We start from the raw sequence: 72,089 nt of genomic DNA, 5'->3' as shown, positions 1-72,089 counted from the left end.
CTACCTGGACAATGAGGGAATTCATTTCGAGTTCAAGTCGTTGGCAGGCAACCACCTGGAGAATGAGGGAATTCATTTCAAGTTTTAAGTTGGTCGCAGGTGCCCACCTGGAGAACGAGGGAACTCATTTTAGAATCCATACCAAAGTCAAGTTATTGAAAGGCGCTGTCACACCTCCTTTTTACTACACCCGCAAGGGCGTAAAGGCAGTTTTTCCATTTAAAGGACAATCGGAGCGGGATTTAATTATTAATTATTCAGAGTCGCCACTTGGGAGATTAATGGTGTCCCAAGTCACCGGTTGAATTCCGAACCGAGGAAATTTATGACTCTGTTAACAGTCCGCGAACCAGAAATCCGAGTAAGGAATTCTGTTAACCCGGGAGAAGGTGTTAGGCATTCCCAGGTTCCGTGGTTCTAGCACGGTCGCTTAACTGTCGTATTTGATTTTATCCGATTTTAATACCTGCTAGCTTATATGCCTTTTATTTAATTTTGAACAGCTTTTATTATAATTATTTTTAAAAAATAATTGCGACGTCGTGAAAACGCGTTTCGAACCACGTCGCAATCAATGCACCCGTGGTTATCAACACGTTTCGACTTCGTCGAGATTTGGATTTGAGTCGCATCAATGCGCACCCGAGTTTAAGAAAGTAATTTTATTAAAAAAAACGCTCCTAAAGGGTCTAACGCGTTGTTATCTTTAGGGAAAGCCCTCGAAATTCGCTAAACGGCCCATCTTGAAGTCTAAAAGTCCTAATTAATTTGCACGTTTTCAGCTTCGAGTTCATGGGATTATACTAATAGCCTCAGCGCCTATGAGAAGGCTGCCCAAGTTTAGAGTACACAGCTAGCTGCTCTTCAAATGTGAGATTCAGTATTATCTGATCCAAGATCATCTCAATTGACAAGTTATGTGGCACAACAAAGGACTGAGGATAGATATATGCAACATACATAACATTTAAGCTCGGACGGGATAGTAACCAATATCAACTCAAAACAAAGGTTAGAAATGAACCCTTATGTTGATAAATCAAGCTGGAGGTTTATAATTCAATAGTCAAACCAGAGGATCAGATAACTGAGAGAAAAGAGTATGCAATCCTGCTACTACAAGAACAAAATGGATCCTGAAATGCAGATAAACCAAAAGCCAAGACACATTCCTTAACAAGGCTAACAATGCCGAATTTGCACTTAAACTGCACAAACTTGCTGCTCAATTAGTGCAAAACAAAGCAGATTTTCAGCAGACTCACAGTTCAAACAAATAAGCAAAATACTGCGCGTCATCAGCTCAATCTACTGCTGAAATTGCCTTCTTTAGCAGCTCGAAAGAGCAAGATTATTACAGCAGTAACAAAACAGGGAGGACACTTAAAACCTGCAAATTCGCCACTGCCTCACCATAGAGATGGTCAGATTTCAGCAACAAACGCGTGGAGAAAGCTATTCCAAGCAGATCAGAGAAGCAACACAGGAAAAGCTATTTCAAACTCGAACTTGACGGAACCAAACCAGCATAGTCATGAAAAGCACAAATGAGCAGATTATCGCTTTGCCATTCATTTAATGGTCATGCAACAAGTTAAATTCCAGCCGTGAATTATCAAAACAAAACAGGTCTCACTTTCAAGAACAGAATTGGTTAACTAATTGATAGACATACGAATGGTCTCAAATCTCATAAACGAAGACACTAATCAGACTCCTAACAAACATATTGGAGCAGAGGTGAAACACTAAGCGTGATCTTAACATAGCAGCCATTTCAACCTCCCTAGGATCATGTGATTTAAACTTTGATAACGGCAAAATCCAAACACAACATGCTATGCTCGTTTAGAAGAGAAGAACAGAACGATTTAGGTATCGATGAGCAGGCATACGACCCTGAACAGATAACCGGAAACATTCGTACTAGAGAGTCAGATAACCAAGCGCAGAACCATATGAGTATACATGAGGCAGAGCAGAACAGAACAATGAGCGTAAGATTCGAACAACAAACGACATGTCAAATAGCATTTCCAAACGCAAACTGAAACTGAAAGCTAACCTCAAATTTAACCTCTAATGGAATTAGTCAAAAAAAATTACTTCTATAAATGGATTTCCATGGCTCTTATCGTATTTTCAATCAACATCCAAACTGACATAAGAAAAGAGAAAGAGATTGAACCTAATTGCGCGAAGCTTTGATTAATTTCGTTTGGATTCCAATACAAACGAATCCGGCCTTGGAATTGGGAGTGACAACAGCTGAAATTTTAACCTCCTTTTAATAACTATATACTCGACAATACACCCTTTGATTCCAAATCCCGTCGAGGTTCAATGGCGAAGCAGCAGAGCAACCATAGAAAACAGAGTCGATGAAATCGAAGCTCATGAACAGTTAGTAGACCTCAGTTCATTTTCCTCAAATTCAATCCAGAAGAAGAAGAGAGACCATTGTTTTTTTAACCCTCAGTTTTTGCTCCAAAAATTCCCTCCTTCAAAAATCGGATTAAGTCCTTTTATGAAACGAATCCCTGATGAATGTGGGGCTCGGATTGAACGAAATCAATCCAATTCCTCATATTCATCCAACGAATCGTCTCTAGGACCTTCCAATCGCATGCCTCCTCTCAAAATCGAGCGAGTGAACAGAAACGAATCTTGGCATTAGAAAATCCGTTAGCAACAGCAAAAGGATAGGTAGAGGGACGCGTGGGTTAGGCCTTGATGCTCACTCGCGTGAATTTTGACGATTTATTGGGACGTATTTGAGGCCTGACTCGCGTGTTCTTCAAAGAAGAAGAACAGCCACGGAGGGGCGGGTTTTGGGATTAGAGGTCTGTGGGTTTGACTGACTGATTGTATTTCCTGTTGGTATATGGACGGGTCGGGTCATGGGCAAGGAGGGGTGATTTGGGCTGGGGTTGGAATGGGTATTGATTTTGGGTTGGGATCCGTTTGGGCTGGAGGTTTTAAGAACGGAATTGGCCCAGATTTTGGGTCTTTTTAAGATCACCTATTCTACTCTTATTTTCTTTTCTCTTTTATTTCCTTTTTCTCATTTTTAAAATTTTTTATAATTTTTTATAATTTTTTCTAATTTTTATAAAGATGTAAAACTAACATGAAATCCTAATTATTTCAAAATAAAGACTAATTAATTCCTAAAATTGTTTAAAAACTATTTCATGACAAATTCACAATAAAAATCATTAAAATGCAAAAGTAAACTAATTTTGTGATTTTTCATGTTTTGTTCTAAACAAATTAACCCTTAATTGATACTAAAATATAAAACTAAAACCTAAATGCAAAATGCATATTTTTGTATTTTATATAAATTAACATGCGCAAATAAAATGCGACAATTATCAAGGAAATGACACCGAAATGCACAAAAATTGTAAAAATAAAGAAAAATTATTTTTTTGGTATTTTTTGGGAATTATTCATATATAGGGCAAAAATCATGTGCTCACAGCTGCCCCTCTTTGCTCGGAAACACGAAAAGTTTTCGGGCAAAGATAAGTGAGCAAATACGAGCGATTTTTGCCCGTTCAAATATTCCGTTATGAAGCATTTTTGAAAAGTTTGACCGCATCCTGCTTCAGAGGTTGCCTACATATCCTGAGCTAAACAGAAATCAAGTCAGTGTAGTTCGGGAATGACCGGTAGTTGGGACTACCGGGAACTGTGATTTCACTGCGATTGTTGTTGCTGCTTCTTGCTGACTTCCGTTATTACACCGTGTAAAAATAAAAGAAGTTAGACTAAGCTATGAACTATGAATTACAAAAGTCCTATCTAGATTCTTCAAACTTGCTCTTGTACTTCCTTGTTGCCTTGTTGTCTTGTGTTGCCTTGTTGCCTCATTGTCTTGTGTTTTCTCGCTAAAATTCCCTGTTGCTATTTCAACTAGTTAACTGAGATGTTATTCCCTCTCTCCAAACTGCTGAACTTGAGTAATCTTGAACTCTAATGTATTCCTCTGTTATCCAGGCGGGCTCCTGACTTTGACTACTTAAAAATTTAACACCTCCATTCTTCAAGCGGGCACCTGATTGCTAAAATTCAAAATACGTGTCTCTGTTCTCCAAGCGGACTCCTGACTTTTAAAATGTAACTTGTATGTCTCCGTTATTCAGGCGGACTTCTGACTTCCGAAACTTGAACTGTATGTCTCTATTCTCCAGGCGGACTCCTGCTTTTAAATTAGACAAAGAGATTTGATTGAAAAACAAAAATTCGAATTGTATCACCTCTGTTCTTCAGGCGGGCTCCTGATTGTATGTCTCTGTTCTCCAGGCAGACTCCTGACTTCTGAATTTTGAATTCTGGACCTCTGTTCTTCAGGCGGGTTCCTGACTTCAAAATAAACAAAGAGATTGATAGGAAGCTAAAAACTTGAATTGTATCACCTCCGTTCTTCAGGCGGGCTCCTGATTGCTTAAAATTTGAATGGTATGTCTCTATTCTCCAGGCGGACTCCTGATTTCTGAATTTGAAATTGAATGTCTCTATTCTCCAGGCGGACTCCCGACTTTTTTAAAAATAAACGAACCAAGAAAACTTTCTGCCCCAGTTTGGAAAACTGGTTGTTTGTTACCACATACTAATAAGAACTAAAACTTGAATTGTGATAAGACTGAAATGCAACTTTTAAGAATTTAAAGACTACAATGTATCTTAAAATTTAAAATTTATCTTAGGCGAAAAATTCATCAGACTAAGATTTTCATCTTAGGTGAAAGATTCGACTGACTAAGATTTATCTTTATCTTAGGTGAAAAATTCATCAGACTAAGATTTCCATCTTAGGAGAAAGATTCAACAGACTAAGATTTTTATCTTTATCTTAGGTGAAAAATTCATCAGACTAAGATTTCCATCTTAGGAGAAAGATTCAACAGACTAAGATTGTGACTCTAGGAGATAATTCATCAGACTAGGTCCATTTTTGTGTGATCTCAAGAGGAAAATTCATCAGACTGAGATTTTGACTCTAGGAGATAATTCATCAGAGTAGGTCCAATTTTGAGTGATCCCGACTTTTTTAATTTTCCAAATTCCAACTTTCTTTCTTTTCAAATTCTGCTTTCCTTTCTTGTTCCCAAATTATGCCTTCCTTTCTCTCCTTTTTTTTTCGACTTCTGCCTTCCCCTTCTTTAAATTATGCCTTCCTTTCTTTCTCCTCAAATTCTGCCTTCATCTTTTCCCAAATTATGCCTTCCTTTCGTTTTTCCAACTTCTGCCTTTATCTTAGGTGAAAGATTCATCGGACTAAGATTTTTATCTTAGGTAAAAAATTCAACAGACTAAGATTTCTTTATCTTAGGTGAAAGATTCAACAGACTAAGATTTCTTTATCTTAGGTGAAAAATTCATCAGACTAAGATTTCTTTTAACCATTTTCTTTCAAAATTTGTTTTATCTACCCACTAACTTGAATTATCTTCTTTGAGAACTGCTTCCCTAAAAACTGGTGTTGTCCTCCTTCAAAAAACCACTTCCCTAAAAACTAGTGTTTCATTCTTCCAAAAATTACTTTTCCTAGAACTGGTGTTTCTTTCCTTAAAACTACTTCCCTCTCTTTTTCTCTCTTTTTTTTAAACACTTGTATTGACCTTCATGTTCTTCAGATGGGTACCCGGAAAAAGAAATCAACACGACGAAAAATTTTCTGCCCCAGTTTGATAATCCTCCTGTAGCATATCTTTCTGCCATCAATTATCATTTCCATGCCCCTGTTTCAAATCAAAGAAAATTCTGTCAGTTTAAAAGTGCGGTGGTTGGTTGTGGTACTCCCGCTGAGATGGCTTTCCTTTTCTCCTTTCCATGCTTTGCGTTCTCCGACCATCTTTGAAACTTGGCTGATAACATCCGCCCTTCTTGACGACTATCTCTCAATTATTACTTCTAGTCTTCTTATCTAACCCCATATGTTTTGTGACAACTGATTCTTCTTGACGGTCTTGCATGTTTACTGATTAACCACTTTCCCCGTCATCTGTGTCACTGAAATACCCTTTTTCCCCGTTCAATCCCAATACCCTCTATCTGTTGCATTATTCATGAACCAACATCTACCAAACTTGTGTTTCATAAGGATTCCAAAGTATGTTGATTATTACCAGCTCATTGCTCTTGTTATTTTTCCTGACTTGTGAAACCATTTTGTGCAATTGGAAAACTGGTGGAAAATTTTGAAGTCATTCCTCACTTGTTACGACCAAAATACTCAGAAAGGGGAAATAAACAAAACAAAAGGAACAGAGTAAAGGACACTAGAAAGAGATGATTCTTAACAAGAAAATTACACAGTAGAAACCTATCGGATGTGGATACCGACTCTAATGACCTTGACATGCACCTGCGACCTATTCTGTTAAACAAATCTGATGTTCATCTCTTATTTCTTTTTGCCGTGAAACTGGGCTTCATTGCTCCACTTATCCAATTTGATTCGCATTCTTTATTCGGCTTGTAGTGCCCCAACGGGTTTTCACCATCAAACCTCTCTCATTTCGTTCTTTCTCTCAACTTACTATCGCCTCAAAGTGCCCGTGAAGGTTTTCACCAATAAGACTCTCTCATTTTTTATTTCTCTCAGCTTTCATCACCTTGCGATACCCATGAGGACTTTTATCAATAAGATTCTCTCATTTTCATTTTCCTTGTTTGGACCGGAGTGTTGCCCCTGACATGAATTACCTTACCTGCTTGACTTGGAATTTCTCAAAGACTGATCAGAAGGTCTTTCTTTGGACCGTAATGTAGGCTTTTGTATAGGTTAGAAAGAAAGGGTATAAAAGGCTCAAAACAATTTCAAAATGGGTTAAAATTACAACTTTCGGAATCCAACCACAATTTCTGCCCCAGTTTTTGCTTGGGGACTTTTGGATTTTTGTTTTGGTATGACTGAACCTCATAGAGGCTGCCTACGTACCCTTTCGGGATCAAGTCAAACGTAGTTCACGACATAGAAATTACTTCTTTTTTTGTGTGATTTTTCTTTCTCTTCTTTTCTTTTCGGTTCTTCTTTTCTTCTTTTCTTTCATTTTCCTTTCTTTTCTTTCTCTTCTTTCTTTTCTTTTCTTTTCTTTATTTTCTTTTCTTTTTCTCTTTCCTTCCTTTCCTTTTTTTTTCATTTGCTTATTTGCGGCACTTGCGTTTCTTAATTGTGTCATTGATTCCAAAAGAGGGGTACGAAAGAAAATAAACACAGCTCAAAAGGGGTGACAATGGAAAAAAGTGTTTGGATAGCAGAACAAAACGCCTTCGTCATTTCAAACTTCAAAATATGCCAAATACAAACAAGTACAATCAGAATAAAGAAACCATACACATCATCTCTTGACCGCATCGGAATTGACGGTCATTTCCACTCATTTTCCTTCTACATCTGTCAGATATAATGTGTCATTCGATAACACCTTTACTCTTATTACCACGACCGGCCCCTTGTCAATTTGGCCTACTCGCTTTTACGGGGATTTTTATGTTTTACTTGCCCCAATTTCACATGGTTCGGGCAAACAATCTCAAAATGTCCCAATCTGTTCTCATTTCCTCAAGTGTCCTTATCGTTTTCAGAATGGTCTCATTGTTTCGCAACTTTTGAAGATCAGACTGAGAATTATGCGTGCATGTCACGTCATTAGAACCGGCAAAAGGCAAAACAAAAAGTTATAAAAGAACTAAACAAAGAAAATGATTGGGAGTAACAACAGATCGGAATTTGCATTAGACAAACGATGAAACAGTTCGAATAACAAAACAAAAACAAAACAAACTGGATTGCAACCTTAGAATGAACTGAAACAAACCTAGACAACCCTAGACAAACCACTACGACTAAACAAGCTAGACAAAAATGAAAGGATAGGAGGGTTTGAACACAAGACAATATTCGGATTACAACCCTGCAAATAATCCGGACAATAGAAATGACAGCCAAATGGTCCGCCAAAGCTCCTCCCTAACTGATTCAGGATTGGCGCGTCTTTCCAATTACAAGCACGACATCTTAGCCACTAAGCTTTGCATCCATATTGCCATGACCACTATCTGCCTCAGTATCTTCAACTTCAGTAAACAAGTTCCCAAGAGCATTCTCATACCCCATGTCACCGGGCATCATCCCCACCAAGTGTGCCTCCTCATGTAAGGGATGCAACGTGATATTCTGGGTGCCACTGTCTTGAATCAAATTTTCCTGGATCATCCTTTCTATTTCTCTTTTCAAATCCCGACAATTTTCCACATTGTGCCCCAGAGCACTGGAGTGGTATTCACACCTTTTAGATGAGTCAAAGCTTCTCGCACGTCGGTCCACCTGATTTGGAGGAATGGGTGCAATCATGTCATGTTGTTTTAACTTCTCAAATAAGCTTGCATATGACTCTCCTATTGGTGTAAAACTATCTTTCAACTTTTGTTCCCTTCTATACCCCTGGCTTGGATGTGGGTTACATGGTAATTCAAAATATTGCGGAGGCTGGTGGAGATTTTGTGATACTCGTGCTCGCTTTCTTGGGTGATTTGGTGGCGAGTATGGGGGGTTCGTAGGTGGATAGTAATGCTTAGGGGGGTCATGGAAGACCTGATGAGGTTGCACATACCTTCAAGATGTTCTCCTAGGACCTCTTCTCGACCCTGATATCACCATGATTTCTTTATCCCTCTCATTCGTGTTACCGGATTCAATTTGGAAAGCTTGAGCTGCAGCTTTGAGAGCTGTTTGACTTATAATTTTGCCTGTCTTAAGACCGTTCTCCACCATTTCTCCCATTTTGATTGCTTCCGGGAAGGATTTACCCACTGCGGATGTCATGTATTGAAAATAATCTGGCTCTTGAGCCTGTAGAAAGACAGTGATTAACTCGTGGTCATCCATGGGTGGCTTAGCTCTAGCTGCCTGCTCTCTCCATTTGATGGCGTATTCCCTGAAACTTTCAGTTGGTTTCTTTTTTAGGTTAGAAAGGGAAATGCGGTCTGGGGTAATGTCGATGTTGTATTGAAACTGTTTGACAAAGGCCCGTGCCATGTCATCCCAGACGTACCAGCAAGATGTGTCTTGATCCAAAAACCATTCAGATGCTACTCCCGTGAGGCTTTCCCTAAAATAAGCTATAAGCAATTCCTCATTTCTTCCCACACCTCTCAATTGGTTGCAATACCTTTTCAGGTGGGCTATGGGGTCTCCATGTCCATTGTACTTTTCAAATTTAGGGATCTTGAAGCCAGGCAGCAAGTGGACATCGGGGAACATGCATAGATCTCTGAAGGCAACACTCTTTTGACCTGCCATTGCTTGCGTATTTTTCAACCGTTGTTCTAATCTTTTCACTCTTTGAGTTATTTCTTCATGTACTCTCTTTCGGGCAGGCTTCTCGATGTTTACAGGAAGCTCAAACAAGTATGAGTGGTACTCGAGAGAGTGGTACTGTTCTTGCTGTGTAGATAATTGTGACTCGTGACAAGGCTGTCCTTGGCCATTGGCTCAGGCTTGACGCATTTTGGTCATTTGTTGTTTCAGTGTTCTATTTTCCTCAACCACAATAGACTCTTGTTGAACCCTCTGACCCTGAGTCTCTTGAGCACTCGTAACAGTTTCGATGTCAGTTATCATTTTCCTTGGATCTTGTGTTTCCAGCTTACCACAACCGACCAGCTCAACTTTTTTCACAATTCAAAACAAAACATGTTAGAATGGATTGGGTCGGTCCTCATTATTCACAACATCTTTTCCCATTTTTCAATTCTTCTTTTCCATTTTTTCATTTTTCATTTTTTTTTTGGTTGCGGTCGAATCTTATGGGGATTGCCTACGTATCATGACCCCGCATGAATCAGACCATGCGCAGTTCTTGCAAATAAATGGTAAACGACAATAAAAAATATTTTTTGGAATTTTCCATTTTAATAATAACGATAAAACTGACCAACTTAACGATGCAATACTGACTCGAAAATCAAACGACCCATATACTCTAATCAAAAGAAATACAAACCCAAAAACAAGATGACAGATTCCTTCCCCTATATGCCAACTTTGACCCAAAAATCCGAACGGTATCCACTTGACCACTGACTTTTTCTTATTTTTTCAAAATTAAAATAAATGACCCGGTATTGCAAATACGGCCTTCATGCGCCTTGGGGGCAGAGATTTTAAGGTTGTGAGGGTCAAAAATCAAAATACGACCAAAGGTGGCTGTTTATGCAAAGTCAGCCTTCCGGCGCCCCGTTTGGGAACATTTGGCTATTTTTGACAAAAACGGCATCACTTGGTTTATTTATGACAAAAATTAAAATTTTGATATTTTTGGTTATTTTTGCAAAGGGGAGGTTGGACCCGATGAGGGTTGCCTACGTATCTCACGCCCTGTGAGAATCAAACCATGCGTAGTTCGGGCGAATTAACCGAACTATTTTAAAATATGACTCTTTTCCATTTTTATTTTTGGCATTTCATAAGCGAATAAAAACTATTTTTAGAAACAAGACTCTCTTTTTTTCTTCTTTTTTTCAACAAATAAAACAACCTATTTTTCCAAGCTAAAAATAACACTCTTTTTTCTTTTTCATTTTCCACAGACAATAAAACAACCTATTTTTCCAAACTAAAAATAAAAGACTTTTTTTTCCTTTCCTTTTTCAACAAATAATGAAACAACTTATGTTTTTCAAACTAAAACAAAGACTCTTTTTATCCCTTTCTTTTCAACAACCAACTTTCCAAAATTAAAAGACTCTTTTTTTCTTTGCTTTTTTTTTAGTAAAACAAAATAAAATATTTTCCTTTTTTTTTATTTCCTCAAAATTTCGGCAGAGTTTCGCCATTAATTGGTCATTGATTTTTTTATTTCTAACATAATCAATTAACTCCCTAACTGATATTTCTCTTCTTTTTTTCACTTTTTCTCTTTTTTTTTCTTCTCAATTTTCCAACATTCCCGAGATTCAGAAACCGGTCAACATGCAGGTTCGCAATAAATATATGTACAGAGAAAGTAGGATGCATCAGGATGGTCTTTTCATTTTAGGTTGCTAGTCCTAGACGGACCCAACCCCTGTGTTGAGTCCCCTAAGTCAAATGCAACGTGATGCAAATAAGCGTTCCTACTAGGGATCCGCATGAAGTCACGTTATTTTATGTTCAAAACCAGGGTCAGTGTTCTAGACTGTGTACCCGAGCGGACAACTCGAGTCGAGGAGGGGGCAACTTACCGGGAACCAAAAGGCCATCTGGCTTCGTAACTTGTCCGGCCTATTTTCTTTATTTCAAGGTATGACACTAACAGAATAGGGAGTCTCAACCTGTAAGCACATCCCCGGAGGTGAAGAGAGAAGGGTGTCGGCACAGTTTATATACAGTTTAGATAATATCAAAGCGGTAACATTTAACACATTCAGCACGAAACATGTAGGAAAATCAGATACAATCAAATACAACAATTTATCTAAGCTCGAATTCTGAACCCTGAACCAGAGATTCTGGGTTCGTTCCCCAGCAGAGTTGCCAGAGCTGTCACACCTCCTTTTTACTACACCCGCAAGGGCGTAAAGGCAGTTTTTCCATTTAAAGGACAATCGGAGCGGGATTTAATTATTAATTATTCAGAGTCGCCACTTGGGAGATTAATGGTGTCCCAAGTCACCGGTTGAATTCCGAACCGAGGAAATTTATGACTCTGTTAACAGTCCGCGAACCAGAAATCCGAGTAAGGAATTCTGTTAACCCGGGAGAAGGTGTTAGGCATTCCCAGGTTCCGTGGTTCTAGCACGGTCGCTTAACTGTCGTATTTGATTTTATCCGATTTTAATACCTGCTAGCTTATATGCCTTTTATTTAATTTTGAACAGCTTTTATTATAATTATTTTTAAAAAATAATTGCGACGTCGTGAAAACGCGTTTCGAACCACGTCGCAATCAATGCACCCGTGGTTATCAACACGTTTCGACTTCGTCGAGATTTGGATTTGAGTCGCATCAATGCGCACCCGAGTTTAAGAAAGTAATTTTATTAAAAAAAACGCTCCTAAAGGGTCTAACGCGTTGTTATCTTTAGGGAAAGCCCTCGAAATTCGCTAAACGGCCCATCTTGAAGTCTAAAAGTCCTAATTAATTTGCACGTTTTCAGCTTCGAGTTCATGGGATTATACTAATAGCCTCAGCGCCTATGAGAAGGCTGCCCAAGTTTAGAGTACACAGCTAGCTGCTCTTCAAATGTGAGATTCAGTATTATCTGATCCAAGATCATCTCAATTGACAAGTTATGTGGCACAACAAAGGACTGAGGATAGATATATGCAACATACATAACATTTAAGCTCGGACGGGATAGTAACCAATATCAACTCAAAACAAAGGTTAGAAATGAACCCTTATGTTGATAAATCAAGCTGGAGGTTTATAACTCAATAGTCAAACCAGAGGATCAGATAACTGAGAGAAAAGAGTATGCAATCCTGCTACTACAAGAACAAAATGGATCCTGAAATGCAGATAAACCAAAAGCCAAGACAGATTCCTTAACAAGGCTAACAATGCAGAATTTGCACTTAAACTGCACAAACTTGCTGCTCAATTAGTGCAAAACAAAGCAGATTTTCAGCAGACTCACAGTTCAAACAAATAAGCAAAATACTGTGCGTCATCAGCTCAATCTACTGCTGAAATTGCCTTCTTTAGCAGCTCGAAAGAGCAAGATTATTACAGCAGTAACAAAACAGGGAGGACACTTAAAACCTGCAAATTCGCCACTGCCTCACCATAGAGATGGTCAGATTTCAGCAACAAACGCGTGGAGAAAGCTATTCCAAGCAGATCAGAGAAGCAACACAGGAAAAGCTATTTCAAACTCGAACTTGACGGAACCAAACCAGCATAGTCATGAAAAGCACAAATGAGCAGATTATCGCTTTGCCATTCATTTAATGGTCATGCAACAAGTTAAATTCCAGCCGTGAATTATCAAAACAAAACAGGTCTCACTTTCAAGAACAGAATTGGTTAACTAATTGATAGACATACGAATGGTCTCAAATCTCATAAACGAAGACACTAATCAGACTCCTAACAAACATATTGGAGCAGAGGTGAAACACTAAGCGTGATCTTAACATAGCAGCCATTTCAACCTCCCTAGGATCATGTGATTTAAACTTTGATAACGGCAAAATCCAAACACAACATGCTATGCTCGTTTAGAAGAGAAGAACAGAACGATTTAGGTATCGATGAGCAGGCATACGACCCTGAACAGATAACCGGAAACATTCGTACTAGAGAGTCAGATAACCAAGCGCAGAACCATATGAGTATACATGAGGCAGAGCAGAACAGAACAATGAGCGTAAGATTCGAACAACAAACGACATGTCAAATAGCATTTCCAAACGCAAACTGAAACTGAAAGCTAACCTCAAATTTAACCTCTAATGGAATTAGTCAAAAAAATTACTTCTATAAATGGATTTCCATGGCTCTTATCGTATTTTCAATCAACATCCAAACTGACATAAGAAAAGAGAAAGAGATTGAACCTAATTGCGCGAAGCTTTGATTAATTTCGTTTGGATTCCAATACAAACGAATCCGGCCTTGGAATTGGGAGTGACAACAGCTGAAATTTTAACCTCCTTTTAATAACTATATACTCGACAATACACCCTTTGATTCCAAATCCCGTCGAGGTTCAATGGCGAAGCAGCAGAGCAACCATAGAAAACAGAGTCGATGAAATCGAAGCTCATGAACAGTTAGTAGACCTCAGTTCATTTTCCTCAAATTCAATCCAGAAGAAGAAGAGAGACCATTGTTTTTTTAACCCTCAGTTTTTGCTCCAAAAATTCCCTCCTTCAAAAATCGGATTAAGTCCTTTTATGAAACGAATCCCTGATGAATGTGGGGTTCGGATTGAACGAAATCAATCCAATGCCTCACATTCATCCAACGAATCGTCTCTAGGACCTTCCAATCGCATGCCTCCTCTCAAAATCGAGCGAGTGAACAGAAACGAATCTTGGCATCAGAAAATCCGTTAGCAACAGCAAAAGGATAGGTAGAGGGACGCGTGGGTTATGCCTTGATGCTCACTCGCGTGAATTTTGACGATTTATTGGGACGGATTTGAGGCCTGACTCGCGTGTTCTTCAAAGAAGAAGAACAATCATGGAGGGGTGGGTTTTGGGATTAGGGGTCTGTGAGTTTGACTGACTGATTGTATTTCCTGTGGGTATATGGACGGGTCGGGTCATGGGCAAGGAGGGCTGATTTGGGCTGGGGTTGGAATGGGTATTGATTTTGGGCTGGGATCCGTTTAGGCTGGGGGTTTTAAGAACGGAATTGGCCCAGATTTTGGGTCTTTTTAGGACCACCTATTCTACTCTTATTTTCTTTTCTCTTTTATTTCCTTTTTCTCATTTTTAAAATTTTTTATAATTTTTTCTAATTTTTATAAAGATTTAAAACTAACATGAAATCCTAATTATTTCAAAACAAAGACTAATTAATTCCTAAAATTGTTTAAAAACTATTTCATGACAACTAATTTTGTGATTTTTCATGTTTTGTTCTAAACAAATTAACCCTTAATTGATACTAAAATATAAAACTAAAACCTAAATGCAAAATGCATATTTTTGTATTTTATATAAATTAATATGCGCAAATAAAATGCGACAACTATCAAGGAAATGACACTGAAATGCACAAAAATTGTAAAAGTAAAGAAAAATTATTTTGTTGGAATTTTTTGGGAATTATTCATATATAGGGCAAAAATCACGTGCTCACAGGCTCCCACCTGGAGAACGAGGGAATTCATTTCAGAGTTACTTGAATTCGCAAATTTAAGAAGCATCAGGAGCCCGCCTGAAGAAGAGGGTCCATTTTTCAGTTTCATATTGAAGGTCAAGTAGAGATTCAAGGAAGATTCAACACAAGAAGTAGATAGGATCATGTATTTTTCTTTTACTTTTGCTATAATTTTTTCTTATATTATTGATGTAATGGCAGGAACCGCAGACCGGAACCTCGATGACACTTCACTCGACTCTCCACCTCGGTATACTCCGTCGTCCTTCTCACTTATGAACTACACGTGGCCTGATTCCTTTATAGCCAAGGATATATATAGGCAGCTCAGACACCAGGGCTTAGTCACACTTTCTTTTCTTTTAGTTTTGGTCTCTCTATATAAGAGTCGGATCAAAAAACATATCTTGTTGTTCTTTGTCTGAAAACACTTTGTGTTTCTCATCAAAGAGGGGCAGCTGTAGACATGTAATTTTTGACCCACGCATTAGAACCACCTCTAATAGTCCTAGTATTTTTAGGATATTTATTTGGGTTTATTTCTATAGGATTTTACTTTATTACTAATTTTAATTCTATTTTAAGGCACAAAAATTGAAAAAATACAAAAATAGTTTCACTTTCTATTTAATTCAGTATTGGGTATTTTTAGAAAGATATATTACTTTTAACCTATTTTAATCCTAATATAATCCTTGAAAATACCAAAAAAAGTTCCAACTTTAATTTTTAGTTTTATCTTTTATACTAATTTATCAAAATTAATTTAGAGTTTCTATAGGTATTTAATTTGAATTTTCAATCCTTCTTGGCCCAATTTCGCACATTTCGGAAGCCCAAATCAGCAACCCAACACCCCTGACCTGTTTTCAACCCACGCCTACCCACGACCCGCTCCACTTTCCACACTCAATCTCAGTCATTTATCCTTACTAAATTCAACAGCCACAATCCCTTCCCCAACCCATATAAAACCTAATTATAACACAAAGGAAAAACCCTAAACCTAATCCCCCATCTCCCAAAAATGGCGCCCCCTCTTCACCTCTGCCCGTCGCTGCCACCACCCCAACCCGTCGGAAAATTCCTCCAATCATTACATGGTCCCCCCTTGTTGGTCCCCTCCTTCCACGTCACCTTTTTCACGCATTCTCTCTTTATTTTCTTTGTCCGAATTTGTCTCTTTTAGGCGAGAATAGAAAAATGGGGTGCGTAGGATTGAGTTACACTCGATCTACTCCCTCCATTTGTCTTATCTCGTCCATTGAAGGGAATTTCGGATTTTTGGAAAAATATTTTTCGGATTGGAGGAGGGTCCACACAGATTTTTGGTTTTCTTGGAGAGGAAGGAAGGAGAAGCTTCTAGGCTTCCCATATATTTGGGGGTTTTGGGGAAAAAAGAGGGGGGAGAAATTTCGAGAAGAAGAACATAGGGTTTTAGGTTTCAAAAATTCGTCTTCTGAAATTCCAAAAAATCTGGCTAAAAATTTTTCATTTCTTTATGTTTTCCTAGTGATATTTCGAAAAAAGAAATTCAAAAAAAGAAATACCAGAATTAGTTCATCTCTTTTTTTCTTTGAATCTTTGCTGAAAATGGAGTTCGATTGAGCGGAGTTAGTTTCGAGTTCGTCGTCGTTGCTATTCGTCGTAGATTCCGGCCAAGGTTTCATGTTTCTCTTTGGCGATTCGGGTTGAAATTCCCTGTTGCGGATTCATTAGATTTGGCTTTGAGTCATTTGATGTAGTTGCCGATTTTTTATTAATTGGAAGGCTACTTTCAGGTATTTCTAATCTCTCTTGTTTTGTTTGGATGTAAATATGATTTGAACCTTAGTTAACTAGTATTCGGCAATAGATAGCTAATTTGGTTCTTAGTTGAATGTTGAGGGGTATGAATTTCCTTAGTTAAATCATGCTCATGGAATTTGAGTTTATGCTAAGGTCATTTGATTTCTTGTTCTGCATTTAATTGGGGTCATGTGAAGATGTTTGAGTTTTCTATAATTTCATAATCAATTGAATCGTGAAGTGTATTTCTATCGATTGTTCAACTAGGACGGAACCATATTAAGATGCTAGAATATTTAGTGATGGGGTCATATATATGATCTCATTTTGTAATTTGAATCAAGTTATTTGGTTTCCAGGAGAGTTTTCCTCGTTACTGCATGCTTATTATTATTATTATTATTATTATTATTATTATTATTATTATTCAAAATTTTGAAGGATTTGTTCGTCTCGTTTTGGTCAGTGTGGTCTAAGATTCATGAGAAATCCTTTTTTTGTGAACTTGGAACTACTGTTCATGAACATTCCACCATTATTTAATCAATCACCTTTTGTCTTTATGTTAAGGAGATTCTCTGAATGAGATGCGTGTGAAAATCCCGTTTTAGGAGTCTTAATCAAGGAAATTACCAATGACAACTATAAGGTTAAGATGATGGGGTTTTAATTTGCTCTTACTATATTTCAGTTCACTTTTGCTTTATTTTCCCTTCTGCTTGTTATAATTTGAAACGTTATGTTTATGATGAACTTGCTTGAAAATGCATGTGGGGTCGTGGAGGAGTGGTAGAAAGGCCGAAGCCCATTAGCAAATAATTTATTCCATGCTTTAGGTATCGGGCTCGGTCTAATAAAAATAAAAAGTTTACAGTAAGAATGAGCATGAAATTAGTATTTTCTTTAGTTTTATTTGTTTCGCTTCAACGCTAGGAGTATGCTTATGCCGACCACATTTGGGTAGGCAGGACTTAGGACTTTTGTTAATTTTGGGGCGAGAGGTCGCTCCCTTAGTTAAATTATCTGGGGAATGCCCCGAAGGACTTGTATATATTTTATTTCGGGGAATGCCCCGTAATACTTGTATTTGGAGGCCGAAAGTAGAGCTTGCAGTATTTTATTTTTATTTTATTAGATGGGGACGACCTCGAGCCCTTTTGTGTGTTTATTTTTATGTGTTTGTTTTACCTCAATTCGAATATTCTAAAAGCTTATTAGATCAAGTATGCAACTGTACTAGTTACGGGACTTGGGGAGTGCCTAACACCTTCTCTCCGAGTCAAATGAACCCCCTTACCCGAATCTCTGGTGCAGACTTAGTTTTGGAGTCTCAAGTGTTTTGAAAGGAAAAATTATTTTTAGAAAAGAACGGTGTCCTAGCACACCGAAACCAATACCAGGTGGTGACTCTGAGTTATTTCCTTTTGAACACAAATTTTTGTTACTTTCTAATTGAAAACCTTTTTGAGCTTCACAAATCTCTTTTATTATTTTTAAGGGGGTTAGTGAGGTTTGTTAAAAAAAAAAAAAAAAAAAGGTGTGACACAAGGTCCTAAGCAATCCAATGCATTGGAGGGAGTTAGTATGATGGTAAACATATGAAATTGCATAATCAACCTGTCTAATTTCACTGAACGATACATACCAATGTGTTAGCTTTATCGACCAACTGCCCATCCTGCCTCTTCTATGTTCTAATTGGCAACCTATCCTTATCTAAGCAGAGTCTTTCAGTGGCACGTTCCAGTCTTCTTCTCCATTAAATAGAAAAAGTGAGCCACTGATTCAGATACAAGATACTTTTATTACTGCTTGGACACATAAGGAATGGTACGGTGGAAGGAAGCATCCTAGCCTCTGTCCGACTGATTATTCTACCGACATCTTACATTCAGGTTTCCATTTGACTACTGATTGAGAATGTAGTTATAAATAAATTAATTTTAGTGGATCGTTGGTTCCACCTGTTATCTCCTTCTACGACATCAATTAAATAAATCCCCAAATCAAAACACAATATACTAGTACTACTTGGAAAAAATATTTTGGAATTCGTGCCAACAAATCTTATCCAACTTCAAAAGACTTTTTACAAAAAAGAAAGACAATAATCTTTATTGTTTTTTTTGGGGGGTATGTTTGAAGCTTCCTGAGATCCAGATGATTTTGTTTTCTCGAGTTTTGACCAAATTGATTAATTAACAAATAATTAACCACATATAGACAAAAGTATTAAACACTCTGTTGAATTGTTATTAAAAAAAAGTGCTTTTTCCATCTCCGAAAGTTCAGCTGAAGGCTGATGCAACAAAAAAAAAAGGTTCCAAAGTGATTAGACTAATTTGTCGATTTAGATTTCTTTAATCAAACAAAATTCAAAAACAAAAATAATTAGAAAGTGTTTTAACTAACTGCGCTTTTAGGGTGAATTAAAGGTTCAGACTTGATGACAAAATATCTGGAAAAATGGAGTATTAATTGCATTATTTTAACTTTTTCATTTCTTGCTTTACTTTAACTTTACCAGAGATAAATATCAATTTGCATTCTACTACTTTAAATGCAATTACTCAAGCAAATCAAGAAATTAAATTAGTTATAGAAAACAAGTAACTTGCTAGAGTCTGTCGAGTGTAACCATTTTCTTAATCCAAATTTGTTTTCTTGTGTGGGGGATTATATTCAATTTATAAAAACAAACAGCCCCTAGTCAAAATAAAAATTTCAACCTGCGTAGGTAATAAGGCACACTTTTCACCCAACATGCCAAAAACATCAGGCTGTCAAGCAAAGCGAGTGACAGTTAATTATATTTTAATCCAAGATAGTGCCACAAAAAAACTTTTACTTTTCTATTTCTTTATTTTACTTACATTTCCTTTTGGAATCGTATGTTACAAAACTTTCTTTTTTATAATTGTGGCGCCAATTTACTTGCCCCTCAACAATTTCACTAAACATCTATTATTTTTCAAGTTTCTATTAGTACAAATATCAAATAATACTTTATAATAAATTGAAGTTTTCTTTCTCTCTCTTCTTCGAACGACTCTTTCTCTCTCTCTTCGATCTCTTTTCCTCATCGTCGAGCAGCTTCACCCAGCAGCAAGAATGCCGGCGACCACACGCAGGTAAGCCGCCCTCTCTCCCCTCCTCTCGATCTCCTCCCTCTTTCTTCTCACTACCTCCCCATGTTTCTTCTCTCTCCCCCTATGATTTTCTTTGCTTTTCTCCTGCCCCAGTCCCCGTTGGCGTTTCCTAGCCGGCGACCTCTCTCGTCTCTCCTCTTTCTCCTCTCCCCCGTCTTCTCTCTTCTCTTTCTACTCTCTTCCCCGCCCCTTTTGGCAAGAATAGAGTGAGTATTTTGGTAGATATGGATCTTAAAGAGTCTGTGGTAGAGGTCAGGCGGGTGAATAATAGATTAATGACTATCAAGTTAGTGGTCAGAGAGTACACCATCAATGTCGTTAGCGCTTACCCGCCGAAAGCGGGCTTGGATGAAGAGGTTAAAAGGCGCTTTTGAGAGGGATTGAATGAGATTGTGTGTGGTATTCTGCCTACTGAGAAGTTTTTTATAGAATGGGATTTCAATGGCCATATTGGATCGACTACTGGTGGCTATAGCGAGATGCATGGTGGCTTCGGTTTTTCGCTGTTAGATTTCGCTAAGGCTTTTGAGATGGTGATTGCAAACTCTAGTTTTCCGAAGAGGGTGGAGCATCTGGTTACTTTCTAAAGTGCGGTGGCAAAGACTCAGATTGATTATCTCCTCCTTAGGAGGTGTGATACAGGGTTGTGCAAGGATTGCAAGGTTATACCAGGTGAGACCCTCGCGGCGCATTATAGGCTTTTGGTGATGGATGCCAGTATCTTGATAAAGAGGAAGAAGAGGTTTGTACGAGGTCGATCAAGGATCAGGTGGGAGCTTGGAGCAAGGATAAAGACCAGGAGTTGGAGGGGAGGTTATCGGCTATGAGAGCCTGGAGGAGTAGTGGGAAAGCGAGCGTTTTGTGGATAATGATGGTGATGTAATATCCCAGAATTTAGATAGAGTCCCACATTGGTAAAATACAATAGGGATGCTAGGTATATAAGTTAACAAGCCTTAGATCCTAGTGATGTGTTTTGAATTCGTAAGGGCCAAGGCCCAACGCGGACAATATCACTAGCGGACTAGGCTGTTACAGATGGTATCAGAGCCAGTCTCGTGTCAGCATTGCCGATGGTAGGTCAAAGTTCAACTGAGTTTAGGAAAATTATGGTTAGGCGGGACAAACCTCAGTGCTGAGTCTAGGCGAATCTCATGCGATGGGGCAAACCTCTGCGAGGATGCTGAGTCCATAAGAGGGGGTGTATGTAACATCCCAGACTTTAGACAGAGTCCCACATTGGCAAAACACAAGAGAGATACTAGGTATATAAGTTAACAAGCCTTAGACCCTGTGACGAATTTTAAACCCGTGAGAGCTTAGGCCCAAAGTGGACAATATCACTAGCGGACATGGCTGTTACAAGTGAATTGTATAAGGAAGGCGGCAAGAATGGTGTTAGGGGTCTCGAAGGGTTACTATGTCCAACACAAAGGTGGTAGAATGAAGTGGTTCAAGGTAAAGTGAAAGTGAAGAAGGTGGCACACCTGAAGTTAGTAGAGAGCACAAGCGAGGAGGAGAGGAGAGCGAATAGAGAGAGGTATAAGGTAGCTAGGAAGGAAGCAAAATTGGTGGTCACAGAGGCCAAGACTAGGGTTGGGCATAATTTGGTAAATACCGAATTACCGTACCAAAACCAAAAATTTTGGTATTTGATATACGGTATTTTGGTATTTGGTTTAAGTTTTTAAAAAAATGGTATTAGGTATGATATTTGGTATTTTAAAATAAAATACCGAAATATCGATATTGTACCAAAATATATATTATATTACACAAAACACATATTATCAATTATAACATAAATATAAAAAATCTAAAATTTTACTTTCCTTTATTCTCAAAGTTTATCAATTAACTCTAAACAACGAACAAGACATTTCTAATGATCAAATATTCTTTTATATACAATTTTCTTTATTTGGGTCGATATTTGCTAGTTTTGGACAAATTTTTTGTCAACAAACATTTTCAGTTTTATATTTTTGAGTACTTTAATTAAGAATATTAGAGTGTATGGCTCTAGCACTAGATAGTATTCAAACCGAATAAAACGAAGTTACCGAACCTAATAAACCGAAATCAAAAGGAGAAAAACCGAACCATACCGAATTTAATTAGGTACCGTACCGTACCGACCGACGAACACCCCTAGCTAAGATTGTGACTTTTGGTCATCTATACGAGGAAGTGGTGACAAAGGTAGGGAGAAGAAGTTATTCCGGCCATCCAAGGCTAGAGAGAGGAAGGCTCGGGACCTAGACCAGGTGAGGTGCATCAAAGACGAGGACGGTAGAGTATTTATAGGAAAGAATCAGATTAAGCGGAGATGGAAGACTTACTTACATAGACTTTTGAACGAAGAGGGAGATCGAGACATTGTGCTAGGTGAATTAGGACATTCCGAGAGTCAGCGAGACTTTAGGTATTATAGACGCATTAAGTTTGAGGAGGTCGTGGGGGTTATGTATAAGATGAGTAGGAGTAGAACAATCGGGCTAGACGAAATCTCGGTAGAATTTTGGAGGTGTGTGGGTATAGCAGGCTTGGAGTGGCTGACTGGGCTATTTAATGTTATTTTCGAGATAAAGAGGATGCCGGATGAGTGGAGGTGGAGCATGATGGTACTATTGTACAAGAACAAAGGTGATATTAAGAGTTGTACCAACTATAGAGGTATCAAGTCACTAAGTCATACCATGAAAGTGGGGTGGTATAAGTGAGGGTGAGGAGGACGATGTCTATATCCGACAATCATTTCGGGTTCATGTCGTGTCGTTCAACAATGGAAGCTATCCACCTTATTAGAAGGTTAGTGGAGCAGTATAAGGAGAGGAAGAAGGATTTTCACGTGGTGTTTATTGACCTGGAGAAAGCGTATGACAAGGTCCCTAGAGAGGTTTTTTGGAGATGCCTGGAGGCTAAAGGTGTGTTGTTTCCATACATTAGGACAATTAAAGACATGTATGATGGATCTAAGACTCATGTTAGGACAGTGGAAGGTGACTCAGAGTATTTCCCAGTTGTTATGGAGTTACACCAAGGATCTGCGTTCAACTTATTCTTTGTTGCCTTGGTTATGGACGCACTGACACGCCACATTCAAGGGGAGTTGCCATGGTGTATATTATTCATTGATAACATAATTCTGATTGATGAGACGCGAGGTGGCGCTAATGAGAGGTTTCAGGTTTGAAGACAGGCCTTGACTCTAAGAGTTTCAAGTTGATCGGGACTAAGATGGAATAGCTGGAGTACAAGTTAGGTGCGGAGCCGAGGGAAGCGGGCACGAAAGTGAGGCTTGAATCACAGGTCATCACCAAAAAAGGCAGTTTTAAGTATCTTGGGTCGATTATCCAGAGGGATGTGGAGATAAACGAGGATGTCACACACCATATATGGGTGGGATGAATGAAATGGAGATTAGCATCTGGAGTCCTGTGTGACAAGAAAGTGCCTCCGCTACTCAAAGATAAGTTTTATAGAGCGGTAGTTAGACTGGTCATGTTGTATGAGGCTGACTGTTGGCACTTACATATCCAGAAGATGAAAGTAGAAAAAATGAGGATGTTGAGGTGGATGTGCGGGCACGCTAGGATGGATAATATTAGGAATGAAGATATTCGGAAGAAGGTGGGTGTGGCTCCTATGGATGACAAGATGCAGGAAGCGAGGTTTAGATGGTTCGGGCACATATGAAGGAGAAGCCAAGATGATCCGGTAAGGAGGTGTGAGCGGGTGGTTTTGGCGGGTACGAGAAGAGGTAGAGGGTGGCCTAAGAAGTCTTGGGGAGAGTGATCAGACATGACATGGCGTGACTTCATATTTCTGAGGACATGGCCCTGGATAGTAGGCATGTTCATGGATCGGATCAGATCAGATTTAGCACATTTCATATTATAATTTCGGATTTCGAATTTGTAAATTGCAATACGAATCCGAACCAAATTAAATTCGAATTGGATCGGATTTCGATGTTTGGATTCGATAAAGATTTCAGATTTCGGTTCGAATTGTATGCCTTATTAAGATGCTAAAATAAATAATTTTAATAGGCTATATCCTACTATTTTCAGTAGCAAAACTCATTCATTTTTATATCTTTTACTTTTAATATTGAAAGGAAAGAAAAATCAAAAACAGTGAGAGAAATAACAAAGAAACCTAAAAATTTTAAAAGAGCACCCATCACTTTTATATGTAAAATATAAATTTCTGGGTTCGGATCGGTTTGGATGTAAATTGAGTCAAACCGTATCCTATCCGATATCCAAAATAATTAAATTAAAGATCCAAAATCCGATCCAAAGAGCTAAAATTCAATCAAAACTAATCTTAATAACACAGATCGGTTTGAATTTTCGGGTTTGCACAAATAATGCACATCCATACTTGATAGGAAGGTGTGTAGGTCGAGCATTAGGGTTGTAGCTTAGGAAGTAGTTGAGCATTTTCCTACAGGTATGAGGCTAGTCTGATAGGGTTTTGTCTTAGACTGGTAGTGATTAATGTTGTGTGCAAACTATTCTCCCGTTTTTCTTTGTGACGGGCCTTATCTACCGGTTATTGTTATTGTTTTTCATCTATTTCCTGGTTCTTATGTTGCGGTCATTATTTCTATTTTTTTTAGTACTGATATATTGTCTTTCTTTTCCTCTTATTGAGTCGAAGTCTACCGAAAACAGCCGCTCTACTTCCTAGGGGCAGGGGGTAAGGTCTCGTACATACTACCCTCCTCATATAACACTTGTAAAATTTTACTGAGTTGTTGTTGTTATACTTTTAAATAAATTCTTTTTTCTTTATTAGAATTTGAACTCTAATTTTTTTATAATTTTCACCCACTTATTGATTATTAAGTCATGCTCTGTGAAATGAATAATTTTTTTTCTTTTTTGTCGGTGTGTGGTACTCATATTGGAGCCCGACTAGTTTTTTTATAATTTTCACCCACTTATTGATTATTAAGTCATGCTCTGTGAAATGAATAATTTTTTTTCTTTTTTGTCGGTGTGTGGTACTCATATTGGAGCCCGACTAGTTTGAATTTATTTTTTCTATTTTTTCTACATTTCTAGTTTTACTTTGCTTCTATTTTTGTTTGAATATATTTTCGAATATAGATTACTAACAAAAAGGTCATCTATAACACTAGTAAACAAAAGAAGGATATCGTATATACTTGTGTTGGACTATTTCCTGTAAGACAGTTTGTTATTGGCAAGTTGGAAGTGGGACGTTTCTTACTCGTACCGTGCCTGTTATCCTCGGAACTGATCATAATGAAATAGCGCATAACAGGCACGAGATTGACTCAACAAGTACGAGTTTGTCTCAACAGGCACGAGTTTGTCTCAACAGGCACGAGTTTGTCTCAACAGGCACGAGATTGTCTCAACAGGCACGAGACTGACTCAACATGCATGAGACTGACTCAACAGGCATGAGACTGACTCAACAGGCATGAGACTGACTCAACAGACACGAGATTAACTCAACAGGTATGAGATCCTAGAGTTAATTATTTATTTGAATTTTAAATTCAAAATTCGAATAAATAATCGTGTCTGTTTGTAAAACAATACATCCTATCAGAAAGGGTCTGTTGGTTGCCTATAAATATACAAGAATTCCAACGAAGTGGATATAGAAAATCACAAGTGTTACTGCAGGCTTTGTTGTATCCTGAAGAGAATCGTTTTGTATTTTCCCTAAATTAGTATACAGGCGATAACTCTTTAAGGACAGTCGATTTTCACGCCTCAAAGCCAGTTTTGATTATTATTTTTCTAACAATCTTAAAGAGTTATACTGCTATGGAGAAATTGATGTCTGTTGTTGAGAATCCGAAGGAGTTCATCACACTTGATCGCTTTGATGGAACGAACTTTACCCGTTGGAGAGACAAGATGATATTCTTGTTGTCCGCTCTCAATATCTACTATGTTCTTGATTCTGCCTTGCCTCCGATGCCTGAGCCTACAGAAGAAGATTCTGACGTAGTCAAGGAAGAAAGGAAGAAACGAGAACATGATGAACTGTTGTGTCGCGGCCATATTCTGAATACTTTGACAGATCGTCTCTATGATCTTTACTGCAATCTGAAGTCGCCAAGAGAGATTTGGACTGCTCTACAAACTGCATACCAGAATGAAAAACGAGGTATTGACAAATTCCTGGCTCTGCAGTACTTTGAATTTAAAATATTTGATACTAGGCCTATAATGGATCAGATTCATGAACTGCAAATCTTAGTATCAAAACTAAGTGATCTTGAAGTTAAAATTCCTGATGCACTTCAAATAGGTGCTATTCTTTCGAAATTGCCTTCCTCTTGGAATGACTATAGAACGAAAATCCTACATTCTATGGATAAAATGACTGTGGAACAATTTCGTACTCACATTCAAATTGAAAGTGAGACTCGTGCTCGTGATGCTATTAGTCAGCCTTCGAGTTCCGCAGTCAATTTTGTCAGTCAGAATGATTCAGGAAGTGGGAACAAACATCTGAAAGTTTCCAAAAAGTCTTCTTTTAAAAAGAGAAAGAACTTTAGTTGTCATCATTGTGGAAATAAAGGCCATATGATTCGGGACTGCAGATATAGAAAGGCAGGAATAAATTTCAATGCAGGCAATACCGAAAAGTCTAGAAAGATTGAAAAATCTGGAAATTCTGAAAAGGCAAACATAGTGGAAAATTCTGCCCAAGGACTGGTTGCCATGGTTTCCGCAATGCAAATTGGTATGGTCACAGAGTTGAATGTGGCTACCGCTGCTACAAATACTCAAGACTGGTGGCTAGATTCGGGTGCTACTATTCATGTCTGTTATGACAAGAAGATGTTCAAGACATATGCAGAAGTGCAGGATTCTGAACAAGTCTTGATGGGAAACCATGTTGCGGCAGATGTTGCTGGAAAAGGAAGTATTGAGATTAACTTCACATCTGGCCAGAAGTTGACGTTACTGAATGTGTATCATGTTCCTGATATGAAGAAAAACTTAATGTCCGCTGCTTTGCTGTCAAAGAAAGGCTTCAAGATAGTTATTGAGTCTGATCATGTAATAGTGTCTAAGAATGGTGTTTTTGTTGGAAAAGGCTATAACTGTAACGGCATGTTCAAATTGAGTATTAATGAAATAAATTATGTTTCTGCTTACATCATTGAGTCTGATTCTTATTTATGGTATGCTAGACTAGGACATTTAAATTTTGGCTCCTTGAATTATATGTCCAAAAATGGTTATATCTCATGTAAAACTCAACATATAAAATGTGAAATTTGCATACAAGCAAAGATGACAAAGAAACCATTTCGTAAAGTTGAAAGATCCACAGAACTATTAGATTTAATACATTCAGACTTGTGTGAATTAAATGGAGAATTAACTAGAGGAGGCAAAAGATATTTTATTACTTTTATAGACGACTTCTCTAGATTTACATATGTTTACCTACTTAGAACTAAGGACGAAGTTTTTCAAAAGTTTAAAGAATACAAGTCTGTTGTGGAAAATCAAAGGAGTAGGAAAATTAAAATTATTCGAAGTGATAGAGGCGGAGAATATTTTCCTAACGAATTTAATAAGTTATGTGAAGAGCATGGCCTAATACATCAAATGAGTGCCCCTTATACTCCTCAACAAAATGGGTTAGCGGAAAGAAAAAATAGAACTTTGGTGGATATGGTTAATGTTATGTTATTTAATGCACATTTGCCACATAATTTATGGGGTGAAGCACTACTAACTGCATGTTATATTTTAAATAGAGTGCTTTCAAAAAGTATGCATATTTCGCCTTATGAGCTTTGGAATGGTAGAAAACCAAATTTAAATTATTTTAAAGTGTGGGGGTGTACATCCTATTATAGAGTACTTGACCATCAAAGAACAAAATTGGGTCCTAGAGGAATTAAAAGTGTTTTTATAGGATATGCACAACACTCCAAAGTTTATAGACTGCTGGATCTAGAATCTAATGTCATTATAGAATCTATACATGTTGAATTTATTGAAAATAGATTTATAAATGACAATGTTAATAAAATGATTGAAATAAATGGAAAACGTATTGATGCTAATAAATTGTCGCTTTCTGAAATTATTAAAACTAAGGAAAGAAGTGATGATATGCAGATAGAACCAAGGAAAAGCCAAAGAATAAGAAAGGAAAAACATCTTGATTTTGATTTTATTTCTTCACAATCTATAGTATTTCTTGTTGAAGGAGATAGGACAAACGTTTGTAATCAAATTCCAATTGTATTAAATGTTGAAGAAGACCCAAAGACGTTTCAAGAAGCAATGTCTTGTAGAGACGCTGCTTTTTGGAAAGAGGCCATTAATGATGAAATGGACTCAATTATATCCAACAACACTTGGGTTTTGGTTGATCTTCCTCTTGGATCAAAACCTATAGGTTGTAAGTGGGTATTTAGGAGAAAGTACAATACAGATGGTTCTGTCCAAACCTTCAAAGCAAGATTAGTTGCAAAAGGTTTCGCTCAAAAGGAAGGCATAGACTATTTTGATACATATGCTCATGTTGCAAGAATAACATCGATTAGAGTCCTTTTATCCTTGGCCTCTATCTATGATCTTTACGTACATCAAATGGATGTTAAAATAGCCTTTTTAAATGGGAACCTTAGTGAAGAAATATATATGTAACAACCTGAAGGATTTGTTCTTCCGGAAAACGAGAAGAAAGTTTGTAAATTGATAAAGCCTCTTTATGGTCTTAAACAAGCGCCTAAACAGTGGCATGAAAGATTTGATAGTGTAATACTATCAACCGGATTCGTACATAATAATGCAGACAAGTGCATTTACTCTAAATTTACAAAAGAATATGGAGTAATAATTTGTTTATATGTCGATGACATGCTGATTTTTGGTACGAATCTACAAGGAATTACCGAGACCAAAAAGTATCTAACCTCAGTTTTAAAAATGAAGGATTTAAATGAAGTTGATACTATTTTGGGAATCAAGGTCAAAAGAGATAACAAGCAAGTGATTTTGTCACAAGCACATTATATAGATAAAATCCTTACTAAATTCAGTCATTTAGGAATAAAGGGGTATAATACTCCTTATGATTCTAGTGTTAAGCTAACTGCAAATACTGGAAGAGCAGTAGCACAGTTGGAGTATGCAAGTGTGATAGGTAGTATGATGTATGCAATGCATTGCACTAGACCCGACATTGCATTTGATGTTTGTAAACTTTCAAGGTTTACCAGTAATCCAGGTAATGATCATTGGAAAGCAATAAGTAGAGTACTTGGATATTTAAAATATACAAAGCACTTAGGCATTTGCTATAATGGTTTTCCTAATGTATTAGAGGGATATTCTGATGCAAGTTGAATTACAAGTGTTAATGATAATAAATCCACATCAGGATGGATATTTACTCTAGGCGGTGGAGCCATTAGTTGGGCATCCAAGAAACAAACATGTATTTCCCATTCTACTATGGAATCTGAATTTATTGCATTAGCAGCTGCTGGAAAAGAAGCAGAATGGCTGAGGAATATGTTACTTGATATAAAGTTGTGGCCACAACCTATGCCAGCCATTTCCATATTCTGTGATAGTGAGACTACAATGTGTGTTGCTCACAATAAAATATATAATGGGAAATCGAGACATATAAGCTTGAGACATGCTTATATAAGAGAATTAATTACAAATGGAGCTATAGCTATAATATATGTGAGATCAAATAAGAATTTGGCTAATCCACTTACGAAGCCATTAGGTAGAGATGTAGTACAACAAACTTGTGGAGAGATGGGGCTGAGACCCTTAAATTAAATACAAGGAATAGGAACCCCACTTTGAGTTAGTATACACTCTAACAATATAAGTTCAATGGGTAATAACAAGTTACTTGTATTGTTTAATCACTGATCTCCTCTTTAGGAGCCCTAATTCTAATGTAATACTTACTGTTATATGAGGAGTTAAGGAGTTGTTAAATGCTTGTTATAACAGGGGCATAAAGACAAACTCCAAAGTGCATACTGTTACATGAAGAGGTTGATTAATCTTAATGGAATTATTAATGTCTGGAGTAACAGGGACATATTAACTAATTCCACCTATATGAATATTGAAGTGGTGCCGCTTCTAGCAAGATTTAAAGGGTTGATCTTGTAAATATTCATGAATTCAGGATGAGCACATGGCCGTAAACGTGCTAAAGCGAATACTGGATTTTCTAAGCTACTAGATAACGCTGTGTGTGTGGTATTTTCGGTTTTGGCACAAGGATTTGTGGTTCAAATCTTAAGATACCATTAATTTCGTCAAAACTTTAAAATACTTACACTAAAGGAAAGTTCAAATCTGTAAAAGATACTTTCAATTATTCACAAGTGTTATGAAGTGAAATAACAAACTAGTGGGGGATTGTAAGATAGTTTGTTATTGGCAAGTTGGAAGTGGGACGTTTCTTACTCGTACCGTGCCTGTTAGCCTCGGAACTGATCATAATGAAATAGTGCATAACAGGCACGAGATTGACTTAACAGGTACGAGTTTGTCTCAACAGGCACGAGTTTGTCTCAACAGGCACGAGATTGTCTCAACAGGCACGAGACTGACTCAACAGGCACAAGACTGACTCAACAGACACGAGATTAACTCAACAGGCACGAGATCCTAGAGTTAATTATTTATTTGAATTTTAAATTCAAAATTCGAATAAATAGTCGTGTCTGTTTGTGAAACAAGACAACCTATCAGAAAGGGTCTGTTGGTTGCCTATAAATACACAAGAATTCTAACGAAGTGGATATAGAAAATCACAAGTGTTACTGCAGGCTTTGTTGTATATTGAAGAGAATCGTTTTGTATTTTCCCTAAATTAGTATACAGGCGATAACTCTTTAAGGACAGTCGATTTTCACGCCTCAAAGCCAGTTTTGATTATTATTTTTCTAACATTTCCCATAGTTAGCACCATGTAAATTAATGAAATTTATTTAGCATAAAATGACTAAATACAATACTTATAGTGCTCCTTGCTCCAATAAATAGATATTTTGCAACACTTATTTGTTGCTTGGTTTTTTTGTCATACTTCTTGTTATTAGTTACAATAGGAAAAGCAGAAAGGTATCATATTGAATGTAAACTTTTTGAATGGGGTGTCTCATATGAAGATTTGATCAAGATGATAAGATTCAATTGGGGAAACATTTATTGCTGGAGTGGCTAGGGCATAATACTGTGCTATACACTTGGTATGTGATTATTTACTGTTTTTTTTCTTTTTTTCTTTTTGAGAAAGCTTTACATCATCTTGCTTCCATGTGACTACATTCTAATATATTATCTCTTCATATTTTCTTTAATATTGTAATTTGTTAGATCTCGTTTTCTATTTTTAATATGAATTATTCTGTTGCATATATTTTATTTATCAAATCTTAGTAAAAAAGGGTTTGAGAATTACTTTTTGAAAAGAGAAAAATGAATTAATGCAAACATCAGTCTCTTCTATCTCTTTCCATGACGAAAGATGTTGTGATTATTAAGTTAACAACTGTTTTAATTAACACCGTAATCCAATGGGATGCATGTCTTAACGGAGATATTAATGCTTGTTGTTGTAACATTTATTGAATGTTACTGTAAAGATGGTAAGGTCTTATTTTCTCTTTCGTGTTGAATGTAGCAACTAAGTCTCTATGTTACTTTATGTCAGTATTTCGCATATCCAAGTTAATCATTTATGTCAATATACTGCCTTAGTTCTTGTTATCAAAAACCTTATTGAAAGATATGAAATTATGAGTTGTTTATTCAAAGTTCTAAAATTTTAGAAAAGTTTTATTATTAAAAAAATTTAGATGGAAATAATGAGTTAAAAACTTGGAAAGAGGTTTATTATTGTCCTAATGTCATAACCATACAAATAAATTTATGAATTTTTTATTAATTGAAAAATTAAATTTATTAATGCAGACTTAGTTAAAGATCAGGCACAATAAAAGAAAAAGATTCATACACGTGATATACTAGTTGAGAATTTCTATTATTATTACTATTATTGGTAAATATTATTATTATTATTACTAGTATATATTTTCTTTTCATTTTTATGTTATTTCGGTATTGACGAAGATGTGGCTTGAGCCTAAAAAAAGAAGTAAGGATTCATATAGCAGATTTCAATTATTTAAAAAATTATTTTTGTTGTAATTGAAAATGTCAAATTAATGAACACAAGAAAGTAATGAAGTTCTTAATAATTGATCGTACGCAAACATGGTAGTTTTCTTATGGTAAAAAACTTATATCTATATTATACTCCCTTTAGTAAAATTTTGTTCGCCCTTTTACTCTTTAAAATAGATTTCACATTTAAATAAAATAATATTTAATTATTTTTTAAATATTTAAGACTTTAAAATCAGTTAAAATTTTGGTTAATAATGCTTTCTTTACGTGATTATGTACGGAATCTTAATATCTAGGACTATTAATGTTATACCATATATAAATATAATTGATTTTCCAAAAGTGATTTATTCTTTTAAGAATATAACCTCCTGTTGGATAAAAATTATAACATTCTTTTACTTAATATTTAAGTGTTTGAACTGAATTAAGCTTTTTCTTATGCAATTTCATCGTGGATGAATTGTTTTATCATGTCTAATCGTTGAAGTTTTTTTACATGAAGTATTATCTAACCTAAACTTGAATGGAATACAATAATTGGTTAACAATAAAAAAAATCTAAGGCATCTAATTATTTCCCTAATAGCCCAGCTAGGAAAAGCTGCATTGACAAGAGTATTAATGTGTTTAATACATCGGGCAACAGCTTTTAGCCAACTTTTATGTGGTAATTGTAATGACCCGACCGGTCGTTTTGAGATTTTGCACTTCGCCCGTCAGTTCTCGAGCATGACTAACCCCGTGTGATGTATTATAACTTATATAAATCGTCGGTTTTGGTTTTCAGGGTAATCGGAATGAATTTGGAAGAACAATTCTCAGTTTGAAGCTTAAAATTTGAAAGGTTTGACCAAGTTTTGACTTGTTAGTATACGATCTCGGATTGAAATTTTTATGATTTGGTTAGCTCCGTTAGGTGATTTGGGACTTAGGAGCGTGATCGGAATGTATTTCGGAAGTCCGTGGAAGATTTAGGCTTGAATTGGCGAAATTGAAATTTTGGCGTTTTTCGGTTAATATGTGAGATTTTGATATAGGGGTCGGAATGGAATTCCGAAAGTTAGAGTATGTCTGTTGTGTCATTTGCGACGTGTGTGCAAATTTTCAGGTCATTCGGACGAGGTTTGATAGACTTTTTGATCGAAAGCGAAATTTGGAAGTTTTTGGAATTCTTAGGCTTGAATTCGATGATGATTTGGTGTTTTGATATTGTTTTGAGCATTTCGAAGGTTGGAACAAGTTTGAATGATGTTATAGGATATGTTGGCATGTTTGGTTGAGGTCCCGAGGGTCTCGGATGTGTTTCGGGTGGTTAAACGGACCAATTGCATGTTTAAAAAATTACAGATTTAGCTTCAGTTCTGTTGCAGACTTTTGTTCTCTGCGATCACGTAGTAAGGTTCGTGATCGCATAGGTCTATTAAGGGCAACTGGAAAATTTGTCTTATGTGATTGTCAATTTGGGTTTGCGATCGCGAAGGTCTGTGGATTTGGCTATCGCGACCGCGTGGCTAAGGTCGCGATCGCGAAGAAGGATTTGGAGTGGTCGTGAGGTGAAGGATTTTCTCTACGCGAATGCGTAGTAAGGGCCACGTTCGTGATGATTGATGAGTTTGTTGTTCGCGATCACGTGTGTTGTTTCGCGATCGCGTAAGGTAAGTTGAGGGGCAGTCCATTTTTGTGCTTCGCGATCGCGAGGTAATTTCCGCGATCGCGATGAAGGAAATAACTGGGCAGAATGTTTAAGTTCAAAATCGAGAGTTTAAGTCCAATATCACAAAAATCATTGGAGGCTCGGCAGAAGGTGAAATTCGAGGAAATTTTCAGTGGATCAATTGGGGTAAGTATTCTTCATTAATATTTGGTTTAATTCCATGATTTGGTCTTGAATTTCATCATTTAATTTGAGAAATTAGAGTGGAAATTGGGGAAAATGGAAGAAAAGTTTGAGAATTCTTTTGGGAATTTGAATGGGCAATTGAGGTCGGATTTTGATGAATTTGATATGGGTAGACTCGTGAGAGGATGAGAATTCTACTGATGTGATTTTTATCGGATTCTGAGACATGGGGCCGGGGGGCCGGGTTTGAGCAATTTCGGGATTTTTGAGGTAAATTAGATATTTTCGAGTGGGCGTTGTTCCCTTAGCATATTTTAATGGTTATGTACTGAGTTTGGTTACATTTGGAGCATTTGGAGGTCGATTCGAGAGGGCAAAGGCATCACGGGCTAGAGTTTGGACCGGATAGAGGTAAGTAATGATTGTAAATGTCTGTCCTAAGGGTATGAAACCCTGGGCCTCACATCGTTGTGCTACTTTGAGGTGACGCACACGTTGGATGACGGGCGTGGGGTCGTGCACCGTTGGGGATTGTGACTTAGTCCGTCCCGAATGACTGTTTTACTGCTTATTTGATTGAAAACTATTTGCTATCATCATATTTTGGGCTAAATGCCATATTTGGGCCTCGTGCCAACTGTTTTGGACCCTTAGGAGATTTTTACTGTTATTTCCTCATTGTTTTGACTTTATATTTGTATTCAGTCATGTTATATTTTACTGTTTTCATAACTTATCCATATTTACTCTATTTTTAATACTTTAAATGATATTTTGGTCTGAGCATCATATTTTACTGTGCCTGAGTGGCTTTTAGAGATTTCTGAGTGAGTAAGGCCGGTGTTGTGAGGATTATGGGATCAGGCTGCACGTCGCAGCAGTGTGGTACTGAATTATGATTATGAGGCCGAGGGCCTGAGTTGTACGCCACAAGGTGGCTTGATATGAGGCCAAGAGCCTATTGATTATGCCACGAGGTGGCTTGATATTGCGCTTGGGTCGTAAGGGGGCCCTCCCAGAGTCTGTACACCCCCAATGAGCGCGGGTACCCTAAGTGAGTGATATATTGATTATGCCACGAGATGGCTTGTTATTGCGCTTGGGCCGTAAGGGGCCCTCCCGGAGTCTGTACACCCCTAGTAAGCGCGGGTACCCAGTATGAGATGTGATATAGCCCAAGGGGCTGATAATGTTCCATGTTATTGCCCGAGGGGCGGTTCTTGATTTATGTTATGCCCGAGGGGATGATTACGAGTGATTGTGAGGTAGCCCGAGGGGCTGGTTCTGTTGATATTATACCCGAGTGGCGGTTTATGGTACATGTTTTGCCCGATGGGCTTTTTACGTTTCTATCATGTTTATTCACTATTTTATCACCCGTTTGAAAACTATTGAAAATTGTTTTAAAAGGTTTTACCGAAACTAAGCATGATTTACGCAGTGAATGATTTCTGTACTGTGTTGGAAATATCATGCTTTTGTTGTTGCGTTTTGACATGGTTTACTTGTTTTCTTACTGCTCAGCTTTCATTTACCTTTTATTACTTACTGAGTTGGAGTCTTTACATTACTCCCTGCACCTTATGTGCAGATTCGGGTATTTTTTGAACCCGGTAGCGGGTGTCGATTGCTCAAAGGCAGAGTCATCGGAGTTTAGCAAGGTAGCTTCCCGGCGTTTGCAGTACAGCTTTTCTCCCTCTTGCTTTCATTAGACTGTATTTAGTATATTTTTAGACTTTTCCGTTGTATCCAGACTTTAGTAGATGCTCGTGACTTATGACATCCCGATGTCGGGCTTGTATATTATTTCCGCACTGTTAATTTAGACTTATATTATGAAATATTATTTTAAATTAAAGGCTTAAACATGATTCTTATTGATAAATGGTTAATTTGGGAGTTGTGTCGGCTGACCTAGTTTCACGATAGGCGCCATCATGACCGTATCGATTTTAGGGTCGTGACAAGTTGGTATCAGAGCCTAGGTTACATAGGTCTCACGAGTTATGAGCAGGTTTAGTAGAGTCTCGCGGATAGGTACAGAGACGTCTGTATTTATCCTCGAGAGGTTGCAGAACCTTTAGGAAAAACTTCACATTCTTGAATTCTTATCGTGCTTCCTTGATTCAGCTTGAAATGTAACTCTTTGAATTCCTTTCACGCGTTCGTATGCGCATATGAGCGCTCAGTATAAAATGTGCATCGATGGCTTGTGATTCCCTGATCGAGGGACGAGATGTGATCTCTATGTATTGATGTTGGTCTAGTCTGGAGGACTTGAGGTCGGGTTTTGCCTATAGCTTGAGTTCTGAGGCGTTGATCGTGTGAGCATGTGTTTTTGGATATGTATGTCCGATGGTGTCCCTATTAGTGGGAGTAATGACTGGATAGCTACGTGATGAGTGTGATGCGACTGTAAGATATGTTCATATGAATTGAACGAGACGAGAAAGGGCTGCCTGAGGACAGAAAGGACTATTTGGTGTTTGATTTCCATCTTAATTTGATGTATCGCCCCGAGGTATGGGAGTATAAAGAATCATTTTATACTTTCTAGTTGGGGGAGTGAAGTGGATTTCACGTTGTGATATGAGTTCAGACTCAGGAAGAGTAAGTGACTGCGTAATGTCTATGACGGTGGAAGGGTATAAAGAGATGTTAGTTGAGGCGAAGCGGGTGGGTTATCTCCTGCGGAGTGTTCTGAATGTTGTGTGATCCTTATGTGGTTTGTTGGAATGTCTCTTTTACCAGCGAAAAATATATGCTGCAATTTGAATTTGGGTCGCTTAAGAGAGTGGGCTTGACTGCTACGAGAGCGAATGCGAGATTCGCAGAAGATTTGAGGTATTAGATGGTCTGTGTTGTACGAGCTTATGAAGGATTGAGTTTAATCTCACTATGGTATTATGGCAGTGATAGAGTATACGCAATATGAGTTATTATGTGTTTTGATCTATGGCTTCGAGCCAAGTGGGGGAGTCTGCTATTGATTAGATAATTGCACGGTTATGTGCTATGTTGGTTCCAGTTTGAGGCGTACGGGTGAATCAGTTATGGCTTACGAAGATTAAGACCGAGGATGGCTCGAGTAAAGAAATTTTTTGACAAAGGTTATATTATGCTTCATAGGTGTATGAGAATCACGGAATGTCTTGAGAGGTTATTGGTAAAGGATGTGCGGTGCATAGAGCAGGAAGTCGCTTGGTTGCATTAAGGTGAGGTTACATTTTGCGGTGTCGGAGTGCTATTAGAGCACAGGTCGTCCGGTCCATTTCATCGGTCTAATTGCTATTTGAGTAGAGTAGATGACTCTCGAGAATGATTCTAATGTGTTCAAGATTTTACGTGTAATAATTGGAGATTTTACAGGTTATCTATTTGGCTAGAAACTGAGGTTTGCATTGGAGGATGTCAAGACTCGTGGTATTTTTATATCAATTATGGGATTCTATATATAAGTATTAGGACGGTAATGGCTTCGGATTTGCAGGAAGTCACTTCAGGGTAGGTATTTGGAATGTGGTTCGTTTGGGAATATCTAAGAGAGTATCCAGCGGCTTATGAGCCTTAGACGGTGTGGTTTTATGCTTGGGTCTCGTGTGGTGAGTCGGGGTTGAGGAATTGTGGTGTTATAACAAGAAGAAGTATCAAGTTAAAGGCAAATCGGAGGTAACTTGGATAGATGGATAGCTAGGTAGTAGGCCGGATCGGCATGGTAAGGATATGATTAGTTCTTTGGATGCTTACAGGGTAATGAATTTTTACAGGTGTTTCGCGAAAATTCTCTTGGATTTTAGTGACCTGCGCAGCTTGGTTGAGTTAGATGAATTCAGTCCTGACAGTTTAGTTTTGTGCAAATGGAATTCAGAGAGTTATTGATTGGTTTCTACCACAGTTAGAGAGGTATATTTTTCCTACTGGCGTGAGGAGCATGGCATGTATAGTGATTTTCTTCTAGATGGGATCAATGGAAAGTTCTTGGCTAGTTGAGTACATAGTTACTTATGGCTCAGAAGGGATATGAAGTTCTCATGGTTATCCTAGGATGGTATGGTTTATGCGATATGTTGTGTAGGATTGAGATTTGCATGTGTAAGGTCATGGTCCCATTCAGAAAGGAAGGTCATGAAATTCTTAGGCAGTACGGGCAGCTTCAGATGATTAGGGAAATGATCTTCAGATGATTAGGGAAATGATATTACTAATTAGTGTGGCTTGATGGGGGTATACGTTTCAGAAAAAGGACAAGTGTTTGAGTTGAGGATACTTTAGTAGTATTGTGGCACTCTCTTGTTGGATCGACTGCTGATATTCGAGTTTGCTTGGTGGAACGAGAGAATTCTCGGAGTATATATCGTGGAAAGATTGGGTATTAGAGGTGTGGCATGTGTTCGGACGGCGGAATTGGGATCAGATATGGTGATTCGTGTGATATATGAAGTTGGAGACTGAAGTTCTCATAAACAGGTTATGTTGTGGTTGTGGGTCACGTGTATCGGTCTTGGGTGGTAACTATTGGGGGTTTGGAGACCCTAGTGGATCTTTTGCTGCTTGGTAAGTTAGATTTTGATGTGATATTGGGTATAGATGCGTTGTCTCCGTATCGTGTTATTCTGGACTGTTGCATTAAGGCAGCGGTGTTGGCTATGCCGGGGATGCCACGGATTGAGTGACGAGGTTTGATGGATTATGTTCTCAGTAGGGTGGTTTCATTTTTGAAGACCCAGCGGATGGCTGGGAAGGGTTGTCCTATTTGGCCTTCGTGGTAGATGTCAGTGCAGAGACTCTTACAATTGATTCAGTTCCGGTGATGAGGGGTTTTCCGAATGTGTTTCCTGCTACCGGGCATGTCGCCGGATGGGGTTGTTGATTTTGGTATTGATTTGGTGCCGAGCACTAAAGCATATGGCACTAGCGGAGTTAAAGGAGTGGAAGGAACAACTTCGGGAACTCCTTGACAAGGGGTTCATTGGTAGACCTATATGGATGTGTGTTCTGCATCGAGACGACTTTGTTGACTTCGAGTTGCTATTGATGAGGGATATGTTGATTCGGTTGTTATTGAGCTTTTTGTGTTCTGAGGTGATCTATGAGTTACCTTTCTGTGTTGCGAGGCGTTATGATTTGTTGGTTATCTGCTTCCTCGTGGTTATGATGATTTACTTTGGTTCTAGATATCAAATTGCGCATGGTGGTCGTTTTGAGCATAGTGACTTGAGGTGCTCATGTTGGACCAGTGTTTGGCCAGGGTCGTGCATTGCAGTGAAGTTATGTGGAGGTATGACCCTTCGAGTTAGATTCGTGTGTTCTGTTTCTACGATGTGTGACGGGTTCACATCATTGTGTTGTGGTGGTACTGGTGAGCTTGCGGTACGACTCTCTCATTTGAGACATTTTCAAGATTTGAGTATGTTCGGATTATTGCTTATTGGTGCGCAGATTGCACTAGTTGCGGCTTTAGTTTTGGATTGATGTGTCATGTCACCAGAGTAGCTGTGTTGGATTAGATGAGATCGTTGGGATCTAGAATGAATACAAACGGATCCAGTTTCAGCATGTTGGAAGGATGATATTGATGTTCGGCTCAGAAATTGCTATGGTCCTTGCCAAGGGAGAAGTGGCTTCACGAATGGTTGATTTGAGGAATGATTATGGCTTTCTACGTGTTTCATTTATCACGGGCAGTATATGAAAGTGTTGGAATGAGATTTTAAATGATAAGAGGTTATTATCGGTATTCGGTTATTGTGTGCAACTGTTGTGATTTGAAGCTATCGCTACAAGTGTTTGAGTTATGTGGTATGTCATGTAATGGCATTTGAGTCTGCGGGTATGGTTTGTTACATCTTGTTCGGGCTTATTCTGAGTATAGATGTGAGATTCTGATCTTATAGATGATTTCAGAAGTGGAAATATGGTTCTAAGGTTTATGGGCTAGGTTGGATTGTAAAATTTCAGTTTCATTGTGTTATCAGACCCATATGAGATAGGGTAATGTGGGATCACCCGGGGTATGTGCATGGTAAAGTTACACAGCGATTTGATGGGTTTTGGAACAACTCTGGGCACGTTCGAGGACGAACGTATATTTAAGTGGGGGAGAATGTAACGACCCGACCGGTCGTTTTGAACTTTTGCACTTCGCTCGCCAGCTCTCGGGCATGACTAGCCCCGTGTGATGTATTATGACTTATATAAATCGTCGGTTTTGGTTTTCAGGGTAATCGGAATGAATTTGGAAGAACAATTCTCAGTTGGAAGCTTAAAATTTAAAAAGTTTAACCAAGTTTTGACTTGTTTGTATACGATCTCAGATTGGAATTTTTATGATTTGGTTAGCTCCGTTAGGTGATTTGGGACTTATGAGCGTGATGGGAATGTATTTCGGAGGTCCGTGGAAGGTTTAGGCTTGAATCGGCGAAATTGGAATTTTGGCATTTTCCGGTTGATAGGTGAGATTTTGATATACGGGTCGGAATGGAATTCCAGAAGTTGGAGTAGGTCCGTTGTGTTATTTTTGACGTGTGTGCAAAATTTCAGGTCATTCGGACGAGAATTGATAGACTTTTTGATCGAAAGCAAAATTTGGAAGTTTTTGAAATTCTTAGGCTTGAATTCGATGATGATTTGGTGTTTTGATGTTATCTTTAGCGTTCCGAAGGTTGGAACAAGTTTGAATGGTGTTATGGGATATGTTGGCATGTTTGGTTGAGGTACCGAGGGCCTCAGATGAGTTTTGGGTGATTAAACAAACCAATTGCATGTTAAAAAAATTGCAGATTTGACTTCAGTTCTATTGCAGACTATTGTTCTCTGCGATCGCGTAGTAAGGTTCGCGATCGCGTAGGTCTATTAAGGGTAGTTGGGAAATTTATCTTATGAGATCACCAATTTGGGTTTGCGATCGCGAAGGTCTGTGGATTTGGCTATCGCGACCGCGTGGCGAAGGTTGCGATCGCGAAGAAGGATTTGGAGCGGTCGTGAGGTGAAGGATTTTCTTTACGCGATCGCGTAGTGAGAACCGCATTCGCGATGATTGATGAGTTTGTTGTTTGCGATCACGTGTGTTGTTCCGCGATCGCGTAAGGTAAGTTGAGGGGCAGTCCATTTTTGTGCTTCGCGATCGCGAGGTAATTTCCGCGATCGCGATGAAGGAAATAACTGGGCAGAATGTTTAAGTTCAAAATTGAGGGTTTAAGTCCAATATCACAAAAACCATTGGATAGCTAGAGAGAAGGTGAAATTCGAGGATATTTTCAGTGGAGCAATTGGGGTAAGTATTCTTTATTCATATTTGATTTAATTCCATGATTTAGTCTTGAATTTCATCATTTAATTTGAGAAATTAGAGTGAAAATTGGGGGGGAAATGGAAGAAAAGCTTGAGTATTCTTTTGGGGATTTGAATGGGCAATTAAGGTCGGATTTTGATGAATTTGATATGGGTAGACTCGTGAGAGGATTAGGATTCTATTGATGTAATTTTTATCGGATTTTGAGACGTGGGCCCGGGGGGTTGGGTTTAAGCAATTTCGGGATTTTTGATGTAAATTAGATATTTTCAAGTGGGTTTTGTTCCCTTAGCATATTTTAATGGTTATGTACTGATTTTAGTTAGATTTGGAGCATCCGAAGGTCGATTCGATAGGGCAAAGGCATCGCGGGCTATAGTTTGGACCGGATAAAGGTAATTAATGATTGTAAATGTCTGTTCTGAGGGTATGAAACCCCGGACTTCACATCGTTGTGCTACTTTGAGGTGACGCACACGCTGGATGACGGGCGTAGGGTCATGCACCATTGGGGATTATGACTTAGTCCATCCCGAATGACTGTTTTACTGTTTATTTGATTGAAAATTGTTTGCTATCATCATGTTTTGGGCTGAATGTCATATTTGGGCCTCCTGCCAACTATTTTGGACCCTTAGGAGATTTTTACTACTATTTCCTCATTGTTTTGACTTTATATCTGTATTCTGTCATGTTATATTATATTGTTTTCATAACTCAACGATGTTTACTCTATTTTTAACACTTTCAATGATATTTTGGGCTGATCATCATATTTTACTATTCTCGAGTGGCTTTTAGAGATTTTTGACTGAGTAGGGCTGAGGGCCCGTGTTGTGAGGATTATTATGCGATCGGTCTGCACGTCGCAGCAGTGTGGTACTGAATTATGATTATGAGGCCGAGGGCCTGAGTTGTACGCCACAAGCTGGCTTTATATGAGGCCGAAAGCCTATTGATTATGCCACGAGGTGGCTTGATATTGCGCTTGGGCAGTAAGGGACCCCTCCCGGAGTCTGTACACCCCCAATGAGCGTGGGTACCTTGAGTGAGTGATATATTGATTATGCCATGAGATGACTTGTTATTGCGCTTGGGCCGTAAGGGGCCCCTCCCGGAGTCTGTACACCCTCAGTGAGCGCGGGTACCCGGTATGAGATGTGATATAGCCCGAGGGGCTGATGTTGTTCCATGTTATTGTCCGAGGGGAGGTTCTTGATATATGTTATGCCCGAGGAGCTGATTACGAGTGATTTTGAGGTAGCCTGAGGGGTTGGTTCTGTTGATATTATGCCCAAGGGGCGGTTTATGGTACATGTATTGCCCGAGGGGCTGTTTACGTTTCTATCATATTTATTCACTGTTTTATCACTCGTTTGAAAACTATTGAAAATTGTTTTAAAAGGTTTTACCAAAACTGAGCATGATTTACGAAGTAAATGATTTCTGTAGTGTGTTGGAAAGATCTTGCTTTTGTTGTAGCGTTTTGACGTGGTTTACGTGTTTTCTTACTGCTCAGCTTTCATAAAAAATTATGCAAATGTAAAGCAAAACCACTCAGATCTGAAACATCCATGACCAAAAAAACTTTTTTCTGTCGGGAGAAATGGTATTTTTGAAATTTAGAATTGAAAGAACCCCTTTTTTGCCCAATAGACACACATATATTCACCATCACTCGCCTCTTAATTATAAGAGTCGCCATTTTTATGCCCCCACAATCACCGGTGATAGAAACCATCAAAAAAAACTTCCACCATAATAGCCATTTAAAAACCTCATGCCTTGCTTAGCAGCAAAAGAAAGAAAAAAAAACAGGGGCCAAAAATTAGAATATGGGGTGAAACTTTGCTGTCTAGTTTGGTGGTGATAGGAGTAAATGAAAAAGAGAAAAAAGAAAGAAAAAAATAAGAGAAAGAAAAGAAAAATAATTTTTTAATGAAATATACATTTGTCTAGAGTGTATAGTTCACTCCCTCCAGAAATCTGGTTATAGTTGGCTAAGGAATACTTATAGCCTGTTTGGCCAAGCTTATTTTTGGTCAAAAGTGCTTCTTTTTTTTCAAAAGCATTTTTGGCCTCAATTAGAAGTGTTTGGTCAAGCTTCTAGAAGGGAAAAAATCGCTTTTGAGGAGAAACAGAAGCAGTTTTGGAGAAGCAGAAAAAAGTAGCTTCTCTCCAAAAGCACTTTTTTGAGAAGCACTTTTGAAAAAAATACATTTAGAAGCAGTTTTTTAAAGCTTGGCCAAACACTAATTGTTGCTCAGAAGTGCTTTTCAAACTAATTAGCCAAACACAAACTGTTTCTTACCAAAAGTACTTTAGAGAAAAACACTTTTAAAAAAGCACTCTTCAAAATAAGCTGATTTTTACAGCTTGGCCAAACGGGCTATTATGCTTTTTCCTAAGAAGATTGTAATAGTTAACACATCCTAGCATAATCTTTTGCTCTTTGTTGAATCACCACTAGACAAATTCTCAAAGACGAATTAAAATTACATTTAATTTCTTGCTCCACAAGCAATGTGTTTGCTCAACTTTAATCAACTAGATTAATTAAGCAAGCTAAAATTAGGTTTAAGTATAGTTGTGTGATCGTGTAAATCATAACCAAATTTCGTATTAGGAAAATCTCATTAATTATTTTAAAATAATTAACGTATGGGAGACTGGTATGGTTAAGCCTAAACTTGTACTCAACCTCTCAAACAAGAAAAAGATTTGTAACTGCTCATATTTTATGGAGATTTATACGTGCATTTCTTGTGTCAATTAAAATTTATTTAATAAGCATGAAATTTCAGAGAAAGATGCATTTGTTCTACTCTAATTTTCTTAAAATCAAAACTACAAAAACCTTAATCTGACAAAGCCTCTGAACAACTATTGACTTTTTTTTTTTTGCACTGTTAGTAATTTTTTATTTTTTTCGATGACTCTGTGAATAGGAGAAGGAAAAGGGATTTTCTACACTTAAATAATTCATGATGAAATTTTAACGATATTGCACGATTAATTTTTTTGGTTTCTCATTTGGTCTTCCGTATCTTCTATGGGAGTAGATCAATCCAGTTTTGCATCGGGAAAGGGTGACCCCATTTTTGAGGCTCGAACTTGAGATGGTACTTACCTGAGCTATATTCAAGATTCGAAGTTTTGGGTTTCTATAACAATTTTAAATTAATACTATAATAATAACTAATCTCTTATTAAATAGTTATAAATATTTAGTGGATTTAAATATATATATATATATATATATATATATATATCAAAGTTCCTTCACCTTCTTTAGTCGAGAGTCATTCAGAAACAACCTCCCTACCCTTCTAAGGTAGGGGTAAGGCTGCGTATATCCTACCCGCCCCAGACCTCACTTAGTGGGATTATACTGGATAATTGTTGTTGTTGGGGGGAGATATATATATATATGATCTGGGTAAAAACTAGTGAGTTCGCGTGATCCTGCAGCCAACACATTAGATTTGCCCTTGATAGTTATCGCTTACCACCCCACGACAACCTTTGATGGTATACTTAGAGCTGTCAAAACGGGCTAGCCCAGCCCCACCCAGCCCAAGCCTCGTGAGCTTTCAGATTTGGTGTGCTAGGGCGGGCCGACCCTCCATCTATATGGGCCTTAAAATGGCTAGCCCAGCCCAGCCCTAAGAGGGTCGCGGGCTAGGGCGGGCCGACCCTTTAATATTTTTAGAAAAAAATATTTCTTCAAATCTTTAAATATTTTTTCGTGACATAATCTTTTAATTATATGAACGACTTTTGTTTATTTAAAGTGTATAAGAATCTTGATATTTGACAAGGAATCTCATAATTGAAATGTAAATTCTCTTTATCTCCAGCTCTTATTTTTTTAACGTTACATGAATATTTTTTTTGTTCTTTTCTTTCACTTTCCTTAGGTTCATGAATTGCTTCAATAAGTTTATATGTTAAGGTTTAACATTATTTGTTAATTTCATCATTATAGTCCGTAAACTTTTTAAAATTCATGAAATTTGCTAGTGTTATCAATTCTTTGCGTATTAAAACTTGACTTTTTACTATACTGAAGAGTAATTTAATAATTAATAATATATTAAAGTAACCAAACTGATCATTGGCCACTTAAAGTAATATTTTCTTTTTAAAAAAATTATTATTGTCCACTTAAACTTTCCTAGTTCGTTGTTAATTAAGCAAAAGAAAAATTAATCTTGTCATACTACATGCATATCAAAAATATAAATTCTAGTTAATATGGAATGATAAATTAGCAATCTAAGTTTGAAAAATGGGGATTATAGTTAACATTTTTTAGTTTTCATTTTTTTATATATTTAAATTTAAATTTAATTAATTTTTGGCCCACGGGCCGGCCCAAGCCCAGCCTCGGTCAAGCCCCAAGGGCCAGCGGCTGACTTGAGTCGTGCTTATAAGCCTCACTTTTAAATAGGCTAAAAAAATCTCAACCTAGCCCTACCCAAGTAGCGGGCTGTGTTGGACTAGCCTCACGGGCCAAGCCCATTTTGACGGCTCTAGGTATACTACACAAACAATTAATCCATGATTAATATAATTTGCTTGTTTTATATTAATGTACCTTCTCCTCACAATCTATTATCTAATTTTTCTCCTTTCAAAACCATGCAATAGAGGTCCACAAATGAGTTAGGTTTCAAATTAGATCAACCGAATACACAGTTAACTGACAAAAATAAATTTTTAGTGTAAAAATTCCTCAGAGATATTTGTACTTTCAAATGAAACTAATCTCGAATTCTGGGTCGAAATCTCGTCATTATTGTGTTTAAATATTACGCTAGGTCATGTGCCCCCTTCCCCTCAGATACCATAATCAGCTCCACCTCTTGTTAATTATGTGCCAATTGATTAAAATTATGTTCTTATTTATTTAAAAACTTTCGACTTAGAAAGTAAATCTTACCATTTTGACATTAGTAAATGATTGATTAACGCAATCATCGGATTGTCAGTATATTATATTGATAAAGCAAAAAAAAGAATATTCTAACTTTATGTCCTCTTCTTTGGTGCAATTTTTTGCTACAAATGTTCCTTTGTACCTATATTGTGCTAAATACTATTGTAAGTAAGACAAATTTTGTGCTAAATCATGATAACCAGAAAAGGTGAAAAAGAAAAGAACCTTGGAAATGGCTAGATCCTTTTTCCATCCATTTAATAATTTGAAATAAAGAAATACTAACAGAATGCCCTGACCGCCATACTGGGAAAAAAGAAGAAAAAGAACAGTAATCACCAAAATGCAAAAGGGTATAAAACTCAAGTAGCTTTTGATTTTTTCTTAAGATAGGGTAAGAAACTTACCGTTTAGTTATCACATAATTAATTATTCCGGAATTAATTATTTCAGGATTGTTATCCCATTCTTCCATAAGAATAAAAATAACATTACAATTTCAAAATATATATCGCTATTTTATCCCAACCAAACATGAGATAAACTCATATCAAATATAATTCCTAGATTAATTATTCCTTATCCCTCGTACCAAACGAGCCCTTATTATTTTATGCATCAGAAACACAAAACAGTTAAATCATTTTCCTCCGGAAACATAACAAATATATGCATCCAAAAAAAAAAATGAGTTCCATTATTTTCTTAAGATGGAAGCATGGGAGGATCTAGAAGTTTGTGTAGGGTTCGGTCGAAATCAGTAGTTGCTCATACAATATAATTGTTATTAAAAATTCGTTAAATATATATAAATATTAAATTTAGAATCCATTGTTTTAAAATTTAGAACTTATACAATTAAAATTTTTGTTTTTCAGAATATACGGACAATCCGATGCACGTCACATCCCGTAAGCTCCCCCAATGGAAGAAAGAAAAGGAAAGTAATGTCAATTATCACGATGAAAACAAAAGGGAAAGGAAAATCCAATTCTTCTTGTTTTGTCAATTAACAAATGATGAAAACACTAATCATTTAGTTTAGTTTGATGCTCGCATCGCTACAACTAACTTGAATTTGTGCCTTGTAAGGTGAAGGGGGAAACACTTACTATCGTAAACTTTTGTTAATCCTAGAATTTACATTTAAAACTTTTAATTAAAGGTGAAGGGATCTATTTATCTCACCACAAAAATAATGTTACCTTTGATGGTATAATTGATGAAGCTCATTCAAAGAGGAAAATGATTTTATATTTGTTGGTTTTATTTTGAGTTTTCGACCAATATTGTCCCTTATCTTTAAGGGTAGGTCTATTTTGATCTCTCAAATATAATCCTAAGCATATTTAATCTCTTAAGTATGTTAAAATGGAGCACCTTTAGTCTCATTGACACAATGTGTTCAAACTAACAGTGTTACCCAAATCTGATTCATGAAGTAAATCTTGTACTCTGAAGCAAAATGTTTCCTCTCATTTTATTGGATAACGCAAATTACCACTTTAATTCTTCATTTTTAGATAATGTCTTCTAAAATTTTGACCTTGAAAATATCCTCTTTTGTGCCAATTTTCAATGAGAAATGACATTGTATAGCCGCTGTAAAAATAATAGCCGAAAAATGTATAAAATTTGTATATATTTTTGTATATGTATTTACATTTAAGATTTTCGGTTGATTTTTTCAAAAAGAAAAGTTAAAATTTGAAAGAAAAAAAATTAGAGCTGTCAGGATCACTTATCTAGGCATATTATTGAAGAAAATGAATAACCAGGTTGTATTTATCATTTTTAGCCTGTACCAGAAACTATTTACATCTGGTAGCCGAAAAAGTATATAAAATTTATATAATTTTTGCATATTAACATACAAAATGTATAAAAATACAAAAAAATATACTACAAATTTTATATATTTTTCTGCTATTATTTTTACAGCAGCTATATAGTGCCATTTCTCATTGAAAACAAGCATAGAGGGGATATTTTCAAGTTCAAAATTTTAGAAGATATTATCTAAAAATGAGGAACTAAAGTGTTAATTTACGTTATCCAATAGAAGGAGAGGAAACATTTTGCTTCAGAGCAGAAGATTTGCTTCATGAATCAGAGTTGGGTAACACCGTCAGTTTTTTAACATATTGTGTCAGTGAGACTAAATGTGCTCCACTTTAGCATACTTAAGGGACTAAATATGCTCAGAATTATATTTAAGGGACCAAAATAGATCTACCCTCAAAGATAAGGAACAATATTGGCCAAATCCTCATTTTATTTTATATAATGATGTTTGATTGAATGTTAAATTGAAAAAAATAATTGGCATATAAGGTAAATATATATAGTTATTATTTTTTAATATATAAAAAATATCGTTAAATTATTTTATCTTTAACATTTCATGATATTCTTATAACAATAACATACATAATGAAAAAATTTAAATTTAAAAGTGCAAAAAAATTATTACTCTATTTTTTTGATAATTCAAAAAGGTTTCATATTAGATTTTTCAGTTTAGACAATTAAGAGTTGTGTTGGAATGAATATGATTTCGTCTTTCTTAATAAAAAACTTTAAGTTCGAGCTTTAAAAATAAAAAAATATATTAAAAAATTTTTTTCTTTATAAATCTATATATATATATATATTAAAGCAAGAAAGTTACCATATATAATTGACTTGAATTTAAGCCAAGTGGCAAGCTAATAAATGTCAATAGTATATGGTAACTTTATTCTATATTTGACTATTTTAGTTAAATACAAATATTTTATATATATATACGAAATATAAATTAAAAGATAATTTTGAATTTGTAGATAAAGTTCTAAAATTCAAATTTAAATTACAAATAAAATTTATAATTCAAATTTAAATTAAAAATAAAATTTATGTTTTTTATCATGTTATTATACTTAATTCGGTTAATGATCATATGGAATCATGTTAGGAACTTTTATTATTTTTTCTAATTATTTAAATACTACTTCGCCTAAAGCAAACAAAAAAACTACTCCATATAACTATAAAACTCTTTCACATTTAAAATCCTATAAGTATAGTTTTTTGAAATATTGTGAAAACTAGGAATATGATGCATTTTACACTCCTTCTTGCTTAAGTTTTGATTAGAAATATGTACAAAATAGTCCCAAAGGCTCACAAGTTGTGTTTGATTGCAGGTTTGATCAACAAGGTGACAAAGTGTCAAAAAACCAGCTCAAAAAGGAGTGAAACTTGCACAAGTACCAAGACAAGACAATGCTCAGTCAAATAGGGCCAGTGCGGTCCGCACAAGTGAATTTCAGAGAGGTTGTTATTCAGGCCTAAAGGCAATGCGGCCGCAAGGGGTTCTGTGTGGTCTGCATTGGGATCATTGTGGCCGCACTCGATTTAATGCGGTCCGTGGAGCCAAGGTTCAGAGAGGTGGTGTTTTGGAGGATGAAGGTCAATGCGATCCGCGTTCCTTTTTGTGCGGACCGCACTAATATCCACCGCGGCCGCACTCGATTTCGTGCGGTCCGCATTGCCCAAGTTCAAAGAGCCGGATATTCAAGTCAAGAGCATTAGTGCGGCCACACTCGATTTTGTGCGGTCCGCACTAGCTCCGTAGGGGTATTTTTTCCCAGATTTTCCAGCCTAGTATAAATAAATTCTTTTCCCATTTTTAGGTCTTCAGATAGTTTTTGCACTGAGCTGCGCTCGTGACTTCGTCTTTTCGACTTATTTTGAGTAATTTTAGCGTGATTTCAACATTGAATCTTCAAGTTTAATTTAGCAATTAATTATTATGAGTTTCTCTTCATCTATTTTCCTTATTTTCTTCTCTAATTATGAGTAGCTAGACCCATAAGCTAGGGTTGTGGCTCAACCTTAGTATGGGTAATTGATGGATCTTTTGTTTTGATGCTTGATTGTCTATGAGTGTTTGATATTTGGGCTAATTTAGGATTTTAATTGTGAATTAGTGGTTGCAAACACTAGTTTATGCCTAGTAGACTTGGGTTCTTCTTAAGAAAGAGAGCCTAAGTCCATGAAATTAGTCCAACAAGGAATTGGGGTGTATTCAAGAGATTGATAGCCCCATTTAAAGGGTTAAACCTAGAGATAGTAATATCCGACTTGAACTTTGATTGCTTGTGCAAATTTGCATACCCAATTGGTCGTGAGAAAGTCAATTCGGACAAAATCACTCGAACTACCGAGAGGTATAGAGTGAGTAGAATCGTATAATGGTTATATCATACTCCCCAAATGTGACAATCTAGCTTTAGACTCAAGTCGGTCAATTGACCACCTAGGCGAAAGTCGCTACCCTAATGCTTTTTAATCATTTGAACAACTCGCAATAGTTAAACCTTAGCTTTATTTAGTGTAATTGAGCATTGTAGTTTTATAAAATTAGAATCATAATCAAAACCAAAAATGTGTAGAAGTGCAATTAAGAGCAAATACGCAACTCCACTTTAGATAGACACCTGACTCCAATATCTAGCTCCCTGTGGAAATCGATCCCGACCTTAATCGGGTAAAAGCTGCTTCGACCTCTCTCGATACTCCATAGTAGTGCAGGGTTGGCCTCGATCACTTTTTGGCGCCGTTGCCGGGGAGCTAACGGTTTTGGCTATCTATCTAAATAGTTTTGTGTATTGTTCTTGTTTCCTTCTGTGTTACTAATTTGTTTGTGTCACAACTTCAGGTACAAAATGGCAGCAAACATAAACAATTCACCTCTTGGAGATCTTCCGCCGGGGAAGGAAGTAGATGACAATGTTGAAGATGAGGTCCCTATTGTTCCTCAAGGACAAAGGAGAGGCCACCAGACCAATGATAATATTCCAGACCCTCCCTCGCTACCTCCAAGAGTGGCTCCTCAAGTGCTTCCAAATCAAGGCTATGCAAGTGCAATTGTCCCGCCTCGGATTCGGGCGAGCAATTTTCAAATTACCAATGTGATACTGACATTGCTGGAGCAACATGGGTATTTCACGGTGCTGCCAATCAAAATGCTTACAAACATCTCAAGGGATTCGTGGATACCTGTTGGGTGAGAAAGCAAACTAATGTTTCCGAAGATGCACTTTGGTTGAGACTCTTCCCATTCTCACTTAGAGGGAAGGTATTGGATTGGCTCGAGCGACTTCCCAACCATTCCATCACTACTTGGGATGAGTTGGCGGACAAGTTCATTGCAAAAAATTTCTCACCAGGGCATATGGTAGCATTGAGAGATAAGATCTTGGCTTTCAAGCAAGAGCCCACAGAACCTTTGCATGAGATTTGGGAGCGTTATAGAACAATGGTGAAAGAATGCCCCAACAATGATATGGCTGAGGCAATGATCCAACAGACTTTCTACCGGGGCATTAACACAACAAATCAATGCATAGTGAGCCAATTTGCTGGGGCAACTTTATGAAGTTGTCCTATGATGAGGCTTGTGACATTCTTGACGAGATGACTGACACTTCTTCTGCTTGGCAAGGTAGAGCCAATGTGCCCCAGGGTGACCCAACGGTTACTCATGTGCACAAAGAGTTACATGATCATGGGCAGGCTATAGCTGAGTTGATAACTATAATGAACCAACTAGCAAAGGCACAATTGCAACAAGTCTAGAATCCTCGTCAAGTGAATGCTATGGAGAGTGTCAACATGCTTGTCAACAAAAGAAGACAAAGAGGTCAACATAATCAAGTGAATTCGGAGCAATTTGACAATGATTGTGGTAGATTTCAAGATAATGGTTATGATTGACAAAGTAAAGAGGTGCAATACGTAAACAATTATCAAGGCCAAAGGGGCAATTCTTCCAACCAACAATAATGGAGACCCCAAGGCAATCAACAACAACAAGGCAATGATAATTGGGGGAACAACAACTAAAACAACAACTAGGGTAATCAGAACAACAATCTAAACAATCAAGGAAATTGGAACGGTAACAATAACAATTGGGGTGGTAACAACAATCAAGGTGGATGGAATAATATAAACCAAGGAAATCGGGGGCAAGGCTTTCAAAGGCCCTCAATGTACTAACAACCGAACAATCCACCCCCATTTCTATCCCAAGGTTCTAGTTCTTCTAGCAATGATATGGGTAGAATTGAAATGATGTTCGAACAAATGATGAAAAAGAATGCAGATTCTGATGCGCAATTGGCTTCCCACAATACCTCAATTAGAAACTTAGAGGTGCAGTTAGTCCAAATCTCACAATCTTTGAATACTCGTCATAAGGGGGCTCTACCTAGTAATACGGTGGTTAACCCAAAGGGTGAGAACAATCATGTTATGATGGTAACTACAAGAAGTGGGAGAGGCAGTGATGTGAATGCCTCCATGCAAAGGCAAATTTTGAGTGATGAAGTTGAGTTGCAAGAAGATGAAGTTCCTTTGGTGGTTGAAAATGTAATTGATGACAATGTGAATGAAGAAGTGAGGATTGATATTCAAGATACCATGTGGAAACTCAAAATGACGTGAACCCGTCTAGGAAACACGTAATAGATATGCCGGAGCCGGTTGTGCCTAAAGCCAAGGTACCTTTGCCAAGGCCACCTCCACCTTATCCTCAAAGGCTCGCGAAGCAGAAAAATGAAAATCAGTTTAAAAAGTTCATTGACATGATGAAGAGCTTATCCATTAATGTGCCTTTGGTGGAGGCTCTTGAACAAATGTCGGGCTATGCTAAATTCATGAAGGACTTAGTGACAAAGAAGCGGTCTATGGATTGTGAAACTATAAAGATGACTCACCAAGTTAGTGCAATAGTGCATTCAATGGCCCCGAAGCTTGAAGATCCCGGTGGTTTCACCATTCCTTACACCATTAGGAGTGCGGATTTTGCTAAGGCTTTATGTGATTTGGGGGCTAGTATCAATTTGATGCCCTACCCAGTTTTCAAAAATTTGGGCATTGGGCAACCTAGGCCGACTTCCATGAGATTACAAATGGCGGATAGAACGATGAAGAGATCATTGGGTATTATTGATGATGTGCTTGTCCGGGTGGACAAATTTATCTTGCTAGCTGACTTTGTGATCTTGGGTTGTGAGGTGGATTATGAAGTTCCTATCATTTTGGGGAGACCTTTCCTTTTTACTGGGAAGGCGTTAGTTGATGTGGAAGCAGGGGATCTCACCTTCCGGGTGGATGATGAAAAAATGGTCTTTCATATGTGCAAGTCAATGAAGCCGCCCAACAACTCCGAGGTGTGCTCTTTTGTGGACCTTGTCACGGCAGTAATAGATGATGATATCAGTGCAATGATCAATGTAGAGGACCCTCTTGAGACTGTTTTGTTGAATCTTGACGTCAATGAGGATGCAAGCCGGGTGGAGTGTGTGAATGCGTTACACGGAATGGGATCGTACTCTTATAAGCCTAGAAAACTTTCTTTGGACCTTAAAAATAGGAAGACTCCACCAACAAAACCTTCAATTGAGGAGCCTCCGGTGTCGGAGTTGAAACCGCTGCCTCCACACCTCAGGTATGAGTTCTTAGGCCCTAGTTCTACTTTGCCACTTATTCTCTCCTCTTGTCTTACTAACATGCAGGTTGATGCCACATTGGCGGTGCTTCAAAAGCGGAAAAAGGCAATTGGATGGACTTTAGCTGATATTCGGGGAATAAGCCTCACATTCTATATGCACAAGATTATTCTGGAAGATGATGCAAAGCCCTCCTTGGAGCATCAAAGGAGGTTGAACAAGGCAATGCAAGAAGTTGTGAAAAAAGAGGTGATCAAGAGGTTGGATGTCGGGGTTGTGTACCCTATCTCTGATAGCTCTTGGACTTCACTGGTGCAATGTGTACCCAAGAAGGGTGGCATGACCGTGGTTGCAAATTCACAAAATGAGTTGATTCCCACCAGAACCGTCACTGGTTGGAGGGTATGCATGGACTACCGCAAGTTGAAGAGAGTGACACGTAAGGATCACTTTCCATTGCCTTTTCTTGATCAGATGTTAGACCGACTTGCTGGGCGTAATGCTGCTTGGTGGGCCGGGCCTGAACCGGACCGGGCCCGCAGTCCTAACGGGCCTGGTGGGCCGGTCCTGGTGGTCCTGAGAAGCCCGTGACGGGCCGGTCTTCATATATTAGCCCACGAGCCCGGGACCGTTTAGCCCGGGACCGTCAGCCGGTCCTGGGCCGGTCCTGGCGGGCCTAACGGGCCCAACGACTATTTTTTTTTTTTAAAAAAAAATTGTATTTAAAATTCTCCAACGGCCATATTTAAAATTTAGCCGTTTGGGCTGACAATTTGACCGTTTTTAAGTTTAGAAAATGCCCATTTGGCCCCCAAACTTTATATAATTACACTTTTCCCCATTTCTCAACTATAAATACCCCCTCATTCTTTCATTTTTATTCACCAATTCATCAATATCTCTCAATCTCTCTCAATCTCTCTACTACAATTACTTAATTTATTGTTGAAATTTCATGAAAAATTTGTGAAGTTGTTGAATTGAAGTTTTCAAGTGTTCAACGATTTTCAATTTTCAAGAAGTTGTTCGGCAATCCGGTAAACTCGTTTCAACTCTTACGTTTTAAGAATATATTTTTGTGTGGTTTAGTTTGCATAATTATAATTGATATGGCATTTTCTTTGAAAAAAATGTTTGGTAAAGGAAAAGATAAAACCGGTGAAAGTAGTGGCCAACCAACTACCCTTCCCCCGGCTCCCCGACCTAGAAAAGATAAGCAAGTTGAAAGTAGTCGCCAACCTAGACGTCCTCCTCCTTCCGTAATTCTTGATAGTGATCACCCTTGTTTTTAATTTACCGATAGTGAATTTTGCCATAATGTTGCACCAGGTGAAAGATTAGATGATGAAATTATGAATGTTTTTTATCCTAATGAAACTATCATAGAAAATAATGAGGAAAATGAGGATGATGATGAAACCCAAGCACCGAATTTAGATGATACACCTACTAGTCTTCTTAATAACCCAACTGATTCACCGGCCGACCCACATGTAGAAACTCCTACTTTTAATAGAGAACCTGCTAAACGCCTAGAAACATCATTAGTTTGGAATTTTTTTACTCAAGTAAGAGAACAAAATAAGGCTAAATGTAAAACTTGTGGGAAATTAATGGCGCATAAATATACTGGAGACCGTAGCGGCACGGGTAGTTTGACCAGGCACATAAAAACACACCCTAGAGATAAGGCTAGATTTTTACAAATGAAAGCGCACAGCTAGAGGGGACAAGTGTAGATTCTGCGATTAACCCTAGTACAGGTTCAAATCAAGTTCAACCAGGAATTAACACTATCACCGGAGGTATTTTATATTACGATCCAAATAGAGATCGTGAAGAATTAGCAAAGATGATTACTGTTATGTGCTTACCTTATACTTTTGCTTTTAATCCTAATTGGGTTCATTATATTAGAAGAGTTTTTAATCCTGCTTATAAAGGCTGGCCTCGCGCAACAGTTAAGAGTGATATTTATAAATTCAAAATGAATATGAACAATATTTGCGGTATTTATTTACTCATATACCTAATCGGATTTCTATTACTACTGATATTGGTAGAAGTGGTAATGATTGTGATTATCTAACTGTTACAAGTCATTGGATAGATGAGGAATGGACAATGCAAAAACGCATAATTGCGGTATAGAATAATTAATTCACGTCACACAGGTAAGTTTATAGCTAATACTGTTGCAGATATTTGTAGATATTTTTGCTTTAGCGATAAAATAATGGCAATTTCTATGGATAATGCTTCTAGTAACACTAGTGCTATAGGCATGCTTACAACAACACTAAATCCTGCATTTACTAATATTTTCCATGTTAGATGTATTTGTCATATTTATCATTTAATTGTCGGTGATGGTATGCGAATTTTAAACATAGAAATTGAAAAGGTTAGAATGGCTCTTAATTGGCTTTTTTATTCAAACCGTAGAAGTAGACTTAGAGAGTATTTTAAAAAATGTGATGAATATGGCCTTAGAGAAAGAAAGGTTCCTAAACCTTGCCCGACTAGATGAAATTGTATGTACGAAAGTTTAGTAGTTGCATATGAATATAGAAACCCAATTAATGCAACGTTTAATTCTCGGGTAGGTGGTGAGGATGATGATGAAATGCTTACTACTCAATGTTGGACGAATGTTAAAATTCTTTTAGATTTTTTAGAACATTTTCAAATTGCTACAAATGCATTTTCTGGGCAATATTATCCTACTATTTCAAACTGTTTAGTTTATATTGCAGCACTATCTGATTTGTTTATTGAATTTGGTGAGGGTGGGGACATTTATGAACTTGCTATAAATGAAATGAAACAAAAGTTTAAAAATATTTTTTCCTATCCCTCCTATTTATGGTCTTGCTGCAATGTTAAATCCTACAATGAAATTGGGAGGTCCTCATTTTTGGTATTCAAATATTTATAAGGCTTTAGATCTTTCAAATGAGGAAGTTGCTACACTTGCAGATGCAAAAGCCTCAATTAAAATTAATTCTCAAACAGTTTATAATGCTTATCAACTTGCCTTAGAGCATGCTAGGCCAACTATTCCAACCCCTACTTCGTCTAGCTTACAATCGTCTAAAAGAGCTGCGGGCTTAAAAGCTCTTAAATCTTGGACGGAGTTTAGGGGTTCTCAAGGTGATAATTATGATGAAACTTCACATCTAAATGAGCTTCAAGTTTATAAGTCTTAGGGACTTGAAAAGGAGAATCCAGACGGCTCTTTTGATCTTTTGGAATGGTGGAAGGCAAGGGAAAAACATTTTCCGGTTCTTGCAAGGATGGATCGGGATATTTTATCAATTCAAGCTTCAACTGTTGCATCAGAAAGCGCTTTCAGTAAAGCAATACTGCAAATAGGTGATCATAGAGTGTCTATGAAAGCTTGGAAAAATCAGTACTGTTTAGAGATGGGATCCGCTCGGAAAGAAGAAACTTTGGAATTGCAGAATCACAACCGGCGATAGATGAAGCTTATGAAGAAATGATAGCGAAACTTGCGGAGGATTCGGCTTTGCCCGGAAGTGGTGATGAACAAGCTTCTTTTCCACCACCACCAACGCAACCTCCTCCGAACCTTGAAGGATTTATGAGATTTGTAATAGATAATACATAGACTAATATGTAACTTGTATTTTGGCACATCTTCCTTAGTTTTTTTTTCCTTCTAATGGTGGTATTAGTACCTTGTTGTGCTCATTCCATTGGGGGAAGAAAGACTAAGAAAGATATGCCATTTTTGGTAATAAAAATTATAAGACATACCCTTGAATATCTTTTCGCAATATTCCTTTGTCTTTACTTGGAATTATTTATAAGCTACAATATATATATAACATACAATATATACTACAAGAAAATATATAAGTAATAAGTTATAATATATATACATAAGATACAATATATATACTACAAGAAAATATATAAGAGAATATATATACATAACATACAATATATACTACAAGAAAATATATAAGTAATAAGTTATAATATATATACATAAGATACAATATATATACTACAAGACAATATATTATGCATGACAATTTAGTGTTTTACTATTGTTTTGTTATTTTTCTTTTTCGTCAAGCACTTTAATAATTAGATCTACATATATACTACATATATATTTTTAATATAGCCATGATACTACAAGAAATTGCCTTTAAAAAAAATAAAAAAACCCAGCTAGGCCCGCGAAGCCCACGAGCCCGACCCGTTTAGCCCAGGACCATATGGGCTTAGGCCCGTCACGGGCCAGTTCCACCCGTTGAGCCCACGAAGCCCGGGACTGCCAGAGCCCAGGCCCACGAAGCCCGACGCACGAAGGCCTGGGCCCGGCCCAGAATACAGCCCTAGCTGGGCGTGCCTTCAATTGTTTCTTGGATGGGTATTTTGGGTACAACCAAATCTTAATTGCTCCGGAAGATCAGGAAAAGACTATATTCACTTGTCCATATGATACTTTTGCCTTTTCTAGGATGCCTTTGGGTTGTGTAATGCACCGACTACATTCCAGCGGTGTATGATGGCCATTTTCACCGATATGGTGGAAGACATTTTGGAGGTGTTCATGGACGACTTTAGTGTTGTGGGTGATTCATTTGATGAGTGCTTGAAGAATCTTGATAGAGTTTTGGCCCGTTGTGAAGAAACCAATCTTGTTATCAATTGGGAGAAATGTCACTTTATGGTGGAAGAGGGCATAGTTCTTGGGCATAAAATTTCAAAGCATGGTATTGAGATAAACAAGGCAAAAATTGATGTGATTTCAAGGCTCCCTCCCCTACCTCTGTCAAGGGAGTTAGAAGTTTTCTTGGGCATGCGGGGTTCTACCAGAGATTTATCAAAGACTTTTTGAAGGTAGTGAATCCTTTATGCAAGCTATTGGAAAAAGATGCCAAGTTCGTATTTGATGAATAATGTATGCAAGCCTTTGAACTTCTCAAGCATAAGTTGACCACCACTCCTATCATTACCGCACCTAATTGGAGCTTACCCTTTGAGCTCATATGTTATGCGAGCGATGTTGCGGTTGGGGCGGTTTTGGGTCAAAGAGTGGACAAAATGTTTCATCTAGTGTACTATGCGATCAAGACAATGAATGATGCTCAAGTGAACTACACAATGACCGAAAAAGAGCTTTTGGCTATTGTGTTTGCAATGGAGAAATTTCGGTCGTATCTCATGGGTGCCAAGGTCATAATCCATACCAACCATGCCGCACTCCGGTACTTGATGACGAAGAAAGATTCCAAAGCTAGACTAATGTGATGGGTCTTGTTATTTCAAGAGTTTGATTTGGAGATTGTGGACCGTAAGGGTAGTGAAAACCAAATGGCAGACCACTTGTCCCGCTTGGAGGAGGAGGGGAGGCCTCATGATAGTCTAGAGATCAATGAGTCATTTCCCGACGAACAACTCCTTTCGGTGTCGGTGAATGGTATGCCATGGTTTGGGGATGTTGCTAATTTCCTTGTGACTGGTAAATCCCGTGTGAGCTCTCTTAAAGGAAGAAGCTCAAACGGGATTGTTTGGATTTTTATTGGAATGAGCCGTACTTGTTCAAGATTTGCACGGATGGTATGATCCGAAGGTGTGTCCCGAAAGAAGAGCAATTGAGGATCTTGGAGGCTTATCATTCCTCTCCTTATGGTGGCCATCATGGTGGGGCGATGACGGCTTCAAAAGTTCTTAGTTTTGGGTTTTATTGGCCAACTTTGTACAAAGATGCAAGTGATCTAGTGAAGAGGTGTAATGAATGTCAAAGAGCGGGTGAAATCTCGAAGAAAGATGAGATGTCTCTCAATACCATTCTTGAGGTTGATATTTTTGATGTATAGGGCATTGATTTTATGCGCCCGTTTGTTAGCTCGTGTAGGAACACATACATTCTTGTGGCGGTGGACTATATTTCAAAGTGGATTGAAGCCATGGCTTTTCCCAACAATGAAGCCCAGAGTGTTGTTGCATTTCTCAAGAAGAGCATTTTTACAAGGTTTGGTACTCCTCGTGCAATCATAAGTGATGGGGGGGTCTCATTTTTGCAATAGAACTTTTGACACTTTGCTTGAAAAGTATGGTGTCAATCAGAAAGTTTCCACTCCCTATCATCCTCAAGCAAGCGGTCAAGTTGAAGTCTCCAATAAGGAAATCAAGAGCATATTGTCAAAGACGGTCAATGCAAATAGGACCGATTGGTCGAAGAAGTTGGATGACACTCTATGGGCTTATAAGATTGCTTACAAGACTCCGATTGGTATGTCTCCATATCGGTTGGTGTTTGGGAAAGCTTTCCATCTATCGGTTGAGTTAGAGCACAAGGCCATGTGGGCTTTGAGGAAGATAGATCTTGAATGAGATCTTGCAGCCATTCTTCGTATGGAGCAGCTTAATGAACTTGATGAATTCCGATTTCATGCCTACTCCAGTTCGTCCTTGTACAATGACAAGATGAAGTACCTTCATGATAAATATGCTCGTAGCAAGGAGTTCAAAGTGGATGATTTGGTTCTCTTGTTCAACTATAGGTTACGTCTGTTTCCGGGAAAGCTTAAGTCAAAATGGAGTGGACCTTTTGAAGTGGTGTTTGTGACCCCGTTTGGTGCACATGATTTGAAGAACAAAAATGGGGAAGTTTTCAGAGTGAATGGGCATAGGGTCAAACACTACTTGGGAAAAATTGATGACAGCCACATGGTGGCACTTCTTCATCTCAAATGATTTGATGGTAACCTGCGTCGTGCCGCGACATTAAATCAGGCGCTTGTTGAGAGGCAACCCATGTGTTTTTCGTTTGATTTTCATTGTAGTGTAGGATTTATTTTTTTGACTGACTGGTTGTGAGATGCTACAGGATTGTATCGATGCAGTGCAGGACAATGCGGAAAAAAATTATTCAAGTCTCTGAAGTTTGCAATGCGGACCACACTACATTTTGTGCGGCCGCAAAGAACTTAGTGCGGGGCACAAAATCAGTGCGGACCACACTAATGATGGATGTAAAAAATCAACTCTCTGAAGTTTTTCACCGCAGCCGCATTACATTTTGTGTGATCCGCGGTGGACCATTGCGGCGGCGAAGCATTTTGTGCGGGCCACAATGGTTGCCTTCTCAAACTTGTAAAATTCTGTGTGGTGCGGACCGCACTGCATTTTGTGCGGTACGCGGTGGGTAGGTAAGTTGGGCCCCAGAACGTTTTCTATAAATAGTACATGAGGCCCTCATTTTGAACTTTTCGATCTTTTAACTCTCAAAGTTTTAAAAATCATTGTTCCTCTCCACTTATTGCACGTAACTGATTATGAAGGCTTAATCATCATCATTTCATCTTACTTCTGGTACTTTCATATCTTTTCAAGAGTTAATTTTATTATTTTCGTTAATTTTTTGTTATTTTAGCTCTACTTCTGCTTTTCCTGTATTTCTTGGGATTTGGTAAAATTTGGTTAGTTACTTTCTTGTTTAAGGTAGGATTAGGTAGTTAAATGATTGAACCAACACTTAGGGAACCTTTAATAGGTGAAAAATTTGACTTAAATTGAGCATTTCATGAACCCTAGGTTGGTGCTGTGTTTTGGTACTCAGTGCGGACCGCGGTGGAAATAGTGCGGTTCGCGGTGCCCTTGTGCAGTCCACAATGGTATTTTGTGCGGAACGCATTGTTTAAAGTTCTGAAACCTGATCATTGAGGATCGCGGCCGCATTGCATTTTGTGCGGTCTGCGGTGCCTCAATGCGAACCGCATTGCCATTTTTTGCGGTCTGCGATGCATTTATTCAGAGAGTGGGTAGTCTGAAACCCGCCTCTGTGCGGACCGCGATGCCATTTTGTGTGGTCCGCATTGGCCTCTCTGCGGCCGCACTGCATTTTGTGCGGTCCGCACTCTGCAAGTTTGAATTGTCTGCTATATTTTTCTGCAACTATGAATCACAATACTTTTCTGGATACTAACAAGTCTAATGAATGTTGTTTGTAGACAACGGTGAAACAAAGAGGCAAGGGTGCTAAACAAGCAGGTAGAGGAGAGTCCTCCCGGTGTGGGAAACAAAATATGTTAAAGTTGACCCCCCATGCCCGACAAAACATAAAAAACACAAGGAAACTCATCAGAGCTGCTGATAGGGCTATTGATCAGTCGAGGAGTGAGTACGAGCCCTTTCGGGAGGCATCATCAGATTCAGTGCCAGAGTACATTGCTGACTGGCTAAAGAGAAACAAACTGAGAGATACTACTCCACTTCCCCCACTGCCCAAGCTTCAGTGCGTGTATCTTCTGAGTCGTCTGAGGGCTCAGTTGCTGGTAGTGGAAATGAATACTCCACCTCTCCCACAGCTTCATTATCCGGAGAGGGTGCAAAAGGAGAAGAAGAGGCAGTAGGAGAAGGGGGTGAACCTCAGGTGGGAGGAGTAGCGAGAACTAGAAACCCGGAGGTGTGGCAAGACCGTTTTGTGAGCGAGGTGGCCTACCATAAGTTCAGAGAATGGTGGCATGTGAGGAAATTGATTCCGGAGCAAAGTTTTGTAGATAGAGACATCTCACAACCCCAATGTGAGAAGATAGTTTAGAGAGAGAGTGGGCTCAGAATACTTCTTAAGCAATTGTGTGGATGCAAATGAGCACCTGGTCAAGGAATTCTACACTAATGCTGCCCACATCAAGAAGGGCACCAAAGTGACCAAGATGCGGAATTTGAAAGTGCAATTTGATGGGAAAGCAATAAATGACTACTTAGGCTTCAATAAGGAGGATGAATCACTGTATTTGGAGAAGATGGCATTAGGTGAGGCGGCTCGTCCTTGATTGGCACAGTACTTGGAAATCCCAGGTACCACCCCTGATTGGTTGAATGCTGGAGTGAAAATCTTAAGGAGAAGTTTGAATTTCGAGGCTAAGGGGTGGGAGATATTCGTGCAGCAGACTGAACCCCACTACCCACGACAACTCACTCCCTCTTCACCGGGCGATACTGGTAGCATCAATTATAGAGGGGTACCCGATTAACATCGGGAATGTGATGTCTCAGGTTATTATGCAGATAGTGAGTGAAGGTGACAGAAACTACCCCTTCCCCAGTTTCTTAGCCATGTACTTTAGGGACCTAGAGGTAGAAAAGTGGAAATTTGATGTCGAAGTGAAAGCAAAGGAACCGTTCTCATGGTACAACATGCAGGATGATGACAACCCTAAAGGCAAGAACTACAAGGGAATAGCCACTACTTCAACTGGCTAGTCTGAAGAGCCAGTAGTGGTAGTGGTTCCTACTCAGCCTTCTTCCACCTCAGCAGACATGCCCCCTGGTCCATCCACTTCGGCTGTTCTAGACATACCCTCCACCCTGGCCTACCCAGTGACTGTCCACCGTCTGAGCCAGGCCCTTCTCAGCATTAACAACTAGATACAGACATCTTCCTTTAAGTTGTCTGTACTTACTACTACAGTGGCAGCTCAGCTGACACATCCACCTCCACAGGTCCCACAGTCTATTGAGGATGCCCTCAAGGATATTCTAGACAACCAGAAAAAGATCCTGGACACTCAGAAAGTGCTTACAGAGGCTATGGATTCTCATGGGAAAGCTCTCAAGGAGATTGCTAGGGAGGCCAAGAAGATGAGAAAGACTCGGGCTTCCAAGGAATCCATGAAAGAGTTGCGGGTTGAGGTTGACAAGTTGAAGGCAGATCACCTGCCTTTCGATTTATTGCTAGATGACCCGGTGCTAGTAGCCCATCCCCAGCCAGTGCAGTCGGAGAGGGCTCCCAAGAGGAAAAGGGTTATTCCCCTTGCAGATGACGCAGTCATACTGTTGGAGGACCCGCAGGGAGATTCCTCTAGCCAGTATCAAGAGTTAGCCCAAGCCTCGGTCCAGGTCCAGGTCCCAGCAGAGCAGCAGGTCATAGGGATCCAGTCTCAGGTTCCCGAGCTTACAGAGGACCCAGGGACTACTCAGGATCACATACAGACAGATGGGCCATAGGGAGTTTGTGTATCCTCTTCCCTTTATTTTTGGTGCTTATTTTGCTTAGTTGGTATTGAGGACAATGTCAGCTTTTATTTGAGGAGGTAGGTCCTACTTTGATTTGATTGGATGACTGTATATATATGACAGATTTTATTTCTTTTGTTATTTTTCATCTTTGGTATGTATATAATTTCAGTACTTCATTACATTTTTCTTACTTTTTATCTTGGGTCTGTATATAAAAGTTACGTTTATTATATATATTCATCCTCCTTATTGTATATTCGATCAAACCCCTCTTGTATATATTCAGTTTACTTTCCGCAATTTTTCTTTCTTAGCTTCTTATTTGTTTTCATAGCTTCTTGTGTTTGGATTTTTGCAATAAGCCTTTGGTTTTCTTAATGCTACGATCCTTTCCATAGGTGGAATTTGTGTGAACCGGGTGGCTCTTCCCGATGATGGATGACATGACTACCTTCTTAAGGCTTTGAATTTGTTTTTCTTTTCTTTTTGTTTTTTTAGTAGTTAGTGGTTAAGAGTGCCTCAAGCAAAGCTTCACTTGGGCCTAGCACATTTGCCTTTGATCTTATGGTCAAAAACAAATCGTTGTGTATAGGATGGTGAAAGTTGTGACCTTGAGACTCTTGTGTTGACCGATAATCATCAAGTGGTTTTTCGGAACCATCGTGTGCTCAAATCTTATCTAAGGTTGATGTGGGCCCCTGACTCTGTGTCTTTAGCAATACCATAGCTTGTGTGGTAAGAAAATTTGCATTGCAAGTCCAAGTCCCGAGCCATTGGTCTAGAACTTACCCTGAATATTTGTTGAGGCGAAATCCTAAGTAAATTTTGACTTGAGACTGATTATATGCTCTCCTTGATCCAAATTATAGTTTGAACACTTTCATAGCCTACCAATAATAAAATCCTTAGTCAACCCTTTTGAGCTTAGACCTTTTTCCTTCAAGAACCATAATACAAGCCTTTACCCGTTCTAAAAGATACCCTCTCTCGGAACCCGATCTTTCCTTAGCACATGGCAAAAATATAAGCTTGGGGGGAGAGATAAGGATTGCAACAAAGTGGTAAGAAGGCACAAAATGAAAAGAAAAAAAAGGAAAAGGCAATGAAAAAGAAAGAAAAGCAACAAGACAAAAAATGTTCAATACAGAAATGAATAAAGGGATTCAAGAAAAGCAAAGAATGAAATGTGTGAAAAGTTGAAAAAGGAGAAAGGATTTGAAATGAACAAGAAATAGTGATAATGTGTCTCTCTAACCCCTTAGAAAGAAGTGAAATGACTTAAAAAAGTCAAGTGATTGTGTGCCAAAATGAAACAAAAGAAGTGCTTAAGGGAAGATGGAACCTACTTAGACCAAATATTTCCTACCCTGAACCAAAAGCCTTCACTATGTCTCCACAAAAGCCCTAATGATCTTGAGTTGAATGAAGCTTACATTAGTGGTGACTCACATAAGTGGCAAGCATATGGTACTTAGAGTTGGACTTGCGACTTTTCCTTGAGAGAGATGAGTGTATTTCCATTAACCTCGTTCTGAGTGCCACTATCTTAAAGGTGAGGTTTGCTAAGGGATAGTTGAGGATGTGTGGGTTTGGGTTCCATAATGACCAAAGTAATAAAAAGAGTTCGTTGATGTGTTGAGTTAATTCTTGATGCTCTTGTATCGCACTTAATCCGTGGTGTTTAAAAGAGTAAATGTTGTTAATGATTCATTTGTATTGAGGGCAATTGTTAGTCCCAATTGATGCTAGATGAGGTCACTTTAGGACAGCTGAATTTTCTTGAATTTTCTTTTAAGGGGTGGGTCTTATTTTGTTTGCTTGAGAACAAGCAAAAGCTTAAGTTGGAGGAGTTTATAACTAGGGAATATGATCCATTTTACACTCCTTCTTGCTTAAGTTTTGATTAGAAATATGTACAAAATAGTCCTAAAGGCTCACAATTTGTGATTGATTGCAGGTTTGATCAACAAGGTGACAAAGTGTCGAAAAACCAGCTCACAAAAGGAGTGAAACTTGCACAAGTACCAAGACAAGACAAGGCTCAGTCAAACAGGGCTGGTGCGGCCGCACACCATTTTGTGCAGTCCGCACAAGTGAAGTTCAGAGAGGTTGTTATTCAGGCCGAAAGGCAATGCGACCGGAAGGGGTTTTGTGCGGTCCGCATTGGGATCATTGTGGCCGCACTGGATTTAGTGCGGTCCGCAGAGCCAAGGTTCAGAGATGTGGTGTTTTGGAGGATGAAGGTCAATGCGGTCCGCGTTCCATTTTGTGCGGACTGCACTAGTAGCCACCGCGACCGCACTCGATTTCATGCGGTCCGCATTGCCCAAGTTCAGAGAGCCAGATATTCAAGTCAGGAGCCTTAGTGCGGCCGCACTGGATTTTGTGCGGTCCGCACTAGCCCCGCAGGGGTATTTTTGTCCAGATTTTTCAACCTAGTATAAATAGATTCTTTTCCCTTTTTTAGGTCATCAGATAGTTTTTGTACTGAGCTACGCCTGTGACTTCGTCTTTTCGACTTATTTTGAGTAATTTTAGCGTGATTTCAACATTGAATCTTCAAGTTTAATTTAGCAATTAATTATTATGAGTTTCTCTTCATCTATTTTCTTATTTTCTTCTCTAATTATGAGTAGCTAGGCCCATAAGCTAGGGTTGTGGCTCAACCCTAGTGTGGGTAATTGATGGGTCTTTTGTTTTAATGCTTGATTGTCTATGTGTGTTTGATATTTGGGCTAATTTAGGGTTTTAATTATGAATTAGTGGTTGCAAACACTAGTTTATGCCTAGTAGACTTGGGTTCTTCTTAAGAAAGAGAGTCTAAGTCCATAAAATTAGTCCAACAAGGAATTAAAGCGTATTCAAGAGATTGATAGCCCCAATTAAAGGGTTAAACCTAGAGATAGTAATACCCGACTTGAACCTTGATTGCTTGTGCAAATTTGCATACCCAATTGGTCCTGAGAAAGTCAATTCGGGCAAAATCACTCGAACTACCTGTAAGCACGGGATTTTTTCCCGACTTGAACCTTGATTGCTTATGTGTTAATTGTTATTAAGAGTTAATTAGCATTTTTACAAATTAATTTAGTTTTACAGGCTAATTTAGGATTTTTAGAATTTTAGTTTTATTTAAAGAAAAATAAAAAAAAAGGAAAAAGAAGAAATAAAAGAGGAAGAAAATCGGATTGGGCTTTTTCTTCAATTTTAAAACCACAGGCCCAAAGAACCAAACCCCCACCGGGTCGACCCGACCCGGTTTGCCCACAGCCCAAACAAACACCCCCCATTTTTCTTCCATTTCCCATTTCCATTTTTTACCCCTAAACCCTAAAACACCCACCCCCCTCATCTTCTTCTTCTCCAAACAACCCCTCAAGCTCCCATGGCTGCCTCCTCCTTCGTCTGCGTCCAAATGACCACCCCGTCCCAATCGTCCCTCACGAACAGCGGACCAGCGACGCAGCCAGCCAGCCCCATCACTTCTGAGCAACCACCAGCCATGAACACCACCCAAAGCACCATTGTCGTTGCCCTCCCCATCGTCCCTCGTTGCTTCATCTTCAACGACCTCCCATGGTTGCATTTCTGCATCTGCCTCACCTCACGTCCAGCTGACCACTAAAACTAGCCTCATCATCGTCGTTCTTCGACGTCAACCTCCAGTGCAAAACAAGCTCCATCTCCGGCAACCATGGCCGCTGCTCCATCTGCTTCGTCTTCACCAGTCCGTCGACCTCCCATGGCTGCTGCTCCTTCTTCTTCATCATCGTCTCCCTCAGCTCACGTCCAAACGAACCCCATCGACGACCATAACACCATTGTTGCTGCCTTCGTCGAGCTCCAACCAAACCTTGCTGCTTCTTCTTCTTCACCATGGCCACTGCCTCGTTGACCTCCAGCAAAGAACGCCCAAGAACCCACCCTGTTGCTTCCACGACCATACGAACACACACGGAGGAAAAGCGAAGCAGTCCGGTTAAAGTCCGGCAAAGTTCTGTCAAGGTCTCGTTTGGTTTTGTTTGAGTACGTTGTTGTTCGTCGTTCGGTGAGGTCCAATCTGAGTTCGTCAAGGTTAAAAGAGAAGGTGGGTTTTCATTGAAGTCGAGGTCCATTAGGTCGTTGGCAGTCTTGGTTCGAATTTGCCATTTCTGTTCGAGTTCGTCGTTGTTCATTTTCGGTTAGTTGGTTTAAGTTTCATTTGTCCGTATTTTGTTTGATATTCTCATATTTCAAATCAGTATATGTTTGATTCTTTTCTTGTTCGTTGTTTTTCATTTCTTGATTATTTCTTCAGTTTGTTTTATGTTCTTGTTTAGTTTTAATATAGAAGTATTTAGTTTAATCATGTTGTTAGATTTAATTTAAAGTTCAATTGATTATTGAGTTTAGTGATTTGAATATACTTGTTTGTTATGTTCAATTTGTTACTGTTATTGAATCTGAAAGTATGTTTGTTGTTAAAAATATTGTTCAGTCAAAACTATTGAGTTTCTAGCCTAAATTTGTTGATGAAATCTGATTAGAAATTGGTTATAGCTGTTGTATTTTGGTTAGATTGATTAGGTGAATTGGTTATAGCTAATGGGGGTAGAATGGTAAATTGCAGTATTTTCAGGGGTAGAATGGTAAATTGTAGTATTTTCAGGGGCATTTTCTTGATTTTAAATGAGTCTTAAAAAATAATTAATGAGTGCTCTGTCCGCTAAGTATTAAATAATATTAAAATAAAACATAAAATAATACGTAGTGGGGACAAGACATATGTTAGTGGGGAATAATATATTTGTTTAATATAGTGGGGGACAAGACATGTGATAGTGGGAAATAATGCATTTGTTTAATCAATAATGGGGAACAAGACATAGTGGGATTACGGGGCTAAAGAAAAGTTGATTAAATAAAATAACAATTGTTTTTTTATGTAGTAGTGGATTTGGTAAGAGAAAGTGGATTGTTTTATTATTTGTATAATTGATTAAAGGGTCTGTTATGAGGCATAAATAGAGCAGACTTGAAGATAATTAAAGGGGGGGATTTGATCATCATAAATTCAGAGCTTAAGTTAAAAAGAAAACTGATTTGTCAGAACTTAAAAAATTCAGTCTTTGAGAATTAAAAACTGAAAGTAAAGCCTTTCTTTACTACTGAGAATCAGAATATTGTTACTGCTTCTGTGGTTTGCATTTGGTACAACTGATTTTCAGATTGGTCTTCTTGGGTTTTCTTTTGGTTCTGGAGTGTTGTTTCATTGAATTCTTGGGTTTCAGCTTTGGTTTCTGGTATTGTTTGTTGTTGGGTTATTCTTGAATCTGTTACTAGTTGTGGAATCATCTCTGTTGGTTTTAAAATCTGTCCCTGGGTGTTCAATTTGCTACTGCTGTTGTTGTTGTTATATGCTACTACATTTCTACTGATCTTCCTCTTCTTTTACTTCCAATATCAGGTACACAACTGACACGCTGGTTACTGTAAGCTGAAACATGAAGCATGAATATGAAATGAAGAGTTGAAGTTCTGAATTTATCTTAGTTATATTCTGAATTTTAGTTGTGTATATACATTATTTAGTTTCCTCTAATCAGAATCATGTAGTTGTTTAATATATAATGGAACATCTGACAGTAGCTTAGTGGACGAACTGTCTATGTATTGCTAAAAAAATGGTGTAGTAACTCTGTTCAGATAGTTCGTTATTATTTGATGATTATCATATCTCAAAAAGCATGTTAGCTGATTTAGACTATTCTTAAACATTCAACAGTTAGCTCATTAAACGAATAGACCGTTTCGGAACTTGTAGGAATATTGTTAAGCTAGATCCTATTGGTTAATTTCAGCATGTAAATGGTTTAGGATTAAAATTAGATTGCCAAGTTTTTTTTTTAATTTGACAAACTATGAGCATGCCTAGTATAATGTAACTAGGTAGTAACATGTGAATGAAATGGCCCAGGTCCAGTTTTGTGCCATACACGTTGGGCCTGGGTCCACGTTGGCTAACGGGCTGTCCATAATGTGCTTACATTCTGATTTAACAAATTGCGTTCGGAACCCGACTATAACAACTCGTAAGCATGTAAATAAATTAGGATCTTTTCTCTTACATTTTTTAGAGACAAATTTAATAGAAAAAATGTAGGCACTTTAGGATTATCCTTTTAAAATAAATGAGATGAGCCTCACCCAATAAAACGCACAAGTTGCGAGGCCCTCAATAAATGGTTAATAATTGTATAGACTTCGAGATCGGTCGTTTAGCAAATTTCACGGCCTTACCCAAAATAATGATACGCTAGTCGCTTTAGGCGCGCCTTTAACAATTTATTTTCTTAAACTCGGGTGCACATTTATGTGACCCAAATCCAAATCTCAACAGAGTCAAAATATGTCAATAACCACGAGTACATTGATGTGACGTGGTTCGAGATATATTTTCACGATGCTACAATTCTCTGTTAAAATAATAATAATGATAAAAGCGGTTAAAAGTTAAAATTCGCACATATGTTCAACATGTATTATATCAGATAATCAAGCCGAATATGACAGTTGAGCGACCGTGCTAGAACCACGGAACTCGGGAATGCCTAACACCTTCTCCCGGGTTAACAGAATTCCTTATTCGGATTTCTGGCGTGCAGACTGTTAAACAGAGTCAATATTTTCCTCGATTCGGGATTCAACCGGTGACCTGAGACACCATAAATCTCCCAAATGGCGACTCTGAAATAAATAAATAAATCCCGTTTCGATTGTCCTTTAATTGGAAAAAACTCCCTTCCGCACCCTTTTGAGGTGGCGCGGACGAAAAAAGAGGTGTGACAGCTCTGGCGACTCTGCTAGGGACAGGAACCGAACCTAGAATCTCTGGTTCAGGGTTCAGAATTTGAGCTTAGATGAATTGTTATATTTGGCTTTATTTATTATTTGATCTTATTACATGTTTTAGCCTAAAATGTGCAAAATGATGCTTTTTACTGCTTTGATATTATTTGAACTGTACATATAAACTGTGCCGAAACCTTCTCTTCTTACCTCTGGGGATGTGCTTACTGGTTGAGACTCCCTATTCTGTTAGTGTCATACCCTAAATAAAAGAGGCTCGGAAAGTTTCTAAGCCAGCTGGCCTTTTGGTTCCCGGAAAGGAGCTCCTTCCTCAACTCGAGTTGTCCGCTCGGGTACACTGTCTAGAACATATACCCAGGTTGAACCTAGAATAACTTGACTTCATGCCGGATCCCTAGAAGGAACGTTTATTTGCATCATGTTGCATTTGGCTTAGGGGACTCAACACAGGGGTTGGGTCCGTCTAGGACAAGCAACCTGAAATGAAAAAGACCATCCTGCTGCATCCAGTTTGTTTTGCATATTTATTTGCTTCAGATCTGCATGCTGACCGGCTTCTGAAATTGGGAATTTTTGAAAAATTGTGGAAAAAAAGAAAAAGAAAAATAGCAATGTAGGGAGATAACTACTTATTTTTAGAAAAATAAAACCAATGTCCAAGTAGTGTCAAAATTCTGCCGAAATTTTGAAAAATGAAAAAAAAATGTCTTTTTTAGTTTGATTTATTTGAAAAACAAAAGAAAGGAGTCTTGTTTACAAGTTTAGTTTATGTTGGGCGAACTACGCCGGTTTGATTCTCACAGGATGTGAGATACGTAGGCAGCCCTCATCGGATCCAACCTCCCTTTTGCAAAAATAGCAACAAAAAAAAACATGTCAAAATTTTAATTTTTGTCATAAATAAGGCGGGTGATGTCCAACCTCTCCTTTGCAAAAATAGCCAAAAAATGTCGAATTTTTGTCATAAATAAGTCGGGTAATGCCGCTCATGTCAAATATAGCCAAGTGTCCCCAAAAGGGACGCCGGAAGGCTGACTTTGCATAAACGGCCACATTTGGTCATTCTTTTAGAATTTTGACCGGTTATCCACACAGCCTTAAATTCTTCGTCCCTGAGGCGCTAAAAAAGGCTGTGTTTACCGGATCTTTCATTTTGATTTGAAAAACAAAAAAAAGAGTCATAAATACGTCGGGTGACGCCGTTTTTGTCAAAATTAGCCAAATGTTCCCAAACGGGACGCCGGAAGGTTAATTTTGCATAAACAGCCACCTTTGGTTATGTTTTGATTTTTGACCCTCACAGCCTTAAAATCTTCATCCCTGAGGCGCTGAAAGGCCGTGTTTGCAATACCGGGTCTTTTATTCTAATTTGAAAAAAAAAATAAGAAAAAAGTCATAAATAAGTTGGGTCACGCCGTTTTGTCAAAAATAGCCGAATGTTCTCGAAAGGGACGCCGGAAGGCTGACTTTGCATAAATGACCATCTTTGGTCATTCTTTTGGGTTGTGACCAGTTATCCCGCATAACCTTAAAATCTTCGTCTCCGAAGTGCTGAAAGGTCGTGTTTGCAAAACTAGGTCTTTTATTATTTGAAAAACAAGAAAATAGTAGTGGTCAAGTGAATACCATTTGGTTTTTAGTTAAAATAAGCCGGCCCGGCTTCGGTGATGTCTTAAACTGTTCTTGCCG

This window comes from Nicotiana tabacum, chromosome 9, assembly GCF_000715075.1.
Source record: "Nicotiana tabacum cultivar K326 chromosome 9, ASM71507v2, whole genome shotgun sequence".
Classification (NCBI taxonomy): Eukaryota; Viridiplantae; Streptophyta; class Magnoliopsida; order Solanales; family Solanaceae; genus Nicotiana; species Nicotiana tabacum.
Note: the sequence above shows the minus strand (reverse complement) of the source record.